At 40.1% G+C, this 71,470-nt stretch overlaps 3 protein-coding genes across 5 annotated transcripts; all 3 read right to left on the reverse strand.

The window, feature by feature from the left end:
• Window positions 1–11,372: 11,372 nt before the first annotated feature.
• rps6kc1 (ribosomal protein S6 kinase C1) lies at window positions 11,373–32,050 on the reverse strand. Of its 2 annotated transcripts, none has more exons than XM_011491656.3 (16): window positions 31,855–32,050; window positions 30,363–30,398; window positions 29,421–29,541; window positions 29,186–29,301; window positions 29,010–29,103; window positions 28,884–28,937; window positions 28,383–28,805; window positions 27,791–27,915; window positions 27,581–27,676; window positions 26,143–26,190; window positions 25,606–25,738; window positions 21,154–22,791; window positions 20,360–20,449; window positions 15,698–15,780; window positions 14,218–14,313; window positions 11,373–12,765 (listed from the first exon to the last, which is right to left on the reverse strand). In XM_011491656.3, the coding sequence occupies exons 1-16, from the start codon at window positions 31,954–31,956 to the stop codon at window positions 12,664–12,666; spliced, it is 3,357 nt and encodes a 1,118-aa protein (XP_011489958.1). In that variant the 5' UTR covers window positions 31,957–32,050; the 3' UTR covers window positions 11,373–12,663. The 2 variants fall into 2 exon arrangements, with proteins under 2 accessions (XP_011489958.1, XP_020570393.1); XM_020714734.2 differs by lacking the exon at window positions 31,855–32,050 and adding an exon at window positions 31,723–31,839.
• A 352-nt stretch (window positions 32,051–32,402) lies between these two features.
• Window positions 32,403–38,635, reverse strand: LOC101169083 (DBH-like monooxygenase protein 2 homolog). Its single transcript, XM_004083611.4, has 13 exons — window positions 37,674–38,635; window positions 37,421–37,567; window positions 36,360–36,512; window positions 36,194–36,277; window positions 35,957–36,112; window positions 34,821–34,923; window positions 34,564–34,736; window positions 34,400–34,488; window positions 34,176–34,272; window positions 33,908–33,967; window positions 33,438–33,556; window positions 33,249–33,330; window positions 32,403–33,096 (listed from the first exon to the last, which is right to left on the reverse strand). The coding sequence occupies exons 1-13, from the start codon at window positions 38,076–38,078 to the stop codon at window positions 32,941–32,943; spliced, it is 1,824 nt and encodes a 607-aa protein (XP_004083659.3). The 5' UTR covers window positions 38,079–38,635; the 3' UTR covers window positions 32,403–32,940.
• Window positions 38,636–47,482: 8,847 nt separating this feature from the next.
• On the reverse strand, window positions 47,483–55,962 carry mgat2 (mannosyl (alpha-1,6-)-glycoprotein beta-1,2-N-acetylglucosaminyltransferase). Of its 2 annotated transcripts, none has more exons than XM_004083511.4 (2): window positions 55,820–55,962; window positions 47,483–49,267 (listed from the first exon to the last, which is right to left on the reverse strand). In XM_004083511.4, exon 2 carries the CDS (start codon window positions 49,009–49,011, stop codon window positions 47,626–47,628), a length of 1,386 nt encoding a protein of 461 aa, XP_004083559.1. In that variant the 5' UTR covers window positions 49,012–49,267; window positions 55,820–55,962; the 3' UTR covers window positions 47,483–47,625. The 2 variants fall into 2 exon arrangements, with proteins under 2 accessions (XP_004083559.1, XP_004083560.1); XM_004083512.4 differs by lacking the exon at window positions 55,820–55,962 and adding an exon at window positions 55,549–55,709.
• Window positions 55,963–71,470: the final 15,508 nt, after the last annotated feature.

The following is a 71,470-nucleotide window of genomic DNA, read 5'->3' on the forward strand; positions in this document are numbered from 1 at the left end:
TGTTTGGCTGATTGTGCATTATGTGACCATCTGCAAAAAACTGGAAGGGTGTTTATTTGTGTGTGTGCATTGTGGCTCGGGGACGGGGATGGAGCTGTGCAGAGATGTGCAGAGAATTAGACAGTCTTTAATAACACATTTTGGGGGATAAATGCATTTTTTAAATACTCACAGATTGCTCCATTTATAGATGCTGAGGAGCAGAAATAGAGAAACAGAAGGGAGCAGATAGAGTAAATCTCCAGATTAGAGATTAGCCATAGTAGCAGATTTAAAGGGTTGTCTGGTCCTCTTCCAGCCTGCCCAGGCATCTATCTGGCTTCTCCTGGCCAGGCCTGTCACAGCCCTTCTAAGCAGATCACTCAGCCCTCATTGGGAATGCCATACTGCAGCCTCCTATGGTCACCATTCCTTCTTCCTCTTCTGAGAAAAGCGTGCAAAACAGATGATACATTTTTCGAAAAAAGCATCTCTAAAAATCCTGCACGGTTAGATGCTCTATAGACCTTCATCATGGTTCCACCCCCTGAAACTCAAATTCCAAAGCCCCTTTGCTAAAGTCCAGATAAGAGGAGCAGTTAAGCACTGCGACTGACGGCTCAGTTTGCTCGTTTCAGGAGGGGTGGAGGCGCTGAACTGCGGGGGGAGACGGAGGCTTTTATTTGTTTTTTTAATGGAGAGGTTTGGTGTGATGCTATGTAATGTTTCCCCTGACCTAATGATTATCTTTTATGGACCTTTAAGTAGTTCTTACTGGGAACTAATCCCTGTTTTTATATGGGTGTAAGTAATCTGCTCTAATTCACCCCAAGCACACTGACTTACATATGTAGGCGCAAAAAAAGCCAGTGGTGAAAGAACTATTGCACACACTTGTGGTGTAAATCCAACTGAAGCTAAGCTGCAGGGGCTCAGCACATTTGAGGGGGGGTCCAAAGGTAAGAAGGAAAATGGAATCTGTGGGAACTTCAAATCATTTATGTGCTTTTAATCAGTTTGAGGGTGTGCTAAAACAGACATTTTGGGCATCTGTTTGTGTCCCTAATATCTCATAAGTCTGAGTGTATTGTTAACAGCAGGACACATCTGTAGCTGATCCACTTATTTCAAACAGATAAGTGACTTTAAATGACGTGTGAACTGCAGATGTGTGTAAATTCGTCTAAATTTTATTTATTTTTTTGCAGTTTTTTAACATTTTTCTACATAAAAGTGCAAACTGAGATACTTTGAGGTCTTTGCTGGACTGGCAGGCCATTTCTTGCCCTACATTATTCTTCACTAAGCCGCTTGCAACCCAGTTATGGTCTGATACAGAGATGAGATCTTGGAGAGGCGTGGATCTGGACCCAGGAAGCGGTGGTCGCTGATTTGAGAATGGAGCTCCTGGATGGAAGATGTGCTCTGGGGGTATCACACCCACCCCCAGAAGACGTTGAGACACAATGAAAAATCACAGCTCTTTTACTTTCCATCCATCTGCCCACCATGGAGCGTGCTCACTGTGTGCCACTTGGCTTAATTCTGTCCCATCAGCCACCACAAAAGCCCTCCGATCCAATCACAGGGATCAGACCTGGGCCAAGACCATGAAAAGGGGAGCCAAGGAACAGACCAGAATCAACAGCCCATTCTCTCAAGATCACACACACACACATGAAAATATGATGGCAAGAGGAGATTTAAAAAGGAACATGGAGGAATCAGAAACACAAAGAATATTTTCACCTTCCCTTCCATACGTTTGCTTTTAGAAGATGAATCAAAGTCCAGAAAAAAAATGGCATCAAAAATTCGCAATGCTAAAAATTGAAAGTCAAGACAGGAAATGCTTTTCTCAAACACACCATATTTGTTCCGTCTCTGTTCACCTCCCCGTTTTCGCTCCATCACTCTTAATTGTGTGAGAGCATGTCATCAGTAGCAGTGCATTACAATAATGGAAATAGATGGCAGAAACCTACAGATGGCAACACATGCCATCTTTCCTGTTTGCATGGCTGTGTGCTCTGGGACAATTATGTCATTATCACAGGGCTCCGCCTGTGTGTGTGTCTGTGTGTGTGTGTGTGTGTGTTTTTGACAATGTCAACATCTTTTGAAGTTTGTGTTGTTAACTCATAAACCTAATTCTTTTTTTAATCACATACCCATTAGTAGTTATCAAAGAATGCTCAACAATAGCCAACCACACAACGAGAAGCAACCCCACCCCTCTTCCCCTCCTTGTTGCTGGGAGTCCTCTGTTTTAAGTGGAGCAGGAAGCTTGTGGCCCACCCAGCGTATTTTCAACATCACAAATAAGCTATTTTTCAAACAGCATTTTTTTCATCTGCTCCTGATTGACAATATTTGGAACAAAGAAATATTGAGAATTTTCTTTATGTATGTCATCAGAAAAATGCCACAAGAACATGTTAGAAACACCAAAAAACAGTGGGTCTTTCAGGAGATCTGGTCTTTTTTAGGTCTGTGTTAACACTTGCAAATACACTTTGGAGTGGTCAACATCAATTTAAATGCTAATTAACTTTTCAGGAACCTGGGAGGAATGGGAGCAACACAAATTCAGTGGACTTGGAGGAGAAAATAACTCCACATAGTATGAATCTCAAGAAGCAGGAATCATGAAAATGTTTGAAAAATGTCCAGGTCAGCAAACATGGTGTAGTGTAGAGGAGCATGGTGTAATCAATACTTGATCATCAGTGAAGCAGCCTAATGATTGATTAAGTTGGATTTGGATGATACTGCCCCCACCTGGAACTGGAAGATGTTTTCAGCAGTTTTGCTTCCTCTGGAGTGAAGTGTGAAAGCAAACCAAACCAGAAGAATGAAACGCTCGATGTATTTATAAACTCTATGCCATTATGGCAGATGTCATGTGTTTTACAATAAGAGATCAAAAAAGAAACAAATTGGATTTCGTTTTTTTTTTTGTATTACAAGTCTTAATAGATTTTAGCTCCATTGTTCATTGTGACTAAATGAATATTTACCAATATAAACGAAGTGCAATGAAGGAATAATGAAGTGCATTCTTTTTCAGACTGGAAGTCAGTGAAAAGATTTAGAAAGGGAAAGTTATATGTTTTTAAAAGTGATTACCAAAATGCTTCCAATCATCACTTAGATCAATTTGTGAAATAAAAGTGAAGAGTAATTTAGTTTAATTGAAACCCAAGCGTGCAGATTTCTTTTCCTTTTTTAAAATCATATCTTGCTAATTTTATACACTGCAAAAACTGAATAGGAAAGAATAAGGACCTTTGTTTCTTACTTTAAGAAAAAATGTCTTATTTTCTATCGTGCAAGAAAAATAATCTTATAAAAATACTTGAATAACAAAATAATAGGTTATGAAAATATGTCTATGGTGACTAGAATATTTTTTTCTCAAAGTAAGAATTCTTGGCATTTTTCTTACTCTATTGGCAGATTTTTTGCTTATTTCTATTTTGTTTTATTTCAAGCATTTTCTACCTATTTCTTTGGTGGAATTTTTTTGCTGTGTGGTGTTGTGCAAAATTCTCAAACATTTTTGACATTTTCACTCAAATATTGGAATTTTTTGATCTGAAAGCACCCAAACGATGTTCTATTTTTCCAATAATATCAGACAACACCTACTGTGTAAATGAGTTTTGGAATAAATGAGGGCAGGATGTCCATATTGGAACCAGAATTAAGACATGTCAACACTTCCTGTACAGACTAATCTGTTGCCTATTAGGAAAGTCCCCTTTTTGAACAATATACCATAAACCTAACCTAAATATAAGGAGTCTCTCCCACCCATCACCTTGTGACCTTCTCGGACTACATTGATGGAGACGTAGACTCTCCCTCGTTTCCGGTCTACTTGTGAAAAAATACCGGAAAGTCAAAAGAAAATAGAAATTTCTATTTCCTTCTGTTTCCTGTCAGACTAGGACATCAGTCTGTCAGACTTATTAGCTCTTCATAAACCCCAGACTTAAGAAAACAGTTGAAAAAGCAGAGAGGGATGACCTTTGACTCAAACAAGTGTGCACTTCCTCCCATGTACACGGCTGACACTTCCTCTACTCATCAAGACGAGGAAGAGGAGGTCACCTGTTAACCATGCGCAGTCACCTTTCATGATGAGCGTGCGAGCGGTCCGTCTCTTTGCCACAGAAGCTGCCTCAATTTTCGCCAAATACTTTGTTTTGACAAGTGCAGCTGAGGGATATTCAAGTTTGAAAAATTAGTATTGACATGACAATTCTGAATAGTAACGAGCACAAACAACAATAGACCATTAAATCCATCAGCGGAGTCTTCGGGCCTTTTCAGTAGTGTCAGAGATGTTGGACAACACGCATTTATCTCACTAGCAGCCGGCATTGTGGAGAAAAGGTGTGAGGTCTTTTTTTTTCCCCATGAAACCTCTTAGCGTCCCATAATCAGGAGTGGTAATGTGTCTCATTCTATGCTAATGTGTGTGTTTTACAGCAATCAGGCGACGGGTGATGATAGCGCACGCTTAGAGATGCTCTGCGTTGCGTGTGTGCAGCAGGTGTGTGCGCTAGCGTGCAAGTGTGAATGCAAGGCACCATTAGTGACTTCCCAGGTCCTCTTCAGGAATACAATGGACGGCAAAATTGCTTTAATGGAAAAAGGCTAATACGAGACGGGCGCACACACATGCAGTCCAAAACGAACACACACCGCCTTAGCACATCACTCAAGCCTGTGAGAGGTACAAAAAAGGGAGGATATTATCACTTACACTTGAAAAAATATAGATGGAGGAGAGGAAATCGACGGTGAGGAGCGGGCTGCTGCTTTTCTTCCACTTACTTTATGCTTCCACCCACTAGAGTCAGAGTAGTTTTCCCAAACACTGGCATATATTCTCCAGCTTGGCTTTCTACATTTCTTGGATGTGCAAAGATAATTGGAAAAGTGAAAAAAAAAAAGGAACAGAAAGATCAAAACATTGATTTTAAATATTTAAATGCACTTTATTAAAAAGCTGATGGAGATTAATGCAGGGTTGCTCGGTGGTGCAACGGTTAGAGCTCTCTCCTCACAGCAGGAAGGCCCTGGTTACAAAATCCAGCTGGGACCTTTTTGTGTGGAGTTTGCATGTTCTTCCTGTGCTAGTGTGGGTTTTCTCTAGCTTCGTCCCACAGCATAAAGAATGCTTTATAGGTTAATTGGTGACCCTTAATTGTCCCTAGGTGTGCATGTGGACTGCAACAGACGGCCACCCTTTTGGGGGTGTACCCCGCCTTCGCCCGACAGTATAGCTGGGTTAGCTCCAGCAGCTCTGTGACCCCAAAGGGGGTTCAGTGGGTTCTGGGAATGAATGGATTATTAGTCCAGACAAACTACTGATGTCAGCCATTATAAAATTGCAATCAGGGTAATTTGCCATTTTTTGATCAAATTTGGACCGAATTGAACAATAATGCAAAGAACACGTTCTTGAATGCGCATTGGATAAGCATGAAGGTGGCTTTTTCTTCATCTTTTCCTATTGTTTACTAGCAAATGTCCGCCACCTTCAGTTCAACGAGACTTGGTGTGAAATATCCAACGGCTCAGCTATCGTGAATTCTGCTCCAGGCTTTTTCTTTCTCAGCTCTGTTTCGATATGTAATAGACTTGAGGTCATAGAATTCACAAACACACAAACCGCAATTATTCATTTCTTCTCCATAATCAACTCCCGTGAACAAAAAAGGGACGCCATCCATAGGTCATTACCAAATCCGAGTCCCTGATAGGTCAAAGTTCGATTCGCTTCAACTTGCAACGAGCGTGCAATACCCATGCGTTTTTGTATACAGAGCGTTCTTCAAGTAGCACCTAAAGAAACTTTTTACCCTGTCTTCAACATATTACTTTGGTAAAAGTATAAATCTGTTTTTAAAAAGTTTTAAACATAAAGTTGATTTATCAGGTAAATCAGATTTTCTACTTTTTACAAAGTAAAATTTAGGTTTTGCTAAGCGTCTTGAAACAAATATTCATGCAAAACCAACTGAAGACATGATTGCAGCGTTAGCATAACATTGACAAAAAGCTCACGTTTTGCTGTTTCTTTGTGAGACAGGTCAACACGCACACACTGGAGCTCCAGGACTGCTCTGTAAGAAGAGGCACGTTCCTCCTGTGCTACTAATGGTCTCATTTGTGCCCTGCTCAAGGCTGGCAAGGCCTGCAGCATCTGTTTGACTGGAGGCCATGCCATAAGGTGCCAGGACTCCAAGGATCCTCCATGCTCCCTCAAGATCGCAGCTCTCTGCCCTTCTAACCTCACCCCACTGCCTCCTTCAGCACCTTCACACTTTGCTGTCAGATGTTGCTCCCTCCTCTTACCTGAGATGCCATCGTATCATGTCCATTTAACTTTCTGGCCACTGCGCTCGGTTCTTCAAAAGCTCTGCTGTCTTTTCCATGCCTCTCCTCATCTGGTACTTACAACTAGAGTCTTTTCTTTAGCCTCAGGCACAACAAAGTAACCACCCCACATGGTTGCTTCTTTCTCTAATCCCCCGCTTCACCTCCTCTTCAAATGCCCCCCTCTTGAAGATGTGTGAGATGTCATATATCCCTGTTTTCTGGTCTCCTTGGTCTCATTTTCCGCTTTTCTTTCTCCCCCCAGGGGAAGGAGATGTCATCTGGCTGGGACTTTGACTCTGGCGGGTGTGTGGTGATAGGATGTGCATCAGTGCCAGGAAGACCTTCGCTTTTGGAGAGGGATTGAGGCTGGATTCCTCTGAACGTCTCTTCCTCAACAAGCTTTGCGTTTCCCTCCAGGTCATCTTTGACGAAACCTCTGCCCCGAACGCCAGCAGAGGAAATCCATCTGATTGCTCTCTGTCTGCGGTGTGCTGTTCTTTTCCTGCCCCTAAGCTTCATCTTTAAGATGTTTTCATTTGCATCTGTGTAAGTGTCGGTTTGGCATAGGAGTCCCCACTGAGACCCCTTTTCCCGCTCCCTGAAGAGAGAATGGATAGAAAGAGAGACTTGGGGTATAAAGGCCCAGGCGGGGATGCGATCAGAGCAAAGAGGACTCCAGTCCTACGACGGAGGGGGTCCTGTGGCTAACAAGCGGTGTGGAGCCACAGAAGGTGTGTGCAGCGGAGCGTGAGGAAACATTTGAGACAGCAAAGGCCCACTGAGATGAGCACGAAGCTAATGCTCTGTTAGTGAGCTGCTAACGGCATGCCTGGGCCCTGGCACACTGCCTTTCCACACAGATCAGGGAGGCCCACAGCGCAATGAAAAGAGACACCGCAGGCCTTGGGGTTGGTATTACCAGTGACACATCTTTTGGGCACCAGTTGGGACTCCTTTACCATCTGAGCCTCTCATATCATGACTCACATGTAAGCTTGTGGGTTTTTATAACCCGGCTCCAAATCCAATGTGGCGGAGAAGGTGAGGTAGAACAACGCTCGGAGCAGGAAAAATAACCGGCACCTCAAGTCGAAGTATGCACAGAGAGCTTCATGCAGCAAGACACGCCATATAATTTGACTTGAAGGCTGTTAAGACCCTTTGCAGGGCTAGCATGCATTTAGGCTGGACTCTCCCCACAGAGGTCCCTGCACTGATTCAACTCCAGATCCACTTCCCCTTTGTTTTTTGTGTGTAAAACCTCGGGAGAAAATGATTGTAATGTGGCCAATGGTCTCAGATGAGACTAAAATATCAAAATTGGTTTGTTTAGCAGTACATCTTAAACTCTCACTCCGATCATCTTTTGATCTCTTTTAAAAGCGTTCCCAGTGGTCTTTTAATTATGAATATTAGCCAAAATCCAAAAGCCTGTGTCGTTTTCCAAGACATAGTTTCTGCAGAGCGGCAGTGGTCCATCAGAAATTCACCTCTGAATTGTAGGCCAGAGTGTTGAAGCGGAGCAACCCCGCCCCCTTTCCCCTCCCTATTGCTGCCCAGGGTATTTTCTGCACCACAAATGAGCTCTTTTTCCAAGTGCACTTTTTTCGTCTGCTCCTGATTCACAACAGTTGGAAAAAATACTCAGAAATTCAATTTGAATCTTAATTTTCCTAATATGTGTCCTCCATCATTTTCATTAGAATGGGTCTTTAAAGATATTGGGAGTAATCCAGTACTCTGGATGCATTTAATTTTGTAATTGCTTGTGAAAATGGTCAAATAATTCAACATGTAATCAATTTTCTTCAATCCTTCTGCAGAACTTTTTGATCATCTTCATGTTTACTTGTTTCGGGGCTTGTTAGGTGATCTGCTGGAGGTGTGGGTCTAATCTTAAAAGGAATGTCACTTTGGATTTGCCTTCCTTTCTTCACACCGAACTGACCTTTTCCAGCTTGTAACCCTTGTGCTATCCTAGGCACTTTAACATTGGGAGTTGGGTCATCTAGACCCACCAGACAGTGCACTGAACCTTTTTTCTTCAATGATTTGTGATCTTCACTGGTGTCCATGGATTACATGAAATCTTTCCACCTTTATCCACCTTTGTCATGGTAGGAATAACACGTCAAAGTACGGGTGGGGTCATCTAACATAGCACAAGGGTTAAGATACTGAATTGCTTCTGTGCTTCTCCAAGGGGTAAACTCTTTGCATGTGGTTTGTGGCTATCTTGCAAAATCTCAACAGATAAAAGAAAAGTTAAGGTGTTATGTTGTCCTAAATCAGATATTTCTTGATGTTGAAAATGTTTTTAATTTCGTATGTCCAAACATTTTTCTGTGCATTCCAAAAGAAAACACAGAGTTGCTTTTTCTTCACATGTGGTTCCAAGTAAAGGATTACCATCATGCTTCTGCCACCGTGCCTCACTATTATTCTGTTTTAACCGGCAAAAACTTCCTGTTGATTTAAATCTTCCCACAATAAATGTTCATTAGTTGAAACATGTTCTAATCAGGCTCATGTGAATCAAATGAAAATTATTTATAGTAAACTATTTGACAATATGACATATGATCTGATATTTTTTGTATTGACTTAAACATTTTTTAATTTTTCATGTAAAAAGGCAGAATAAATGTAATCTTAAACACAAATAAATATCAAAATACTGCTAAAAACCACAGGTTTACATTTCTCTGTCTTCACAAATCCACATAATCAATAATTGAAGACATTTTGAAATATTTTTGAGTACATTCATGTTCAAACATTTGAAAAGTTTCTTTACTGGTGCTGTACCTCATTATAAAGACAAAATGAGGATCTCCTTAGTTATTCATTATTATAAGATTCCACCTAAAAAAGGAATAAATGATTCACCTGGGACTGTACTTACTAATGTGTTTCTCAGGAAGATGGTGAGTGTGTGTGTGTTGTTGTATGTGTGTGTGTTTGGCGGATAATGAAGAGGCATTGTGTCTCCTCATAATGACATCATGGCTCTGACAGAAGCTGGAGAAGATGCCCGAGGTTTTGGGATGAAGCTCTTCAGTGGTGCACGTGTGTGCACGTGTGTGCGTCTGTGTGTGTGTGTGTGACTGTCCCTGGGCTGACGGAGTCCTCCTGGGCCTTAGTGAATGAAAGTCAAAGCATCAAAGACAAAAACAAAACTTGACCACCAGCAATATGAAGCAGAGGGCAGGCCATTTGGCTGCTTCCTGCTCACTGCAGCCTCTGTGTGAACGACGTGCGCTGAGCGGAGGGCGCGCACGTTTAGGGTACAGAAGGGAGCAGGCGGGAAAAGACCACCAAGAGAAACAGGAGGGGAGGGGTTGGCATGATGTTGCAGAAGGGGGCAAAGGGTCAATTAATGTTGCATCATGGGAGTAATTTAGTTCTTCTGATCAGCCTGAATCCTCCCTGATGGACAATTAATAAAGTTAAATTTACTAATCATAAATAAGAATCAATATCAATATAGCAAAGCTTTATTTATGCAAAATAATGGATTGTAAAAACTTTATGGGTTAAAATTATTTTTGGGGAAAGATTTCCTATGGATGAAATTAAAACGTAATCATTCTGAGCTCAATTATTTTGGGCGAGGTCACAAATACAACAAAATAATAATCAGTGTTTAATTGAATAACAGTATTAATAATTAAAACTGTGCTTCATAACTAAGGTTTATGGGACGCTAAATTATGCAGCAAAGGAAAACTAGCAGTAACATTTTGGACAAAAATTCCATCTAAATCCCGACAAATAATGTAAATAATTCACCCAAAAAACGTCATCAGGGTGAATTAATGCTAAATGTTCTGCACGTGTGGCTGCGATTAAGGCGGATGTTTTGTTGGAAATGTTTAAAGAGAAATACCATTATGCTGCAAAAATATTTTTTAAGGTTACAATGGGTTCATGAACGTAAAAAATATACTGCAAAAATGTTTTATATCTAGAAGTGCGCATTTTAAAAAAATATAATAGTCCTTTTATTTTGTTGTATAAAGTAGAAATTAAGTGTAAGTTTAATTGGTATGACTTCTTCTGTACAGCATAAGAAGAGCCTGGAGGGAGCTGGCTGACCGCCTCACAGCCGCACAGAGCAAGATTGACAGCTTTCTGAAGTGAGCTGAAGTGGACCTCTCACCCCCGGTGTGTGTGATGCCAGACACATCTTACGAGGCGCACTAATCAGCTCCGACTCTTGACCTCGTGGCGTTTAAGCTCACACAAGGGAATGTGATTGTACGCCCCCCCCCCCCCCCCCCCCCCATACCTGTGTGCCATTTCAGGTAGCAACCGAAAAGCTAGAAAAGGTTCAACTTTAGCACCAACCTGTGCATGAATTATACAATAGATGAGAGTCTAAATGACCTTTTTATTTTAAAATAGAAGTTTGACTTATGGCTGTTTATCCAAGAAAATCTGAACAAACTTAGACGAGCTTTTATAACAAATTCGCTTAAAGATGAATTTTTCTCATGTTACAACAGGAATTTGATATATTCAGAAATATTCTTTTGCAGTTTTTTGATCAGAATTATTGACTATTTAACGTTCAAATTTGGAGCAATGAAGGTGCCGAGGTTTTATCATTTTTTTAATTGGGAAAAAAAGTTTAGAGCACAGTATGAACATTAAAATTGGACTTCATGAAAACAAAATACATGAATCTATATTTTTGATGCACAACACTTTTTTTATAGTAACCTAACAAATAATGAACACGAATTCAGAGATATTGCAGCTTTTTCTTTTTTTCATGTGCAACTTTATTCATAGCTTGCTTTTAAGCATCGCAGGTTATAAAACAAACTGCTACACCCTAAATGTGTGCTGTGACACAGCGGCCTGTCGTGCAGCAGTGCACGGGTTTGGGTTTTACCCGGTGCCTCATGGAACCAGCACCGGGACGGTCAGCCAGGAGCATCATCAAAGACAAGTTTTTGCTTCCGAGCATGAAAAAAAGAACCACTGCTGTTCCGTGTTGTGAACCAGGTATGTTTATTGAATTCCAGGCTGCACAAACACCACACACCACACACACACACACAAAAGAGTCAGCATCAATAGGAAAAAACTGCATCCTGATCTAGATAAAAAAAATAAAAAATAAAAGACTTGCATGCACGAAGAGGAGAACAACAGGAACATGAGCATCATAATCCAACATAAAGTCATAATGGCAATAATCTAATCTCAACAATAAAATTGTAAACATGTCAGTGCATTTAGAAAATCAACTTTTAGTTCAATGTCATTAGTTGACGGATAAAGAACAGAAAAAACACAATCAGGACTTTGAAATCTGCATTTGATCAACACATCCTTAAAAAAATCTATTTACACAAATAATTTATTATTTTGTACATTTTCAACAGCATTTATTATAGGAATCAAGTCATATGAAGAAAAAAGCAGGGGTAAATAGCACAGAGCCAACAAATAATCCAAAATATCAAAGTTACTCTTTTTTTCTGCTTGTTGGTTTTGCATAGTGTCCATATTTTCCAGTTTTCGTAGCTTGCAAACAATTGAAAATAGTAAAAAATAATTCAAGTGAATCCTCAATTTTAGACATAACCTCACTCCTTCTTTTCTAAGAGCTGGGAGGGGGGGGGGTTGAACAGCAAAGAAAGAACTAAAATCCCATTTCTAAATGCCGTGTACTTAAAAAAATAAAAGCATGGACTTTTGTATAAGATTTAAATATATAAAAAAAGCTTCAATAATATTTTTTTTTAGAATAAAAAATGTCAATATTTGCTGCTCTCACTTTAAAATCAATTGTTTCATCCCTTCATTTATAGTGCTGTTATAGCCCCTCCCCTTTAATTTTACTATTAAAAAAAATGGGGACCCTGCCCCCAACCTTTCCAACGGCTATAACTGGGCTTCATCTTTTCAGTTTATGGGTGGGTGACGGGTGTGCGGCAGTGTGAGTGGGGTTCTCAGAGTGCAATGATGGAGTTTGGCGAGCAGCGCCTTCTGACGGAGCAGCACAAAGCCGTCAGTGCAGTAATGGGCCGTCACTCACTTGTTAGAGTTATTGCAGTGTATGTGTGCGAACTTATGTCAGAATCAATGAAGCATAAAAAAAGGACACTGCTGCTTGTTCGAATCCCTAAAAATCGGAGATCTTGTCAACGCCGTTAACGCTTTTAGAATAAAGAGATTCAGCATTAAAAAAAAAGAATCTGAATTTACTGTTTATTCGGGTCTTTAAGTGGAGGGAAATCACACAACTTTAGCTTCAAGTCTTCCCCAAATGCATCATTCGGGCCATTCCACTGAGGCAAAGAAGGGGTGGGACTTGATATCATCCACCCCCCCAACGCCTGCCCCAAGCCTCTCCGTCGGGTTGTACTGGAGCAGCTGCAAAGGAGGGAACAGCAGACGCCAACAGGCGAACATCAGAGGAAACATGGCAATATTAGGAAATATTTCATAGAAAGGAAGCAATCGGTCCTAAGGATATATGACACCAGAACCCAAACATGTCAGTCATGAATAAATGCTTCATTCATTCATGTCGGATTTGTGTCGCAGTAAGCAGGAAATTCAGACTAGTATCGATATTAATCTAAAGATCATCAGACTAAAGACATCAAGAGGACATTTCCATCATCAAAAGGTGTTTCTCTGAAATAATATCTTTAAACAGTTTTATAAAGTTGAGTTGCACATTGTATGGTTGTAGCTACACCCTGATTATTTTAACACTATTTTTTTTAATGGAGGACATTTTTCCCTTCTTTCTTGCAGATTAAAATGGTTCTTTCTATAAAGACAAAGTTCCTCCGTTAAAAAAAGGAAAGAAATCTTTGGCTGACAGCTCAATATAATTGCATTCAAGGGCCCAAAATCTGTTTGAATTTATTTAAATATATGCCCAGTCTTAGATGATAAAAATGTATTTTCTTCAAAAGGGGAACTGAACTAATTTAGTAAATCTGTATCAAATCATAACTCATGACAGTTTTAAAGTGAAAAAGCTTTAATCACAAAAATCTGAGATTAAATTGTGTAAATAAAGTTTTTATTTTGACTATGAATAAATATAGAGCAGGTATAACCTACAAAGAAATACAATAATAAGAAGTGTTGGATAGTTTTTTTCTTCTAGTGCCTTAAACCATATTAGTTTAAAACTATAAAATACATAAAAATCCCCAAAAGAAGCTAGAAAATATTTTAAAAGACTTTATAAAACAAGATTTAATAAGGAAATGGTCTACAACTTTCTTTAAGAAAAAACATCTATAACCTTTGCAAATTAGGAATTTGTTTGTGTCTAAAAAGCATATATTTAAGAAAAACGTCAAATAAACCATTTTTAGCAGTAAAAGGATGACGCCTAATTATTGAGTTTAAATAATTGAATAACAGACGTTCTATTACAGGACTTAAAAATACTGACATTAATAATTAGCTAATAGCTTTAATTGTCTCTTAATGAGGAAATCTGTAAAAGCAGGACAATAAAAAGCTGATCATTTTATAATTTTATAAAAATGAATCTAAAACGTAGTAAACAAAGACATAAGTAACTGTTACGACCCCAGGTAGACAACAATGTATAGATTTACAGTATAGAAAAGTGCCTGTTTTTTAAGCGAGTGTTAAAGTTTTAAGGGCTGCAAGTTCCTTAACAAAATATATTATTTTTGTTATCTGACGGGTGTTTGTAAGAGCAAACTCTTTTTTCCATAACCTTTTTGTTCCCTTGTTGTTAAAGAACTTTATCTGGGTTTTTTTAGCCATGCCCGACCCCCAGCAGCAGCAGAATTCATTGGTGAGAGCCGACAAGAGCGTGCGGACCCCCACCTGTTCCAGCAGAGACCTGGCCTCCTCTGAAACAGACTCGGGAATGTTGAGAGCGGTGTGGCGACCGATTCCTGCTGGATGGCAGCGCAGCAGCGACTTTTCAGAGGATGAGAGGAGGGGGGGGCGAAAGACGAGAGAGATAACCATCAAAATAAAATAAAATCAAAAAAGGGAATATTGTGAAACCCACTGAGCCTCAGGTTCTCATGAGAGCAGCAGAACTGGAAAAATAGGAGGAGACCAAAGAGCGAGAGCACCTGAAACAACACAGATCACAGCAACCAGGCTGCTGATGTCACCGCTGTCAGGGAGAAAAGCACAGGAAGAAGAGAAGCATTTTTGTTTTTGCTCGTTTGTTCTGCGTTTTTACAGAAGGGGCTTACAGGAAGACGCAGAGGCTAATCAGCTTCAAATGCAGAAATTCTGCCAGTTTTTTTTCGGAGTAAAAGTTTGACCCGTCAAAGTGCTGGAGTGGAGCTGGAGCCACATTGTTAAACTCACCGGGAGAGAAAGTGAACCCCAGACCTGTAAAAGCTTTCCTAACCACAGAACAGGCTGAAATAATTGACAGTAATCCCTGCACACTGCTGCGGCCCATCTCTGAGAGCAGAATGGAAAGTGCCAGAGAAGTAGAGCCGTAAACAGTTTGTGTGTTCGCACTGTGGGACTGTGTGTGTTTTTCTGCGGGCTGGAGCTGTTGCCTCCCCTGATTCCTGCTGCAGGAGTTCTGGCTGCGCTCCTCGCTGCAGTTAAGACCGCTTCAGGCGAGATCTTATCCTGCAAGGATCAAGAGACACCGTGTGGCTGTGTGTGTGTTTCTCCTTGCCAGGGCCATGCAGAGATGTAATCATCAAAGAAGACATCTGTGTGACTGACTTTCCCCTTGACTTTGTCTTGAAACTCCCAGGTAGTAAGGTGTGTGATGTTAAACAAAGAGAAACTTGTCCTCAGTTTAAGTTCTTTTGAACTTTGACCTTTACAAAAATGGATGGTTAAGTTCACAGAGGCTGAATCTGTTAGATTTGTTTTTTTTTCTCGTCTTAGAAGACGAGTTCTGCCCAAGCTGCGACGCCGGGAGACCTGCTCAGGTCTTCACCTCTCGTGCTGATCTGAGGTCGGCGTGCTCCGAGCTCAGAGCTGCTCCAGGAGCCAGCAAAGAGCCCCGGAGAGAGGTGACCCCCACGACCCGGCAGATGGAGCTCAGGCTGGGAGAGAAAGTCACACCGACACCCCTGGCAGTCCCCGAGAACCAGAGTAAAAGACCGCAGCCAAGACGCACCTCACACATCCCCTCCAAAACAAAAACAACAAAAAAAACCCCAGCCGCCTCAAACACACGCAGGCGGACACGCGCGCACAATCACACACAAGCTGGCATGACCATAAAGAGTGTGAGAGAAGTGAACGCCAAACACCTACAGACATCCCACAACACCTCAGCAGCAGAGATAAAAGACATTTGTGGACTTTTTTGACTCACCACGCCTGTCAGGAGCTCAAAGAGGACGGCTCCCAAACTCCACCAATCGCATGATTCAGTCTCCTCGCTGATGCCTCCCACCTCTAGGAAGACAGGAACGAGACGCTCAGCTCCGACTAATCATTACAAAAATCACATCATTCCAGTCAGAACATTCCAAATATCTTAATTTTCATAACGAAATATTAAAAAATCTATTTCAAAAATGTTTTTACTGACAGAAATGTGAGCAAAGTCTCACACACACAATCGCAAAGTGTGTGTCTCATAAAAGGGCGATTTGCATAATAAAAAGCAGTTAAATTGAGGAAACCGTCTGTGCTGCAACTTCACACCATCTGCATGACCTGACCCCTCCCTCTCTCACACACACACACACACACAAGCACACACACAAGAGATGTGAAGCAGGAACACTTGGGGACAGAGTTTTCCTTTGTGGTCGGTTTACCTTCAGCTCAGACATCCTTATGATTCTCTATTAGCTGTTTTGATTCATTGCTAATGACTGTTTAGACCGTGAAAGCGCAAACAAACGGATGAATTTGATAACATTTCTAATAATAAACATAAAAATAAAATAAAAATCTTTGGTGGATTCTCATCAGAAATGGATGGAACTCTTTTTTCTTGAAGACAGACGTGGGGCAGTGACAAAGCCCTCTAACTTTGAGCGTTTCGTGGGGAGTTTGTTTGTCCAACTTTCAATAAAGTTTTCTGCTTTACAGCACGCCTGACTAAGACCCAACATGAGGAAGACAGAAAAACAAGAGCGCCGGTCATTTTTTTTTATATGTTCCACCGGGTGCCAGATGGCCACATGTGCAGCTCTTTTCTCCAGAGGGAGGTATGGGATGGGAGGGGGGGGTTTGGTCACCCAGAAGACCGAGACCCGGGGTCAGGGCCGGGTGTGCCCAGAGACCAGGCTCCTCAGCTGTGGGGAGCGCATCAGACAAAGACCCCTCATCTCCTTGAGGCTGCTGGGAACTCCAGGGCTCTGAGCAGCTCTCTTGCAGCCAAGGTTAGAGAGGTCCATGATACGACTTGCATGTCTGATGCACACATTTGTACACAAACGCACAAGCGAGCAGCCGGTCTTCAGGGCTCCCCAGGACCACTGTTTTGACAGACAAGGGGAGAAGATCGTCATTGAACGGACTAGTGATACCTGTGTAGTTATGGGCTGGAGGGAAGAGACAAGACACACATGCGCACACACACACACACACACACACACACATCTCAGAGCAAGGTCGATGTCATCACAATGGATTAATGTCTAAGGAGCTGCAGGGAGATTACAGTGGAGCTGGCTACACTTACCGCTCTGTCAGAGTGAGGAAGGGAGGAAACCAGAGAGACAAAAAGAGGTTGGGAAGGGAGAATTAACTACATCCAGAGGGCATGGGTCAAAGAGAGCACACCTTACAGTCAGTGCATGATGTGTGCACGCTGCAGACAGGACAAGAGCCACACCAACCTGGCATCTGCCTCCAAACCAGCAAAGGGAACATTTCTACCACTCTGAGAGAACACTGGAGACCGTTGTGGAGGACAAATAACCCAAAACAACAAAGGCGGTTCACATAGTGGCCTCTTCTCCTTTCCTTTTCCCCTCAACAACGCAGTTCCTCCAGCTTTCTACCTTAGCCGCAGTCCATCTCCACCCCTCATGAGAGCCATAAGGAACTTTCTCTCTTCTCCTCTCAGACAGACTTCCCCAAAAATGTAACCGATGAACATCGCTAAAGGGGAAGTCAAGCGTGCGCAGGTAGGAAAGGAAAAGAAAAGTCTGTGTTTGGAAAACCACTTCAGGACGACAGAGCACTTGAATTTGCAGCTATGAGGGGGAGAGCCATCGAACAACAGCACAGTCAAGATTTTGGAGCATTATGTCAGAAACGTATTCAAATTCAACCGATATTCATTTGAATATGTTCATAAAGTCTTAACGTTTTCTTTCTTTTGATGCTCACCATCTCAGACCTGCAGGGAAGGTGGAGCGGCTGTCTGTCATCACCGTGACGTCTCAGAACAAATACCCAAAGTGTAAAGCAGAAGTACAGCCTACAGTATAATACCTTCTTTGAAAAGCCTTTTGGAAAAACAATGAGATGACAGCTCGCCGTCAGAAGAGGAAGTAAACCTTATCTTTTATGAGATCGTGCGTGGCCGAACAGGTGAAAGGATGGCAGAATAGGTCTCCGTAACTGCCTTGTTATCTCACAGAGGAAGAGGACTGAATTTCCCTTTTCTTAGACGACGAAGACAATCAGTTTTGCAAATGCTTCCGGCTCAACAGAACAATGAACTGTTCTTATTTCTGCTTAAAGTAACCTAAAAACTTATTTCCATTCAAATGTGTCATGTGATGTTTATTCGTGAAGACAAAAGACACAATAAATAACCACAAACAGATGATTTTTCCAGTCACAATATTTTCCAGGTACACTCCCATGTTATTTTGGGTGTGAATATGTGTTTTAAAAACATGCTGTTCTTCTTCCACACACACACACACACACACACACACACACATGGAATTAAAGCAGCCCCCCCCTGTGTTTGGTTTCTGGCAAACAGTCATAAATCTGTCATCAGATATGAAGCCACTGCTGGAGCTGACCCTGTCTGGATAAACAGCTCTGCATAACAAGGGCAGGAGAGACACGGCGTCTCAGCTCCGCTCCGGAGCGCTCACTCGCTTCTACGGGAAGAAAAAAGGGAAACCAAGCGAAGTGAGTGATGCTCATGATTGTGCTTTTTGTCATCGTTATTGAACTTCAAAAATGACAACAACAAAAAAAAAGACTTGTCTGTGTTGGACTTGAGTGGTCAGTGCATGCTGACTTTCTTTTAGTGGTGGCGTAAGACGCCTCCTGCTGGTAGCTGATGTGAATTACATCCAAGAGTCATCATGGGATCAAATCAGGTTCTGGAGGCCTTCCAGTCGGTCGGAGTTCCTTTATCATCCACAACGTTCACAACTGTTATGTCTTTTCAAATTATAGTGTAGCTTTAACCCCTTCGTGCCTGAATTTATTTCCAACTACACTACTTTTTTGGACTCTAAGTTGCAGTTTTGGCAGTTTGGCCAGGGGTGTGACTTATACCCAGAAGCGACTTATATGTGATTTTTATGTGACGCCTGATCTGAATAAAAGTGCGTCATGTAAACACGCCATTTACATGACGCGGTTACATACTCTGCCCGATTGTTGATCCGATCGTGGTGCATATAAACAGTTTATTCCGATCGGGTCACTACTGCTCGGGCTTTTACGTCATGCATAGACGGAGTGGCGCACAGTCCTGAGGAACCGTGTAAACAATCATGTGGATTTGTGTTTACAGTCATGTCCACACAAAATAAAGGCTGAAGTTCTTCCCACATCTTTACGTGCAGCTCAAATGCACAGATGTGAACTGCATCCAGGGCTAAATGTTGTTAGCACGTATTAGCCTAATTCTCACCCTGCTTCTTCCAGGTTTGTTTGGCCAAGAAGGCGGCACTGGCCGATTAAAAAAAATTATAAGCCAACAGGCACTTAAAAATAATCATAATTTGCCGCAGCTTTGTTTGTTTACAACGGAACTCGCTGGGGTTAAGACTGGATTTTTAAAATAAAAAAAAGTACAAATGTTCATAAGGAAAAGTTTCAGTGTGCACTTCTGTTTTTTTAAATGAGTTTCAAGATCAGTTACCATTTACATTTTCAACCATATGTTTAACTCTTGTACTTTAGTGACATCTAAAATTTATGACATTTTTGTTACTTTTAGTTAAAACCTAGACATCTTAAAAAAAATAACAATCAGTGGGTTCGGTTTCATTGATGGTGATGTTCTGACAGTCAGAATACAAATCCTTTTCCTTTTCTTGTGAAGAATCGAAACGGCGATTTTAGATTTTATGTTTAGAGTCAACCTTCTTAGATTTGTATTTTTGGAGTTTGAAGCACATTTTTTTACTCCTCAATCCTGGATATGTAATGAAAAAAATTCAAACAGATCCATCAAGCGTGGAGCAGAAACATTGGGCAAAAATGTGCCACCTACTGATGTAAAAATACACGTGCACGCCCGAGCATGCGCGCACGCACGTCGGCCACACACACTAAAGTGCTAAGTAGGGGCTTGGTGCTGGAGTCTAGTAGCAGTTTGTTTTAGACAGCTTTTAAACAGCATGCCAGAGCTGCCGCAAGTCAGCTGGGAGCAAAGCAGAGTCGCAGCACACTGCTAACATGCGGCTGCACACCATCGCCCTCTGCAGGGCAAAGGCGGAACTACACGCTCCAGACTCAGTGGTGCCAAGTTTCATTAAAAAAAACAAAACATTACAGTCAAATCTATTTTTTATACGCGCTCAAGTTAAAAGGGAGGGGGTTTCTTGAGTTTTGAGAAACTATAATTGTAAAAAACTTTTTACTAGTTAAAAAGCTTTGCGGTGCTTCTAAAATGTGACATCTAGAAGGGTCTCTAGTTATTGTTTCCAGGAAGGACTACATTGAAGGCCACAAATGGCCCCAAAAAGTAAGTCGTAATTTTAAAAAGTGCCTGTTTAGGAGCAGTTTACCTAAGTGGGATCTAAGCTCCACAATCAGTCAATAAGTTGACGGCATCTAAAGCATAAAAGTGCAAGAAACACGACCCATGTCTCACCTGGAGCACAGAACATGCTGGGGACGGCCTCCTTGTCACAGGACTCTTCCACGTCGTACCAGCTGCAGAAGTAGGTGAGCTGAACATGACCTGGGATGAGAAGACAGAACAAGCGTTTGTTAAGCGTGCACACTGAAGTCTTCCACCCTAAAATACACTTTGTTGGCATGACTCAGCGTTTCAGGCTGTTGGCCCGAGCTCCGAAATGCTTCCACGCCACTCTGCCTCTCCACATCCCTCTGCAGACGTTTCAAGCAAACAGCCGATGCGATTACTCTTGCTTAGCTGCTACCCGTTGACGCCATCATTAGAACTAATGGTGTCATTAGGTAGCTGTAGCCATTAGCCCGGACTAGCCAGACTGATGCACCACAATACAGCGTTGATGGGCCCTTTAGAACAATAATTACCACCAGGGAGACGAAAACAGCCACTCAGCTAATTAGATGCTTGTTGATAACGAGGTAGAGAGGGATGATTGCAGGACGACAAAAGAACTTGTTAAGAGGGAATCAGTGACCTCATGGTAAAACAACACTTTTCCTTCTAGAGGAGCCTCCATCTAAATCAATAGGTTAGATTGTGATTGATTGATTGATAAAGGACTTCTGTCTTTAACAAATCAAATTCTATCCCATTTTTTTTAACAGAGCTAGAGTTTATGAATACTTCCTGAGAAGATTTCCTTTTCTTTTCACACTCCAATAGCCAAATAAGGTCGTTTTCTTTTTTTTCTCCCAGAAACACATTTATTCAGGCACAAAAAAGGTTTTTACCCAGAGGATGGGTCTAACCTTGGTGGTCAAGAAGGATGTTGTTGGGGTTCAGGTCCTTGCAGATGATGCCCTCTTGGTGCAGGCAGCTCAGAGCCATCACCAACTCTGCAGCCCAGCTCCGAACAAACTCTTCTGGAATATGAACTTGAGATGCTGCCAGGGAAAGCTCGTCCAGCTCTGCAAACAGGCGGGACACGTCTTTCTCGTGCGCACTGCCATCGGCCTTGGAAAGAAGTTCCGATCTTTCTCCATCGAGGCCGAGCAAATTTTCAAACGGTGCACAGGCGTGCGCCCCGTCCATGGCTGGGGGAGAGTCTGGGCCACTACGGTCTGGATCCACATCAGTGTTTAATGTGGTACATGGCTCTAGTTTCTGATTCGCTGTATCTGGAGTGAAGGAGTCAACATGGAGGTCGCCAGTTTGACCTACAGGGGGATCATGGACTTTTTCCGGAGCTTCCTGGCTATGTACCAAGCCGTCGTCCAATAGTGACTCCAAAGGAGGTGACAAAACACTTGAACCAGCAACTGCAGAGTCTACACAGAACAGAAAAGGTTTCTGCTGATCGTCTCTGTCCTCAGGCTGACTATGAAGCTGCAAAACGTCCGGCTGGATGCACTTTTGGGGGGAAGCTGTTACTTCAAGCCCCAAACACACTCCTGAGGTTTTCAGTTCCTCCTGTGCAGAGTCCTGATTCCCGCCCACAGCTGGAAGGTTTACGAGTAAGTCAGGTGGACAGGCCTCCTCCTCGACGGCGGCCTCCTTAAACGAGATGACAGGCACTGACTCGTTTGAGCCTTTATCGCTACAGTCCAGCCCCCAAAACTCCAAAGCAGGACCCCTCACTCCCTGAGCCAGCTCTGGAAGATTCTCTGTGGTGTCTGAGCCCAGGTCACATGTAGAAAACGGCGGCGTCTGCTTATGAGGAGCTGCTGAATCCAGGCAGGTCACTTCGCTTGCGCTGTCTTTACTGTCAATGCGGAAAAACTCCATCGGCGTGTGCTTGGACTGATCCAATGAAAGAGGCGCAACGGGGGAGCGTAAAGGACTGAAAACGTCACTTTGCTCATTTTCTTCGCTGCGACACTGCTCACTGTTGGGGGCGTGGACACTTTTCTCAGACAACTCGCCGAAGAAGCCGAGTTCCTGCGAGCTGACGGGTGAGGAGAGGCTGTCGTTGCTCATTAAAGAGTGGCTTTGCGAGGACCTGGTGGTTGCAGCAGTCGGCACCTCCAACGAGAGCATGTCCTGTTCACTTTTGTCATCATCGTCTTCCTCTTCCTCCAGTGCATCTGGTTCTACCTTGTCCTGCTCATACTCATTGCAAAGAGTCAAATAGCTGTTGGTACACTCCTCCTCAGACGTGGCTCCAGAGTCTGAGCGAGCCCACGTTGGTTCAGCGACTCCAGGAGGGAGGGAGCTTTTCAGAGGAGACCCAAAGGGCCGCTGCCCTTCCTCTTGCTGACTCTGATGACAATCTGAACCAGCAGCAGGACCAGGATCAGTGCTGCCTGAGTCCACTTCCAATCGTGGTATTGTGTGTTGAGGAGAGTGTACGGCGGCTGTGTGGCTCTTCTGGATGAAAGGGATGTCAAAGCTGTCATCTGGGCTGGACTTATGAAGGTATTTAGTGATGTGAGACCAAAGCTTTCCCCCTGAAGATAACAGGAAGACAGCATTACCAACAGTACAGTTCACGGGGCAGAGGGAGAAAGAGCATAAACTCAAGTAGTGATGGTCCTCTATCTCAACCGTTGTGGATGGGTGGTTTATGAAAATGTCTTCTTCCAGAACTCATTTCTGACTACTTTGGTTCCATCTTGTGTAGTTTGGGTTTTCCCTCTAAAGTCTAAATGGGATGCCTTCTCTTGAAGCCTTACCTGGATAGTTAGTAATAATGTATCAAGCTAAAAAAAACTAAATGGTTTTGTTTTTGTTGAATCCTCAATTGATTCCGATTCAAAAAGTCAAATTCAATCCAATTTGAATCTGTTTTTATACATTTGGTATATTTCCCTTCAAACAACAACTATGCATAACTTTAAAGTAAGAGTTTTAACATACATTACATAGTAAAAGAAAAGATGGGCCCAGCATCAATGAAACTTTTCTTGCTTATAAAACAAACAGTATTTTTCTTCTTTGTTGCACGAACAAAACAATTTTGATTAATAAAAATGAAATGAACATTGGCAGAGCAAGTAATAAGTCATATTTATTTTTTCTGGTGACGGAGGACAAATATAAAGAAAATTAAGCTTAAAATTGCATTTCTGAGTCTTTCTTTATTCAAAATATTGTGAATCGGGAGCAGATGAACGAAAATGTTAGAAAAAACATGTAGTTGTGACATAGAAGCTATAATCTCCCAGCTCTGCTCCATTCTGATGCATCCACCTGCAGACAAATAGATCCATGTACATCTTTTGTTTTCCTCGTCTGAGCTGGAATCTGGATCAGAACTGCACCGGTACTGTTAGGTTGGGGTAGTGAGAGAGCATGCAAACAGAAGGATGTTTGGAATTTCTAACAAACTACTGCCGCTCTGCAGAAACTATGTCCTAGTAAATGACACGGGTCTAAAAACGGCATAATCATAATTAAAAGGCCACTGGGACCACTTTCAAAATAGATCAAAAGATGATCGGAGTGGGACTCCAAGAACATTTTTTGAACAAGTTTTGTTCTCCTGCTAGATTATCATTTTTCCATCTGCATATGAAGTTTGTAAACAGATTTATAGCTTTTGTAAAACACAACCAATTTAAAAAATTAGACCTGAAAACAAACTGATTCATAAATGTACTTAGAGACATTAAAAAAGAAATTAATTCAAGCTTTTTTTAAGCACTTTACTGCAAGAATTCACCAATGTCAGAGATTTTATTAGAGTGTTAAAGAATCAAGCCTATTTTTGAAATTATAAAATATATAATTGCAATAACAAAATCTTGGCTTTAATTTCTTCTAACAAAAGAAAAACTTGTGGTTTTCTGTCTTATTTTATCATTTAAATGAGCTCACTTCCCAGGTGGTTTTAAATCTAAGATCCAAACTGACATCTTTAAAAAAATCTTCTCTTTTTTTTTTGTTCTGCTTTAGATCGTACGTTGTTTTAATACTCAAACTTTATACTTTTTGTTACTTCTATTCTTCACACTCACTGAGTTTCCTGAAAGGCATTTCAACTAAAATGAATTATTATCATTTTAGAATAAATATTTAGACAGAATTTATTGTTTTAAAGGGAGATCAATGCAGTTCCAAGCATTTTGTAAACCTGGAAAACACACCTTTTGAAGGGTTTTAAGGACTGTTAGCCGTTTTTTTTGCAGAGGAAAACTTGCGTAATCACACCAGCACGCAGCTGCGAGTAACAGGAAGCCAGCATCTGCTGGCGGGATGAGAATGAATATGTAGTTCACAGCGATGACAATGATAGCAGGAAAGCTGGATGGCTCAGAAAGTAAAATCCTCCACATGCTCTACTGTCCAATGTCACTCAGGTCACTGCCTCACCTGATCAGATCATCTCTGCCCTTTTCTTTAGATAAATGTGTTTGTCGACATACAGTATGAACTGCTGAAAAATACATTTCAGATTTGCTTTTGCTTTGACCATGCAGCCACAATGACTGAACACGTCAGTCTGTACTGTAAAGATCCACCTTTAAAGTCTAAACAACTTGTTCTTTTTTATCTGAAAACACACCACTGAAGCTTCTAGCTGCAGTGCAGACATTTGCTCAAAGTTCTTGGGACACATTTTTTTTCTTTCAAAAGTAGAAATCTCGACCTCTGTTCCCTGAAACAGAGAGCAGGGGTCACACAGGGTTATTGCAAAAAGCAAATAAGCGGTACAAACAAACCCACTGATGTCATTAATCTCTCACTGCAAGAAAAAGAAATGAGTAGAAAAGCCTCTGGAGATCTGACTCTTCACAGTCACTCCAAATGATTCTCTTCATCAGCCTAACCTGCTGTTCGGATGCTGACGCCTTCTTCAACTGTTACAAAAGATCAAAACCTCGACTGGATCCTTAACTGGATTGCCAGACAGAAACAAGCAAAGGGTCTTCTTTAGTTAGTTGCCCTGCAATGACTTTAGTTAGATTAGATTTTTTTGAACTCCACATAAAATAGATAAGGTTTGTTGGGAGCTTGTTCTTGTTTTGTTTAGTGCTAAATACGTTATTGGTGCATTCCAACGTGAAATTTAAAGGTGTGTTTGACTTGATTTTAAATCTTTAAAAAGCTGTTAACAAACCGGATATACTGTACTTGCAAAACTAAAAAACAAGGCTTTCAATTTGAACAATAGCAGGCAGGATGTGAAGAACCTCAAATGATGAAAAGGAGGTTTGAAGATTAATTACTGTTAACAACTACATATGAATGAAAACCGGATCATAAAAGATAAATTAGGAAAATTCAATTAAGGGCTAAGACAATAAGAGCTCGGATTTTACCTTCAGCGTACTGCAGCAGAAGAAAGATTGTGTCTTCACAGATGATAAACTTTCTTAGTTTCACCATGTGGGGCACCGAGTGAGGCATGATGGTCTTTCTGGGTCGCCCACAGTCGCTGCTTTTCCTCAGGCCCTGACATAGAAAAGACGGGAGGCAGAAAAAGAAGGTTGTAAGCAAGTAAAATATTAAAAAAAACAACAACATATGTTTATCAATAAAAAAAACCAGCACAGCAAGACAAGAAGAAGTTGACAAGCCCAAAGTCACCCCCCCAGGTCACCAAGCTACAATCAACTTAAAGAGAGCCGTCAGCTCCACACATTAAGTTCACATTGTGTGCATAAGTGTGCCGTCATTTGTGCCCACACACGCTGCACTGGCATCTGGCAAACGTCTCACACCTGAGAGCAGAGGAGCTGACGGAGACAGGGCCATTAGAATCAATTACAGCGGTCACACACGGCACCTCCTGGCTCTCCTCACACACAAGGATGCACAGCAAATCGCACAAACAATCAGCTAAAAATGACACTCACTTTCAGGATGAGCGTCTCCTGTGTTCTCTTGTCCATGACCAGCAGAACCTGCCATCACAAAAGGGACATCGTCTCTTTGGGTGAGGGTTGATTCTGGGATTTGATGGGTTTAAATCTCGTTAAGCTCAAAAATTAAAAACAAGAGTGATAAAATTCTAAAACTTGAGGTGTTTAGATTTATTTTTGTAGAAATAAACAAAAATTATACAAAAAAAACACAACAAATTAAAAAATCTGGAACAAAAGATGAGAAACGGTTGTTTATTTCTCTTTTCAAATGAGACACACATTCGGTTCCAACGTTCCCTAATTTCCTCAGCTTTGCAGCATATGTGCGCTTTGAAAATGTGTCATGGCAGCGGCGTGCAATGCATCACAACACCGACAAAAGTACTCAGCAGCGTCCCCACTGTCCAAAACCTCAGCTTCCACCTTTCGCATCTCACCTCCTCCTTCTGAATCTCATTTTTCTTCTTAATATCTTCATTTCCTCCCTCCATCAAGCCTCCTTCTCTCCCTGACATCTCAATTGCTCTTCTGCTACCTTGGCGTCTCAGGGGGGTGCTTGATTACGCCTGTGTGACCCGACATTTGTTTGTGCGCGCGGTGTGGCGGGGCGCGTTCTCTCCGTGCGAGCCTTCCTGGGACCAAACAGGTGCGGGCTAAATGGATATGAATGAAGCTTTGGGTAAACAGAGTGGCAATGCTAGCCAGGGTGCTAATATAATTAAGAAACAAACATCAGGGAAGGGGGAGGCGGAGAAGAGGAGCTTTGGGGGTGCAGCAGGGTGAGAAGCTCTCTCCATCTGTCCCCTCTGTCCTCATTTATAGTGAAAGGGAGAGGGGGAAAGCGCCTTTGCTGGAGGTTTTCGGTTGTTTTTTGCAGTTTGTTGAAGTATTTTCTAAATCTGTGCTCCAAGTCTTCCTTCGTGGATCAACACATAGCAGTGTTATCACCATTCTCCTCAGAGTTTTTATGGGTTTGCTGGACGAGCACCATAGATTCAGCGTCGAGTGTCATTCCCTCAGCTGCTTGCCAAGTCATTTCATGGCTGAGTGGTGAAGTTGCTTCACCGGCAGCTGGCTGAGGGGAGCGGCAACCCAAACTGACCTTGTGCTAGTCATAACTGACACTAAACATACACACACTCAACCCTTGCAATACATCTAGTAAATCTATCAGGTTTTATAGGCAGAGATAAGAGAGAGGGTCAAATAAGGAAAGGGCGAAAGGAGAAATGTGAAGATGGATTCGATCCAGGGATGGTTGTGATTACATAAAGGGGGGTCAGCTCAACCTGGAAGTTGATATTTGGACAATTCTGACATAAAATCAATGTTCAAATAAAACCTAAATATAAAACAACTCTTAATTTAACGTTATGACTTCGTAAGCTTCAAAATAAATGAAAGATGTGCTGGAAGACTCCTATAATACCTTATCTATAACGCCTAGCACCCTGTAAGCTGTCAGCTCATCAGACGGACTTTGCTGCCCTCCTCTGCTGGAAGAGCAGCACTGAACCCCAAAGGCCTTGTGGGAAATAATAAAAAAAAAAGGTTATAACTCAGACATTTTTAGAAGAGTGTATTTTTGTGATATTTTACACAAGTAAAAGGCATCATGAGGCTTGCGGTTCCACCTCACCACCGTTTGTGTGGATCCTTGACCCATGCTGCTTTTCAAAAAGTGACTGGATATTTGTTCAGCGCGCATCAAATACTCGGCCGTCTTCTTCTTCACGGCTTCTCTGCGCTCGGAGCTCGACTCCTCTGAAAAGAGGCGAATGGGACAAAACATTTTGATTTCCTTCTTAACCTAAAAACTCCCGCTTTAAAAAGAAAGATAGTGAACATTTCTACAAAATAACAGGTGAAAAACTTTTGTTCATCCAAATCCCCTCACATCTGGTAATTTTTATATTCATTAACATGATTTTTCATTGTTTTATTCTGGGAATTCTGGACAAACAGAGAGATTCCTTAAGACAGAAATCCTCATTTCTTTGTTATTTCACAATTAGTGGCTTTTCAAAATGTACTATTTTCAATATAGTGAATATGATATGAATATTTGTGATGTTTTGCGGTTTTCAGGAATAATTTCCTTCTGAAGTTTGCACATCGTCTGGGATTCCAAATCAGGCCTTTTTCAAAATAAAGATGTGGTAAGAAAAAAACTTCCAGGTGTGTCTTTTGGAATGGAGATTATTGACCTGTAGGTAAGACAACCCTCTGACCTTGCACTCCTTGCAGCAGCAGGTCGACTCCACTGCGGTAGTATGAAAAAGCTGCCTGGTAGTCCTGATGCTTTTCCTTTTCCACAGCCAAACAGATCAGCTCACTTGCTTTTTCAAGGTAGTCAGACTTCAGATCTTTGGTGTTGGCTGCACTGGCTTTTGTCAGGCCGGTAGGGAGGAGCGGTGTTTGGCCTGGCCGGGTGACCTCAGAGAGATGGGCAGAGGAAGCGGGAACGGGGGCGGAAGATGGCGTGTGGCGCTCGTGAAAGGAGGGCAAACGAGGGCTGCAACTACTGCTAATATTAGTGGCTCCCCCGTGTGGCTGATTTGGAGAAGTGTGACCTGAGGTCATGCCATCATCCAACCCGACTAAAGAGTCTGTATCGACAGCCAGGGAGGTCAGGTCGCTGTCGCTGGATGGACCTGAAAAGCCAAGGATTGCAAAGCAGCTAAGAAAAGTACTCATACATGTGCAGGGATGGTAATATCAAGTTGATTTACCTCCATAACCCGATGGGAGGGTTAAATCCTCCGCAGCGCTGTGGTCTCTTTGAACTAAAATGTAAAGAATTTCTTCATAAACAGCTCAGACATTGCAGCTCATTTTCATATTGTGGTTAGCCCTACCGTCAGAACTACAGTCAGATAAACGGTCAGCCAGGAAGTCAGAAAAAGGCTCAACTGGTCCAATAAGCTCTGATCCGTCGTGAACTTCCCCTCCCTGCTTTTAAGAATAGCATAATTAAAGAATGAAGGAATCAAACACCTGTGAGTGATCAAATGTGTGTCGATAGAAGCAGCACCTTGAAAAAGTCTTGAATATGCTGGCTGTTGTATAAAGCAGGAATATTAGCAGAAAACTGCAGGAGATCCTCTGAACACTGTCGTCTTTCTTCTACAACGGAATCGTCGAATCGACCTACGTTCGTGCACAAACAGAAACAACCCCCATGTGATCTTTCCATTTGAAGAGTTGGAACGACAATTAGTCAATGACTGAGCAAATAAACATTTTTTTTTTCTTCTTTTTTTTCTTACCAAATAATTTGGCTTTAGCAAATGGAGGAAAGAGCTCGGACTGGCAACAAACGTTTTTGTGAAGAAGCCACAGATTCTGGTGAAGCTTCCGGAAATCGCTATATCTCTTCCATACGGTTATCTGCACAGAAAAGATAAGATAAAGGAAGTCAGAGAAGATGTTGACTGAAGAGAGACCAAGAGAAATCAATAGCTTCCTGTTTCGAGACACATAAAGTCATCATCTTTGTTTGACTAGCACAACATAAATATGAAGAAAAACCCGTCCTTGAGTTTTGTGGACGTGGCTTTAGCAGTTTTAATCACAATCTTGTGGCTGGATGTTGAAAATAAACAGTAAATAAAGGAGTAAAACTGCATTACAGGGAAAACTGGGTAAACACTTTAGCTCCTAAACCGCAGCACAGTTTAGTAAAGGATGTGTATGCATGTCTTTCAAAACCCACACGTTAATTGACATCATGCCGGTTGAATTAGCTCTGACTGCAGGCTACACTGAATTCTTCTCTTTTCAAAATGCCAGAAAAAAACAAAACAATACTCCACATAGATGTGACAGTTTTCATGGAATTTTCCAAACAAAATTCATTAAATTAAGGCTAATTTAAAGTCAATTAGCATTGTTATTTTCCTTATTCGGTTAAATACATAAAAAGTCAGCATAAACAGTTGAGATTTGCTTTAAAAAAATCTAAGCAGAGAACAAAATGACAGCATAAAATGTGTTTGAGAAGTTAACCTTCTTTCTTTGGATAAATACGATGTAGAAAAAATAAACAAGTTTGATGCAAAGGTTTCTCATAGATGTTAACTTAGAGTCTAAATTCCCACAAAAGTATTTCAAATAACTCCGCTCCAAGTGTTGTATAAAAAACAGCACACAAGTTAGAAAATTCCCTCCTAAAGTTTCAACCAATACCAAACTACTGCTACACATCTTACCTCCTGGATATCTTCTGGGTTTTTCCTGGAGATTATCTGTGACAAATATAGAGCATAACGTTATGAAAACTCCTCACAACGGTCTGTTTCTACGGCAAGTCTTAGTGGGGCCTGGAGACACAGTTCCCAGTGTCACAATGACTGCCTTACTTGGAGAGCAAAAGATGGAAATCTGTGGCATTAGAAAGGGGACATCCCCAGCTGTCAGGGTGTGGAGGATGACAGCTAGGGGGCGACAAAGCAACCCAGCATAACCTTGAACTACCTCTAATGGAGTGTTTTTTTCTGATGTGCTAATGCACTGATGAGTGAGTGAAAGCCATTAGGTCAGAGAATAAAATATGTTTTACCAGCAGAAGATAACACATTCTCTAAAATCCATTACGTAATATGAAATATTTTGAAAATTAAGTTCAGTCAAATGAGCAAAAATAATTCTTGTTTTGTTTTTTTGGTCCGTGTGTCACAAAGGCATTTTTAAATTATATTGTATATCCATGATTAAAACAATAATCTATTAAAACACTGTAAAGCATCGCCTATCTCTTCTTTATCCACAGCGGGAACAAGGGGTTACCTGGAGCTTATGGGATGAAAGCAGTGTACCTTGGATACATTACTAGTTTACTAGGGTTTGTTTACCTGTTATTCATTCATTCATTTTCTATTCCGTTTATTCCCTTTCGGGGTCACGGGGATGCCAGAGCCTATCCCGGCCACTTGTGGGGGAAGGCAGGGGACGCCCTGGACAGGCTGCCAGTCTGTCGCAGGGTTTACCTGTTATCTACATAGAATTGTTTTAAACTCTGTATGTGAAAGTGTGACAGTCAGTTTATTTACTTATATATACAGCAAAGTATTGGTTGATATTATACAATGAACCTAGCCTGCTTAGTTTCAGCAGCAGGGCAGCCTTTAACATGAATCATTATTTAGGTTACTGAGATTGAAGTAGGGATAACTGCTTTTTTTGTTTTCATTTTTGTTATTAAATCTGTGCTGGACACTAATTTTGCTTCTGAAACTTTTTTTTTAGAACAAATTAGGACTATCTCCACCTAAAGTACCTCCTAATAAACACCTAATTAATAGATAAATTAAATAAATAAATACAGATTTAAATGACCGTCTTTTAACTTAGCCACAAATTCTTATATAATGTCCATTAGGCTTTAAGACTCAAAATATTGTGTAAAAAATGTAAACACATCAACACGTAGTTACGAGTCTCTTACACAAATCAAACCCTAATACCAGCACTAGCAAGCTCTTCTCTGCGTAAACAGGCGGTTATTTTACATACCATTCTAAAATGTCAACAAACACAATCCTAATTTACATTAAAGCTTGTTTTCCATACCCGAACAGCACTTTACATCCCCAGTACTTCCGTTGTTAGGGTGTAAACATCACATCTGTTAAGCAGCTCCTGCGAGCTAACAACAATTTAGCATCATGCTAACTGTCAGAGGCAAACCTTCCATTTACTCACTCGCGCGGTGACTTTGTAAACCGTATAACCTTTTCTGTGCTTCTTCGGGTCCGTGACTGTATAAAACCGAGCGAGTTCTCCACTTTCCCGCTGTGATATCATTCTGAGGATGACTACATCGCCGAAGCTAACACCCGGCTAGCCGCATTCATCCATTCTATGACGACAGCCACGGTCAGATCACCATCAAGTTGAAACTGCAGCGACTCCTTTAGGACAACCATATAACTACAAGCATTAATTCAGAAAATTAGTTGACAAGTTCTAAAGATAATGTTTAAAGCTCATTATTATTACACACACCTTATATGTGGTAAGGGTTTCTTCGTTGCTGTTCAACCATGATTTTTCTTTTTCTTTAATTGGATTACTACATTTGGGCTTCTTCGCTTCCTTTTGTTGTTATAGTTTGACAAATTGTGAATTTCCCAAAATAATCTATATGAAAATGCAGATTAAATGAATTTTCTTCTTTCTTGTTTTGAAAATTCATAAAAAATCTAATGTTTTGTTTCATATACATAAATGAAGACAAGGTTTCAGAGTCCTTTTTAGGGTTGATAAATCAAGATCTTTTTAATGAGATATTTAAAACTCAGACTGAAAAAAACTTCTGTCAATTTTAATTAAAAAAACTTTCCAGGTGAGACTTTGTTTTACAAAAAAAAAATCAATTTTTGCAGGTTACAAATCACTCATTTGTTTCTTATTTTTTCTTGACCTTTTTTTTTCTTGTGAAAAAAAATGAAAATGTACAACACTGTCACCATTCTTATTGCAAATAAAGTTTAGGGTAAAAAAAAATCCCTAAAGGTTAAATGGGCCAAAGTTTGAATCATTTCAATAAACCAAAAAAGTATTCTTACATAAAAATCATTAAGAAAAACTAAATAAAATTATGTCTAAAACAGTAAAGCAACAACTGTGCAGGAGTGAATATGATTACAATACAATTTTTTGCTTAATCAATTTTGTAACTCTTAAAATCCAGTCATTAAACTTCTAACATGCTCCAAAAACTGTTACTCCAGTCTATTAGAGACTTTTGTGTGCTGTGTCGATGCATTCGTTGCTCGTGTAATCCCTTTAGACAATCATCCAGAGCAGAGAAAGTAGGATTCCTCCTATGTTTGCAATCCAGGAAGGGCAGAGCTCGTTTGCTGCATTTTTAGGCTCACATTTAATAGTGGGAGACTCCATCATATCTCTGATGAAGGCGTTTGTGTACACCAAAGGCCTCTTCTGCAAGAACAAAGAACGTACAAAAAAAGTAAACTATCATTGAGAACCACAGACAAAAACAAACTAGTATATTATACTGTTAAGGAATTTATGGCAATGAAAATTAATTTATCTTAAAGTGAAACAGAAAAAATTTATCTATTGAGTCTTACTTTGGCATCACTGATGAACTGAATTTGTGGTAGGTTCTTTAACATTTCCTCATACTCTGCATGGTCGTTCAGGTCAGATGATCTATTAAATGTACATAGAATTATTAAAAAGGAGTGACTCAATGTCTGTGATTTATGTATTCATGGAGTAACGCTGGTCAACCCTTGTTTACATGCATCGAGTCTTACTGGTAATCTGTGGGGGACAAAAGCGTTGTGTTTGGTTGACTCAAGCATGAAGTGACACTGATTGCAGGGTAGTAGTAGAGAAAGGCCAGGCACATTTCATCAAAGGTGGATAGACCAATCTAAAACACAACAACCACATGTCATTTTATTTGCAAATGATAGACAATAGAAAACAAGCCGAATCTCTTTTTATTTCACAATAATAGAAAAGCTTTTCTGGACAAATCTGTGCTCCCTTCTCCTTTCACTTATCTAAATTATTTCTTCATTTTGCTATGTATTATACAGTTTTTATTCAAAATTAAACATATTACTTTTTCTCATTTAGTGCAACAACTTAAAAGCTTGAGCTTAGCTTCTGTTTCTAATTCTATCACTTAAAAACAAAGAAGAGAAACAGTGCAATTCTTTCTGTCATTATGACATTTTGTAGTGTAACAGGTTTAGAAGTATTTTAAATGACGACCTACCTTTGTAGGCCCAGTCCGATCTTCCGTGTTGTAGGTGCACTCCACAATGATTTCATCTCCCTGAGGAAACAACCAGAGAGTTCACACAAGTTGCATCTTAACCCTATTTTTGAGCAAAAGAAATAGCGAAATATCAATCTGTAAACTTATCATCAACATCACACAATCTTAATTTGTTTTTGTCATTGGAGAGCTTTTTTTTTTGTTACTTTGAGTTTGGCTGGAACTAACAAAACACCTCTTGCTTCATCTTGCCGTAAAAACATACCTCCATGACCGTCTTGATGCTTCCCAAATTTACCGTCTGTTGCATTTCAAAGTTGTAGTTTTCATTCAAACCCAAAAAGTCTATCTGCTTTCCTTTTCTGGGGAAATCACCAAATGCAACACATTTAACATCAATGTGCACACATGCAAGAATATGCTTGAATTCACTTTACATTCCTCCTTCTGTTAGCAGGGGCTGATGTAATAGAAGTATGCGTTTCTTACCTGAAGTGGCCAACTCGGACTTTTCTTCCAGCCAAGTGAGTGTGCAAGAGCACGGCAAACACTTGAAGGTCAGGCATGGGACTAACAAGCTGCAGGTTCAAACCAGCAAACAGGGCTGTGAAATTAAACACGCATTCTCTTGACTTTTACATCCATACACATACCTGAGAAAAATAGGAGGTGTTACAAAGGCCGTAGGTGTGGAATTCAGCGGCTTTTGGAGGGATGTTGTACTTCACTGGCAGGATTGGCAGCACACCGGTGTTTAAAATACCCACATCATGCTGCCGCAGCTGGTCTGTGTAGTACAGTCTCAGTCCTGAGTTGTCTATAACGCCTGTTTAGTCGTAGAAGACAGATAATGAATCGTTTGCAAACATAAATTGTGACTTTGAAGAAGCAAAACAAAAGGATGCACTACCTGCTTTCTGTTGTGGGTTGTTGTAATGGATCTCAAGCCTATATAAAATGTTCTTGTTTTCACCACCGATAGGAATACCAGCATTTTCAGGAAGCTCATATACCTAAGATTCAGAAACAGAGAAGCCTTAAGATGAGGAAAAAGTAGTTAAATTATCTTTCAGTGTAAATTTCTTAAGGAGTCAATGTTGCATTTAGTCTCAATTTATCGTGTGTTTTCATCCATACAGGTGGCGGTGGTGGAGAGGTAGAGCGCTCAACCTCTGATTGGAAGATTGCAGGTCACCACCCGCAGCAGAGCTGCCTTCAGTGTGTGAATGTGTGTGTGTGGGTGTATGGGTGAATGGGACTGTAACTGTAAAGCACTATAGGCCTTCTAAGAAGATGGTATGGTGCTATATATGTGTATACATCTATCCTAAAAAACAGTTTAAAAAAATTTAAGTTAATTAATATCAGCATTGTATTACTTCCATTGACTGTATCTGAGATCTAGACTGAGTGATCCCTCCTCCTCGCGTTCTAAACAGGAAGTACTTGCTGGCTCCAAGACACCAAAATTCCAGAGACTTCTATAGAGAAGTAAACCGCTGTAACTCAGTCTTTATATTTGTCAGATTAACCATTCTTGTTCACCTACCCTTTTTCAGCATGTTCTTGCTAATCCACATTTTTTTCCCGATATTTTTTCTGTAGTTCAATTTATTTATGTTATGAACTGGCCAATCAGGTGCCTCAATAAAAGTATGTGGTCTCACATTGAATGTTTGACAAATCTCCCAAACCCACTTTCAGTGGTAGAGGTGTGTACTATCAACAAGGTCACTCCTGATTGGTGCGAGCGGTTGACATAGAAACAAAGGCTTGGACCATCTTGGACCAATCACTGTTTACTAACTTCGTCTGGCTCCAACATCACGGAATCCATATTGCATAAAAAAAATAAAAAAAGGCGGCTGAATTGACATCAGTTGATTAGAGACAGAAGTTAGGTGTTTTTATGGGTGATGTCACACTCTCTCAGTCCAGTTCTTTTATGCAGCCAATGAATACTGTTGGCTTGTTTCCTCTTTCAAGACTGAAAAGACCTGAGATCTGCCCAATGTAAAAGCTGAGTGGAAATGCGTTCTTCCTCACCCCTCCTCCAGTTCCCCATGCAGCTACCACTCCAAAGCAGACGTCCCCCAAGTCACCCCTATAGCACGGATTTTCATATGGTGTTGTCACAGTGGGGGGGCAGTGGTACAACAGCATGTGGTGAACAATGTCCGGATTCTCAATCTCCGGCTCAATCTGATGAGAAAACAGAAATCAAGGTCTCATGTTTAAAAGTCAGGGACATTTTCCACATCTAATAAACAGCAAACTAGTTACCTGGTAAATGTGATGCTTTGTACTCAAGTCAGAAAGCTTCATCACTTTGCAGTGATAGTAGGTTTTGTTGGAAGGGACAGGGACCTGCAAGAGACAAAAGTCAATTAGAAGACAATGGATATCCTCCCTAGTCTTTGGTTCCTTCTGTGCAAACCGGCGTTCTCACATTGGTCACTTTAACGCTCAGATATGTTGCATTCGCGTTTGACGTCCTTGGCACATAGTTGAGCAGGTTCACCTCCTTTGTGCCTCTGCGAGGCCCGTGGTATTTGATCTCATCTGATGTTCCATAGGCGTAGATTAGTTTAATAGGTTGGGCCTGTAAAACAGCTCATTTTACAATGACAAAGCAAGAAAAAAAAAGAAATATCTCAACTTGAACACAAAACGGATTCTTGTAAACAGACCCTATAAGCTGAATCAGTGGCTGCTCAGGTTATTGTGAAGATCCTTATAGTTATGTTGCACAATATATATATAGTATTGCAGGCACAAAATGGAGAAAAAAATCTTTTGTTCCACTTAATTGTGCTCCCATTGTTCCAGTGTCAAACAACACCCAATTCAAAAAGTTAAAGTCCCAGTGATTGTCACGGACCTGGGTGTGTTAAATTTGTTCTCCGCATTTGACCCATCCCCTGGGGCAGCAGTGAGCTGTAGACACAGCTGCGCTCAGGTACCATTTGGTGTTTAACCCCCCCCCCCCAATCCAACCTCTTAATGCTGGGAGGCATTGGGTCCCATTTTAAGAGTTAGCCTGGATTTGAACTCACAACCTTCCAGATCTCAAGGCAGACACTCTACCACATAGCAACTGGGTTGGAATGAACCCCAATGTGTGTTAGCAATGGCGCAGAGGTAACTCCTGTTGGAAGGGCACAGGTTCGGTTGTTCCTGGTGGTCCAGGGCATTTTATATGTATGTGGATGTGTAAGTGAATGGGACATGTGACTGTAAAAGCGCTTTGCACCTTAACAAAGGTAGAAAAGCGCTAGATAAGTATAGGCCATTTACCATTTGACCCGAACAAAAGAAAGAAATCTTATCTGTACACCGAAGAAGGGGAAAAAAAAGAGGCTATCATGTTACGAAAATCAGACAAACTGTTTCAGACCACAGAGACTGAACTTTTTGTCCTACTTGTAGTTTAGAACAACAGTCAAATTAAAGACTTAATCGTACAGTAAATACATTTTCAGAAACAAGAAATATTTGTGCAGGTCTTACGGTAATATGAAAGTCTTCCTCATCACAGCTTTGAATAGCTCTTTGAAAGGTCATTATGGTTTGGCCATCATTTTCCATCATAGAGAGAAGAGTGTAGCTCTGCTCCTTATCCAGGAGAGGCATGACTTCCTCTTTGGCGTGATAATCCTGATGGACAAAAGGAAAACCCTCTCAGATGACATACACTTCCACATTTCCTTGTGATCAGACAAAACAGCATCATTTGTAATTCACGTAATTCATTGAAGCTTACATTAAAGTAGTTCCCATTTGGTCCAACTCCTCCAATGACAATATCTGCTCCATACATTTCTCCGCTTGGACTGAAGCCAAGGCTGATCCAGCCTGTTGAGTTGACCGCCAGCTGAAATGTAATGTTACCTTTTAGGTTGTCAAAGCCCCACTTTAAGCAGACCAAACGGTTTGGGTCCAGGTACTCCATGAAAGGCATGCCATCATCAGCTGCTGAGGTTCCTTCAGTCCAGGCTAACAAGATGGGAAAGAACAGAAGCAGAGCGGACATGATGTCTCCGAGAGGGGGGAACTCTTCAAACTGAGCACAATGCACGAGGAGTTCCCAAGCACCCTCCAGCCTCTCTAGTGCCACACCTGCCCTGCCAGATGAATTCAGGTGATCCAGGAAGAAATGCTTAGTCATTTAATGTTCACTGGAACAGACAATCTCACCAAATGTCTGTGCTCCCAGCTACTTATGGGCTAGTTTTACAAGTTCTTTTAGGGTGGGGGTTCAGCATTTAATATGTTTTTTAAGTAATCAAAGTAAGAAAGTCTAAGCTCTTTTGTCTTGTCTGGTGAAATATTTTAGAATCCCTTGGAAGAACCCTTTTCAGGTAGACGGAAGGCTTTCAAACCAAATTTGACAGTGAAAACAGTCCCTGACAGCTCCATTCCCACTGATATTCAGCTGTTTTCAGACTTTTGGTCCACAGAAAAGCTGCTGCTGAGCTAAAGTATTTGACATCTGAGCAGCAGGTGAAGAGAGAGCAGTAAAAGTAACAATGTCTCGCTTATTCCCCCCTCTGCTTGTCACCTTCTAACATATCAAAGACTTTATTTGAGCCAGAACAATCTCATTTTCGTAGGAATTTTATCAGTGGGCTTGCTCTCTGACCACTGTCCTATTGTTTTGTGAGTTCCTGTTTGCAGGAAAATGAAACACAATCACTGAAAAGTTTTTATGGTCTTGGGATTTCATATTCATGAGGCCTTCATATTTTGAGGTTCCACAGCCTCCCAGAGAGCCTCAGGGCCGCAGACACTGTTCATGTTTTTAAACAAAGACTTAAGACCTACCTTTTTACTCTAGCTTTTAGTTGAAAATTAGGAACTTATTTGATATCATAAATCAATTATGTATGTTCTCTTTTTACCAGTTTGACATATGTGTATTATTTTTTTATTTCTTTATTCATATTTACCACTTTATATCTGTCTATTAAGGTCTATTCATGTACGTGTTTGGTTATTGATCTATTTTCCTTTTTATTTGATTCCTTTTACATTTTATATTTTAGTGTTTTCCTCAGAGGGATCCTCCACATCGGTGACTGACCCTTCTCAATGAATGTGGTCACTGCAATGGGATCTCCCAGGTCTGGCTCTTTTGCTTAGATCTAGGGGGTCCCGTGGTAGTGTTTTCTGTGAACTTGAGTGGGGCGTCACTGATGTGGACATGTCCCCAAAATATAGTTTCCCCACTTCAGTACACAGCCAGGTTTCTACTTTGCATCATTTCATCACTCTTTCTATTATGGTGTGTGTATGTGTGTGTGTGTTTGGGGGGGGGGGGGGGGGGGGGTCGGCATTGTGCAGGTTTTAAACAAAACATTTGTTTATCTTGTCATTTTGTTTTTCAATTTTATTATGCTTCTATGTAAAGCACTTCGAGTGACCTTAGTTGTAAAAGTGCTATTTAAATAAAGTTTGATTTGATTTGATAATTTTTTTTAATTCAAAATACAATACAGCTTTCCACCACTGTATTCTAGGTTATACTCCATCTTGGTAAAATACCTTCAGGCATCCAGGGAAGAGGGTTCGGAATCAAATCTTTTTCTCTTTCAGAATCTTTCTAGCTTCTGCACACTCATCATTTTAGCCATGATCTCTGGGGGGTAGTTGCAATCCAGGTTTATTTTGTTCCTGTTCCACAGAAAACATTTGTTCTGCCATGCCAGTCTGAGCATCTTTTCGTTGTGAAGCACACATTTTTTCGCCAGGATCGATCTGGGCTGGGCATCATTTGGAGGGAAGGTAATAAGGCTCTATTTGCCCTCTGGATCTGCAGGGGTATCACAGAGGGAAAGTTCAAGTTCTCACTGAGTAACTTCTCTACAAAGTTAAGGATGGGGACCCAATTTCTACTCCCTCTGAAACCTCATACATTAGAGTGTCACCCTCCTCGAATGCGCCTCGAGCAGTGTATGCTTTATCATCTTGTATAAAATGTTGTCTGTATATTGAAGTTTATACTCAGGCTCTGTGACCCAGGCTTAAATTTCGCTGATGTGCGTGGCGGTTCTGTCCAACTCGGCCTGGATATCATGCAGTTTTTGGATTCTATTTTCCAGCTCTTTCCTGATGCCTCTCAGTTCGGTCAATACCACTGTCAAGCTCACTGGGTCATTTCTGCTGTCTGTTTCTACCTGCTTGTCACTGTGGGCTGGAGCAGTATTCTGCTTGGAATTGGCATTAACCTCTCCTGTTAGCACCCTCTTCAGTTTATTCATAAGTTCACTTTTTAGTCCTCTTGTTTTTCTTAGTCGCCGTCTATGTCAAATTTCTCTGTGGTCTCATATACTTATCTTAGTATCTCAGTTTGGGGCGTTTTAATAAATTCCTGTCAAGAACTCATTCAGAGTCGCTGTCCCTTCTAACCCAGAACTGCAAGTGCAGGAGGCGTTCAGATTCTTAATAAATAAACAATAAACGCAGGCCAGATCCTCAAACGTCTTAATAAGATCTTAAGAGGGTTTTTATGGCTTTTGAATGTTTACCTCGTTAGTTGACTTCTCTTTTTTCTCGTGGTTTGAGAAATAATACAGAAAAGACATCACAGCATGCTACAATATATGCGCAGTCAGTTCTGCCACTTAAAAAAAGTGTAAGTGTGCAACTTGCTAATTTTACTGCTGCAATGTTATAAAAGGGCAAAGCTCAAAAAAATTCACTGTTGAGTTTCCCCCTTATTTGTTACGAGAAACCAAGGGGGTTAACCCAGATGCAGGAAGAACCAGGAGACTAATGAACTCTGAAGGCTATTTAATGCCAAAGCGTTAAACCAAACAGAGAACATCCAAACAAGACGCTGCGACAAACATATGCAGGGACAGAGACCTTAAAAAGGAACCAAATCAAAGTAAAATGAGAACCAGCTGTGGGGAGAAGCAACAGACAGAGAAGAAGAGCGACCTCCAGAGGGAGTACGGCTGAGCAGCAGGAGGGTGAACGTATCATTATTAGATTATTTAGATTATAAGAGTATATTTTTCCTTATTTGTGTTTTGTTTCTATTCATTTTCTGTTTGAAACTTAAAAATATAAATGTTTCTGTTGATTTTTTTAAACATGTACCCCAATGAAATGGCTTGTTTTGTTTTATTTTTTTAATAAAATAATTTTATTATCAATTATGATTCAAATGCTGTGATGATATTGTGACATCATCAGGCATCATCATCATCATTGACAATATGACATCATCACATGTCATATTGTCAGTGATGGTGATGAAGCCTGATGATGTCACCATCACTGACAATATGACATCATCACATATCATATTGTCAGTGATGGTGATGATCCCTGATGATGTCACCATCACTGACAATATGACATCATCACATGTCAGTGAGATCACATAGTTACAATAATTATGTCAAATGATGTAATATGACATTATTTGACATCCTTGCATAGGTCTGAAAAGTTTATAAATATAACCTGTTTAATTCATTCATGAATTGAGATTAAAAGAGACGCAATGGCGTTTAGACAAACAACGGCTGCTGAACGGCAATATCATTTGACTGACATCAAACCAGTCAATGATGAAATCATATGGAGGAAGCAGCAGAAACAAATGGAGGAAAGAAAGACGAAGAAACTTCTCGAGCTCCAGAGAAAACGGGCAGAGGAGAAGTTGGAAGAAGACCTCCGTGCTGAAAGGGAACGACGAGAGGCTTTGAAAAAAATCTGTCATCAAAAGACACTTGATGACATAAAGGAAAAACGGCACTTTCGTGAACTAAAAAAACAAATACGAGAGGCCAAATGGGAGACGGTGGTAGATGACCAAACTCTTCTTTTACAAGAAGAGAACAGAAAGACCATGGACCTTATAACGGCGTCACAAATGCGTGACGTCCGTGGCAATACATTAAAACGTCTTGGTAAAGGTCCACCTCGCCTCCTAAAAAAACGAGGAGTGGCTGAAGAATTAAAATATGATGGAGAGCCTACTGATGAAGAGCTTCAGTCTGAGAAGGAACTTCAACAGGCTTTGAAGAAAGTGCGTCATCAAGAGAGACTTGATGACATTAAGGAAAAACAGCACTTTCTTGAGAGGGCTCGCAAAATGGAGGAAGAAACTCAGCCCAAGGGTCAAAAACCACCAACAAAGACCAAAGCACAGGCAGCCAAGGAAGAGTACAAGTACTGGCTGTCTCAAATGGAAAAAGCGGAGAAAAAGGTAAAAACAGACAGGAAGGCAGCTGAAGATAAAAGGCTCCGGGAAAAATTAGAAGAAGAAAAAAAAGTGGCAGAGCAGAAATTTTTGGTTGAAAAAGAGTTAAAACTCTTGAGGGATTTCACGGCAGGGGCGTATCTTGACAATCGTGGAAGAGAACTTCCACGCCGTCGCAAATGTTCAATGTTTCCCTCATTAAACCAAAAAGAGATGCCTAAAAAAGAGCCTCATCAACTGCCTTTAAAGAAAGTCCATCACGAAACAACTGTCATCACGGAAGAAGAAAAGAAAAAAATTGATGCCTTCCTGATGGAGACAGCATATCGTGATATTCATTTAAGGTTACCTCATCATCTTGGCAAATTTAAGGTAACCCAGTGGGCTCAGCTGCCACCTCAAATGAAGGAAGAACCAGTCGACACGCGGGAAATGTCAAGAGAAAGACAAAAAGACACAAAGACCGCTCCTGCACATGATTCGGCTTCTGTTTCACAAGAAAAAAGAAGAAAAGTCATGGCTGAGTTCATGTTGTCAGATTATCGCGACAGAAAAAACAATAGACTTGGTCATCGTGGCGTGAATCCAGAGATTAAACAGAAACTGGAGGCGCGCTCACCACCATACGCAACTTTGGATTTATATAACAAAGTGAAACGTAAGAGTGGTAACACACAAGGATTTAGGACAAAAGCAGAGATCGCTCAGGCAGTGTTCGACAAACGGAAGTTGGAAAGAGAGCAAGAAATGGTCGACACGTGTGAGCAGAAGACCGATTTTGTTTTGCCGAAAGAAGAACGAAAAGAATGGTCATACTGGAAGCAAGACTATTGCGACAATCGTAGCGATCCCCTTCCTCGTTTTGGCACAAGTCAAACTTCTCTCATAAAACAGGGACAGCAAGGTAGACCCATACTCCCACTTTTGGGGAAGCAAAAGGATCCTGTTCAGCAAAGGTTTCCAAATCCTATAACCCAACAAACTTACAGGACCCTGACAAGTCAACCAAAAGTGGGAGTTGCAACATTCCTTTCTGTGCGCGGGAGAAGGATAGTTCCGCCAAAATTGGCTTAAAAGTTAGAAAACACTTGTAGGATTGATATTAGGGTTAGGGTTAGAGTTAAGGCTAAAAAAATATATTAGTTAGTAATTTAGTGGGTTAGTTGATAAAAAAAATTATCAAATTAGTAGGATATTCCTGTGTTTTAGAATACACAGTGAAAAGGGCAAATTAAAACTTTATAAAGCCTCTTTTATGTAGCACTTTTCCTAGAAAAGCTCAACACAAAGTGCTTTACATTAAAACAAAACCAAATAAATAAAAGAAAAACAAGCACGAAAATTAAAATAGATCGGCTGAAGAGCAGCCGACCCAGAGGGAGAGTTTCCAACTGAGGAAGCACTTGAAATAAAAATGAAGAAAAAATTAGACTAAAAAAGTAAACATAATGATAAAAGCAATAAAAAAATAAACAATAAAATAAGGTTGATTAAAATAAGTTATTAATAGTTTAGTGTTAAGTCATAAACAAAATAAAAAGGATAAATAAATAGAAAATTAAAAAAAAAAGAAAATAATAAAAGTAGTAAAGATTAGCTAAAAGCCAGGTTAAAAATGGGCCCTAATGGGAGGCTTTCCTTAAAACTAGCTAAACTCTGCGGCCCTCAGGTGAGTTCCGGCTTCCTGAGCTTCCAGCGAGGCTCCACCAAGCAACCAAGCTGAATTGTGCTCTGCAGAACTTGCAGCCACATAGAAATAAGCCTTTAACCTCATCACATGCTTGTCAAAAGATGTGTTTTTTAACCAGCATTGTTTTGGGTTTGCTGTTATTTCATCACATTGGAAAGTCACCGAACCAAATTTTAAGCAGCTTTTCTCTGCAGGGGCTTGGAGCTCAAAGCTGCAGCTAAAAAACATTCCAAAACCTGGAATTTTCAAGGAAAGAAAGATTCCTCAGCAAGAAAAAAATTCTGCCACATTTCCTTTAAATTCTCCATCTTTACTGTCATTATTGAAGTGATCTTAAAGACACATTCTCAGTTCCAATAAGAGCTGAATTGATTCATTCCCCGTTTCCAAGGAACTTCTAACGTTTCTTGAAAGAAGACGTATTCAGAAATGCTGTTTTATGCTTAACATTTTTTTTTAAATCAGAAAATGCCACAAAAACATGGTAAAAACTCCAAAAAGGATTTTCATTGCAGTTTTGCTGTAGGGTTGACAATAAGTTGTTGGGCAAAGCATCCCATCACCCTACCCTCATGTGCAATAAATGGTTTGGATTAAAGTAATAAAACAACATCTTGATTGCCTGTATTAAATGACAAAAACCTACATTTATTTATTTACTTATTTATTATTTTGCCATAAAAATATACATATATGATTCCCAAACTATAAACTATTTAACCACTTGAACAAACTTTCCTGATAAAAACAGTGGACTTTCAATTATTTCAATGAATTACCACACGGTGGTGCAATTTCCCTTATTTAAAGTATGAAGCAAATGTTTGAACATTTAAGCATTGCTTCTGAAATGAATAAAAAGAACGTTCAGCGTTTCTGACGACTTTTAATATAGACACATTTTAATGTTTTATTCTTTTTTTTAAATTAATGTATTAACCTTAAGCACAGGATTTAAATGTGGAAAAAATATAAAAAATATATATTTAAAACATTACATCTAATAAATAAATAAAAAACAAATAAAAATGGGGTTTATACAAATATACACCATGGCTATCAGAAGATGCATAACCCCTTATTGTAATTGTAAAACCTGTCCAACACAAAAGGCTTTCAGCTCTCGCCTGTTTTTTCAGTTGATGGACAGAACAAGTTAATAAAAAACAGACAAACAAAAAAGGTCAAATAATATTTGAGAATATTCTGGGATTTGCCTTCTTAAGTAATAGAAACAAGAGAAAACCCTCCTGGGTTTCTCCCGTAACTACATTTAACATATTATTGTGAAAGGACATTTTAAAAACACTAAAATCATAAGGAATTTGCAGTGAGAAAGTGCTGAACATCAACTAAACAACAGAACAGCATTTCCCGGCATCATCACAGTTCCCTGCTCAAAAAAAAAGAAAAAAAAGAAAATATTAATTTAAAAAAAAAAGAGGTTCCGTTCTGCTCTGTAATCTTCCTTCCCTCATGCTGACGCAGGGTTTTATGTTACAGTGTGCACAGCATCTATGAATGATTCATAGCAAATTCACCACAGTGCTGCAGGACTGTAAGAAAAATGGAATCAGGTGCAGACAACTCATTTGCTGAACATCATGTAGACTCCGAACGAGATAGGTGTAACATTCTGGAACACTTCTCTCAATCTTAGCGTTGGAGGCCCAGTAGTATTTATTCACCTTATCCCATCCAGGATGAAAATTCATGATGTATTTCAGCAGCTTAAAGTAATCGTTGCATGTATACAGATGAACTGTGGCTATGAAATTACAACTTATTTGTATTGAGATCTTTTAAAAAAAACTTGTTCGACCATTTTCGCCATTTTGGTTGGATATGATGGGGGAGCCTGGTTGGTCCACGTCTACCACACTTGTTAGGGACCCCTATTTCTCTTGGGTGGGAGGAACTGACCCCAGCCTTGCTCTCTGCTGGATGGGCGGTTGCCTGGAGCGTGATGTTAGTCCCCCCTGTGGGGCCCTGGTTCATGGCTAGGTGGTGGTGGTGGGCTGCTCGTCATAGGCTTGGAGGGGCTCTCCGGTGGGTGGGACCTCATGCTGAGCATACTGACACAGCGGTAAGGCTGTTCTCATGTCGGGCTGGGGCTCGCTCTCTGTGCCGTTGTGCCCCCCTGGTCTCTGGTGCTGCAGTTCTTCCAGCCAACGTCTGCTAGTGTCTGGGGGGGTCCTAGCTGTCACTGCTATTTTGCCTTCTTTGTGTGGACTGACCAGGTGCCCCCCCCCGTTTTGTATTCCATCATCCACCACAGTAGAACACAGGCGGGTGCCAACTTGCCTTTGCACAAACAGTATGCATGACGGAATGATATGCTTTAGATATGTTTGGTTGTATGCAAAAGTTTGTGCGCGTGGGCTGTATTTGTACATGTTGACATGTTTGTGTGTGAAGTTTTTTTTAGGACCCAAGAGGTGTGTTTGTAATATTTTAGTTTGACAAACATCTACACCTGAAAATATGTATGCTACAACATACAAATGTAAAATAAGGTTTATCCTTAGATACAAAAAGGGGTTTAAAGAAATATACACCTTGTGTGTCAGAAGATTCATAACCCCCTATTGTACCAATAAAATAGGTGCTCCAGAACCATTTGCTCAAAAAAAAAAGAAAAATAGAACAAGAAGTGTCACTTCCTCTCTAATCTATTCCAAGTTGCTTCCCCTGAGGGCCAGGTCCACTTATTATGCCCCCACATGAAGTCCCAGACTCATAACCTCAGCCCAGACTCATTACTTTAGGAATGAAGGTTGATATGCAAGAAATTAACTGGGACCTTTTCCCTGGCAGAGGCTGCTCCGCCTGTAGAAAAATGTTAAGTTTAATAGTTTGCAGAATTCCAAACATACAATTTAGAACACTGGCACAAAGAGGAGTGCTTGCATTTCCTATACCTAAATAGTAATAAAGGAAACAAAATGTTCAAGTTTGACCTTGTCTATATTTCCTACCACAAAAACAAAACAAAAAAAGAAGGTGAATCAATGTTTCTTTGAAGAGGCTAGAAAGTTCAGGGTCTGGAGTAATACTGTCAATACTGAGATGTTGTGGAGGCATTGGAAATACAAATGTATTTTCAATGCCAGCAACAGAGGAGTTGTGTTGTCTTGGGACCTTTCCAACAGCATTGTTTATCAGTGAAATCCCTGGAGAAGCTTGAACTGCCATGCTGTAGCTGTTAGATGGTGGATGCAGTTAAATAAAGGCTGCAAGCTTCACCTGTAGATTATGTTTCCTGTTAGAAAAGTCTAACGCCCTCTTTTTTTTATGTTATTCAAATCTAGTTATGGAAGTAAATGGTGACTATTTAAAAACCCACTGAGACAGTACTAAAGGGTTAAGCCAAAAAGAGTCGCACTGAGTTGTTGCAGTGTAGGTCGAGCGAGGGGAATTATTTTCTAATTGTAAAATACAGCACTTCATTTTCTATCCCTTCCTTTCTATCGGCGTCAGTCACATTGAGGTGAAGAGCACCAGAATATATTTAAAATACATGTTTGATTAAACCTAACAAAGTTAAGAAATTGGTTTGGATAAAACATTTTATTTGTTGTTTGCTTATATGAGCAATTAGTGAGTAATCTGGCTTCCCTGGAATTACCTAGAGTAACACAGCACAGAGACGTCAAAGAGGCAAAAACTCCAATATTTGTCTTTATTTGGAACAATCCAAGAAAACAGTCCAAGAAAACAGGCAATATGAAGAATAGTCCAGAAAGATTTACTGGTTTTCTATATACAGGATGCAAAAGAGACATTAATATATAATCGTAGTAATTAAGGTCACTGTAATCGAGCGTAACTCTTGCAGAGTTCATGATCCCTGATATCTCCCCAGCCGCCGTTTTTCACATGAGGTGCAACGCCTCCAGCGCCACTGGCGGGCAGCCTCTTTGTGATCAGCAGGTATTTGGGAAACAGCTGGTTTCCACTGCTCTGCAAGATGTTCTCAATTTTTGTTTTCTGGGTGACAGGCATACAGGTGGCCTTCTTGTGGTGCATGCCGCAGTCTCCTGCGTGGAAAATGCGGGGCGCTTCACTCACCATCACTTTCCAGTAGGTGGGTAGGCAGTTCACAGTTAGGTGCTGCAAGGACCAGTCCCAGTTGTAATCGTCATATGTGCAGAATGTGTCGGTGCACTTCAGGAGTTTCTGGTAAGTCTCCCGATTCAGAGCCATCCCCATGTTGTGCTCTGTGGATTTCCAGGCTTTCACCTCCACTTTGTTTGCCTTGCTGGAGTAACTGATGTGGCTGTAGCTCCCCAGGGAGAGGATGTCGCAGTCGGGGCACTGCTCCCTTTTGAGAGCAGTCATCAGCTTTAGGAGATGGATGAAGTCTGGAGACAAATAGTGGTCCTCCTCAATCAGCAGAACCAGACCTTTGTGGTCTTTGAGATAATGCACTCTGTCCCAGACAAAATGCAGCTTCCACCACCAATGGTGCTTGGTCTGAGAGAACTTGGCCTCCCGGTAGTGGCCGAAGGAGTCAGGAAACTCTGCATTGATGCATCCCAGTTTTAAGGCATCCTTTTTGGGAATGTCTCTGGGACAGTCCTTGGGGTCATTGCCAGGGAACTCGTGGGGGTATAGCTGGATGCTGAAGGGGAAGAAAATCTGAAGGACTTGACAAAAGTCAACAGAAGCCACCACTTTATTTATCTCTGGTGACCAGTAATCGTGGCTGAATATCAGCAGTATGCTGTCCACACCTCTGGCCTTTCGTAAACTATCAACCAAAAGCTTTAGGTAGTCCGGTCGGTTGTGCACCTGAACCACCACAACCAGGTCATCTTTTTGCCGGGCTGTTTTAAACTTCTTCTCGTTTCTTATTGTCTGGTCAAAGTTGAGCTGGAAGACGATGCCTCGATACACCAAAGTGTTGTTATTGATGTCTGGTTTTATCATTTTTGCTTTTTCCTTTGCCTTTTCCTGATGTGTTTCATTGGTCTGTACGACGGGGATCTGGACGGATACTTGGCTCGTTGCAGGTGTGGCTGGCACTTGAACGTGATTGTTGGTACTACTGCTTTTTTTCATCGCCTCCACATCCTTGGGGAACTCTCTACTTTCAGTCTTTTTTTGCATTCCGCTGCTCCAGAAAGCAAGACCACAGACGACAACCACCAGAGTCAGAAACACCACTTTCCTCTTGTAGATTCGGAATCTCATGATAGAAAACCAGTTGACCAGAAGGAACTTGGCCTAATCAAAAAAAACTAAAAACAAAACAAAAAGAGAAAAAAAGACAAAGTGTCTTGAAGTGTTGCTTTTTAACGGAGGTCAACCTTGGTTAAAGAAAAAAAAAAAATAGCTGTTGGCAAAAATAACTGTTGCTGTAAACGGTAATCCAGCTGGAATGTCATCGGTAGTCCGTGAATATTCCATAAGGCATGACGGTTGTTGGCGGGTAGAGTGCAGAAGCCACCTATGGACCAAAAAAAGACACTGCATCAAACAAAATGCCTCATGGCCATAAACTTAATGATTTGAAAGTAAAATGTAACAAATACTGATGTTCTGTCTGGCTAAATGACTGTTTTTATTGTAAAAATCAGACATTTACAAGAGATTTGAAGCTTTAAAAAACGAACAAACATGCTTCTGAACAAGATCAACCTGGCTAATGTACCTCAGATTTCCTTGAGGCTTTGACAGAAATTCCAGTGAAATCCATAAAGTATACAACAAAGTGTAAATAAAACTAAACCGTGATAATATCAGATAATTACAGCTTAGAAAGATTTCATCCTGAAACAATTCTTGGTCATAAAAACACAGCAGAAACAATTTGTATTGGAACTAAAGAACTGAACAAGGCGTGCATTTTCTGGGTTTATTGACCAAAAATAAACCAAATTATGACAGGCTGTTTTTATTTGTTCAGATATTGTGAAATGGCTTTAGAGCAGGGATGCCCAAATCCAGGCCTCAAGGGCCGGCCTCCAGTTAGTTTTCCAGAAATCATGCCTTTTCTGCTGTTTATTACCTGAGTCAGGTGTGTTTAGCCAATAAAGAGCTTTAATGGCAGGATGGTTGGAAAACATGTAGGAGACACCGACCCTCAAGGCCCGGATTTTGGCGCCCCCCGTTTAGAGTCTTCATTTAGTGGTTGTTGTTTTTTTACCAACTAAGATATTTTTTACGCCTCCTTAATTACTCCAAAGTTTTAACCAAATAAAGTCCAACAGAGAACAACCCTAAAAAATGTGAAAATCAGGTTCCTTTTGAAAAAAAAAAAAAAAAAGTCACAACTCTTTTCACTGAATTGATATTTCAGGCCATTTTTTTAAACTCGGACAAACCAATCGTTTTATTTTTTGGAGACTTATTTTGGCATCAATTGCAAAACATTTAAATAGGTTTAAAAGCATCAGTAGAAGAAATTTGTCTCCCAACAGCTTCTATTTCATGTTCTGAAACTTGGATTTATTGTTTGATTTTATCCAAATAGTTTGTTTTTTATGTGTGTGTGTTATGTGTGTGTGTGTTTTTTTTTACGATGGAGTTTTAGGGCCACCAGAAAAGAAAAAAAGTAAAATTACGAGATTGAAACTAGTAAATTTACAAGAAAAAAACTTGTACACTTACGAGGAAAAACATCGTAAATTTACGAGATTAAAGTGGAAGTGAGCACACAGAGCAGTAGCAGGTGAACGCCGTGCAGCAGCAGAGCAGACTGAGTAAACTTCATTGAACAGGTAAGCTCAATATTTATTGATAAGGTTAAAAATGTTTGGAAGCTCATTTGTTTGTTTTACGATTTATGAATGTTTTATTGATTGATGGGTGGCTTGCAAGATCTCTGCAGCCCTTTGATGAAGACATCGATGTCCCTGCAGCTGTCCACTTCAATCCTTTCTTCCTCCATGAAACCAAGATCTCTCCATCTGTGTGACGCTTCCGTATGAGGAGGAGCACTTTTCTAGTTAATTTACAACTTAAAATTCGTAATTAAAAAATAAAAAAGTTTGTAAACCGGCCCTAAAACTCCGTCGTATTTTTTACATGCAACTTTCAAGACATTGTAGTCCACTTCAGGGTGAAGATTTTTGCTTTCTACTTCTACTTACACTGCTGCATAATTTTCAGGAAATCTGACGTGAAGCAGAAAGCTGGTGAGAGATAAGGATGGGAGGAGCAGGGTGTCATCAACAAAACAGTGAAAACTGAAGAGGTGAGTGGGAGAAGATGGGCGATGAAGAGGAGGGGCCCCAGGAGAGAGCCTTGGGGCACTCCTAAAGTGACGGAGGAGGGCTGGGATCTGAAGGTTTTGAGGTGGATAAACTAGGAACAGACATACCTGTCTGTATGTGGGTGTGGGTGATGGAGGAGGATGATGCTAAAAGAGGTCGAGAAGGATGAGAATAGAGTCAATTAGAATCCGCTACTGTGAAAAGATAGTGATAATAAGGACAGTTTCTGTGATAAAAGTGGGATGAAAACCAGACCAAAAGTTCTCATACAAAGCATTTTATTTGAGAGGGAGTTTAGCAGCAAGCTGTTTTTTGGAAAACAAACCGTGGGTTAAAGATGGGACTAGGCCTGCATAATATACCGCAAATTTATCGTTATCGCGACATTAAGCTGTGCAATATGCATACCGCAAAAGATGGCAAAAATCGCAATAAATGGTTACCTTAAATGTGCTAAAACAATCTCATGGCAGCTTGAAATATTGAACAAAGGAAATAAATCCTTTTATGCATTTAACCAATCAGAAGGACCCGTTTATGTTGTTGATCAATCAGATGAGCCCTTTTATGTTTGATGTTTGCCTCCTACGTCGACAAGGGTCATTTGGAGTATAATTTTTAAACTGTTGCAGTGAAATGGAAATGATGTTTTTGGTTGTTTTGCCATTTGTTTATATACCGGGAATTATATCGTTATCGCAATATTAATCACCAATATCGTATATCGCGAGTTTTCCTCATATCGTGCAGCCCTAGATGGGACAAAAGCTAATAAAATATATGGGACCTGAAACTACTTTTCCCTAAAGGAGAACCAGCTGCAGATTTGAAGTGGGAAGGAAGAGAACCAGTGATGAGTGAGGAGTGAAAGATGAATAAAATCAAAGGGAGGAGACAGGGGAAAGCTGTGTGGAGGTTGAGCTGACATGTAGAAATGTCTGACTACAGATAAATAAATGTACAGAAACTGAAAATTTATAATGCAATTTTTGTCTTTTATTTATAAGAAAACCAAAGCATCAGCAGATTGCTCTGACCATACTGTCTATTGGATTCCGCGCAGTTGCATTTCATCACATTTGTCTCCAGAACCTACTGGGGTTTACTTAAAACTCTGGGCTCTGAAGAGTGACAGTGAGACGGTATTTGACCGAATTAGCTACTCCTTCAGTTTCATCCACAGCCCTGCATCCTGATTGAAATAAGCTCCAGTTTGAACAAGTGCGTTTTGGCTCTAGACTCAGATGAGAGGTTCCGTCTAAGTAGGTCATCTGAGCTCTAAGGAGGGCATAAAGATGGCTGCGCTGAAGAAAATCAGCAGTTTTACTTTCGTTAGCTTAGCCGTTGTTCAAAAACAATGGGTTAAACAATAAAAAAAAGTTAAAAAAAGTCAAAGAAGGTAAAACAGGGTTTGTTACAAGCTCAAATAAACATAAATACCATAAAAACAAAAAAAGCCAGCTAGACGATTAAAACTAACTAAACTAGCTCTTAAAAATGAATAAAGGCTTTTCTTGAGAAAGGATTTAAGGATGGATGGTGAACAAGAGCTGCTGATATGGGAACTTTACAACCTTGAGTCCAGTTTACTTTGAGTGTGCTGTTGAGGAGTTAGCATGAAGAAGTTCAGACGCTAAAGCCAGGGCTAAAAAGAAAAAAAAGAATTTTGCATTTGCCTTTTACCATTCACCAATAAACGGAAAGAAAGAGGGATTTCAGAACCCAAAAGCATTTTTGTATTGATCCGGTTCAAATACAGATTTTTGGACTGAACCTTAATTGAAACTTTAAATATTAACGTGTTTACATGTATAGAAATGATGGGAATAAGAGATCATCCTGACGTTTGCTAAACAGTAATGATCCATTCTTACAGGAAGGATGCCTGGAACCATAACTGTAATTTGATTACGAGACAGCCCAGCCTGAAGGTCTGCATTCTGCCTCCCACCGCTCCATCTTTCTCCATCATTCCTGAACAAAGCTCTGTCCTTCGGTCTTCAAACACAAACCGGATGCTAGTGGATACAAAATTAAAAAATAAATAAAGCAGTCAGTGGCCAAACTGTAATATTATCAAATTGGTCAAATGTCCTGATCAAAAATGTTAAAACTATTTCTGGTAGCAGCTTCTTTTCAGATTGTGTTTCTACAGTGACTGCTTCCCACGCATCTTAATTCTCTCCAATATGTTTGCAGCACAGCGAAGGCTTAAGAACACTGAAACAGCACAGAACTATGATGGAGATACACATATATATTTTTTATATTACGCAACCCAACCTTTTATAGCTACTCTGACACTGGGATTTGGGCCAAATCTGGACTACTTTAGGTGCTCTATGGCTTAATAACGGCTCGGTTGACTTCAATTGGTTGGACACAAGACAAAGGTCACAATTTGAACATTACCAATGTTAGATGTAGCCCTAATTGGAAACAGCATTACTGTACCTTTTTATCTACTTTGACCTATTTAAATGAAGACGCATTTTGATTGCAAAACTGCTCATTCGTTTGATTCAACAAAATTGATTATTTTTTGTCTTGGGCTGCACAATGTGAGAAAAACTTACAATGTGTGATATTATTGATCAATATTGCAATGATGATATAACTTGCAATACATGAACAAATAGCAAAGCAGCCAAAAACATAATTTCCATTTTCCTGCAACAGTTTAATTTAAATAAGAGTCAGCATAATTTATATTATACTCTAAATGAGCCCGGTCTACATAGGAGGTGAGCATCTAACAGAAAAGGGCTCCATCCGATTGGTCAACAACATAAAGTGTTCCATTATTGGTCAGATTCATAAAAAGGATTTATTTGAATCATTAGGTACTTCAAGCTGCCATAAGATTGTTTTAGCACATTAAAGGTAACCATTTATCGCGATTTTCTGCGTCTTTTGCTAAATGCGTATTGCACAACTTGATATCACGATAACAATAAATTTGCAATTTGTTGTGCGGGCCTAATTTATTCCATAACTACTAAAAAGCAACCTTAAGACGTACTGGTGACCTGTCCGGAGTGTAACCCGCTTTCGCCCAGACAGTGGCTGGGATAGGCTCCAGTAACCCCTGTGACCCCAAAAGGGATTACTGGATCTTCTGTACTACAGGGCGCGCTGGATTATATGGTGCACCGTCCATGGTCTATGTTTGAACTTATGTCATATACAAGGGACACTATATAAGGCGCAGTAAGCGAGACAAAAAGAATCATATAAATCTGTCAGTCAGACTTTAGTAACTGCGTTCTGGGTAACTGTAGAACTTGTTTGTAACACGCTACGCATTGTCATTACCTGTAACTTCCAGACTGACTGAATACTGCTAAAACAAACGTTACTGCATCTATGCTAACACTCAACCTTGTTTGCAGCTTGTAAAAAACAGACAAACATTTAGACAGAGCGTCATATTCCTCTCTAAATGGCACAACTAGGATTAATAGATAGATATTAAAAGAAGTCATTCAAGCATCAGGACATAAACTGCTCCGATGTATTTTACACTAAATAAAATAGCAATGAAGGGGGGGGTCTTCTCCATTCATCATTTGTAGCTTTTGTCATTCTATATGACAGAAGCCGAGTTAACAGACAAAATACTAAAAAAATACGGGATTTTATACTACAATAGCATGCCACACTCTGCTCATGGGATAAGAAATGCTAAATGAATGTCAGACTTTGAAATTATCTGGTTTGCAGATTTTTTTTCTTCATCTGTGTTTGGTTTGCAATGTTGGAAATGAAGGACAACAAAGACGTACACACTTCCATTTGCCTGCAAGTGGATGCATCAGAATGGAGCAGAGCGGGATTTATAAAATTGTTGCTCCACAACAATTTGAAAAAGGAAATACTAAAAAATGCAATTGTAAGTTTAATTTTCCTTATTAAATGTCCTTCATCATCAGAAAAAACACCAAAAATACAATTTTCAATGAAGTGGGTCTTAAAAGAAAAATGGTTCAATTGATTTAATAAATCAAGATTGTATTTTAAAGACAAATGCCATCCATTTTTTGAAACCCAACCATTGAACTGAAGACAGTTTAGGCGCTGCTTTCAAAAAACAAGATAACTGGGAGTAAACGTAACTGATGTGATCACATCTGACACATTTACATCATGCAGCTGAGATATGTGACCATCTATGGTTCAGCTCATCATTGGAATGTACTACGTTTTTGTATTAAAAACTAAAAAATCTTCAGAATGTATAGAAAGAAAATCACCGACTATTTTTTCCGAAATGATTTTAGAGCAGACATTATAAGATTAATTACTGCAGGGATGGGACTTCATGAATATTCTGTTACCTGGGCTGAATAATGGCATACCTGATGTACACCTTAGGGGAAAAAAGGGTTCTTTTTCACATACACATTACAAATATTTAATTTGATGCAATATTTAATTTGATGTTAGATATGTTCAGTTCTTTCTGTGCTTAATTTAACATGTCCCGTTATAAATATGTACAAAAAAACAATACCTGGTGCATTTCATCTCCCCCTGCCAGCCTCCATCATGTGGTAAAACCCTAAACACCCCGCAGCCTGGCTGTTGTCAACCGACGATCGGGAAAGAACAGAACCACAGAAGGCGTTTCGGTTCCGGCCCGTACCGACACCGAACCCCCCGAAGACGCTAACAGGACGCTAGCTCCTGTTTCAGCTAACAACTCCGTGGCAGCAGCTAGCCTGGAAACAGCCCGCCATCCGCCACAGTATTCTCGGAAAGCCGACACGTTTGCGTCACCTCACCTGTTATGGAGCAACCGCGCGGTTCTTTCACCCTGACACGTTCTCCTCCATCCCCCGACAGAGGGATGCATCCGAACAAAACTGACCGCTGGCTATATAAACTCAATGTCCCATAAAGCACCGGTGCAACCTGCTTGATGCGGGAGCGATAAGGGAAGAGAAAATTCTTCTTCGTCGAGTTAAAGAGAGTAGAGACAAATGTGTTTGTATAGAGCGCCCTCTCTGGTACGATGTAGTATTGGGTCCACCATAAACGTGAGTTGTTTTTTTTTTGTTTGTTTTTTATTGAACACAATACAAAACAACACCCGAACATTTACATAAAACTTACAAAATATGGCGAATACAAAAGAGAATACTGCAATTTGAAAGGAAGCAAAAAAGGAAAAGGAACATTTTTTATCAGTATGTATACATAAACCTATCTATATTCATAAACAATTTAGGGAGAAATTAGGGAAAAGTGTAGCATAAGAAAATAACAATTTCAGAGTTGGATAGTGTTACAAAATGCAGGGGGATACAACAGAAATTGTCATGGCTTTAGGTGAATCGATTAACTTTATGGATTTTAAGTATAAATTGACCTCATTGTTAAAGAAGTTAAAGCTTTGGTGACATTTCTGTAACCTATTTTTGTGTGTAAAAAACTTGGCTAAACATAACACAGTATTGATACATACATTATTTACACTGTTGTGTAATGACAGGCCAAAGATTATTACTTCTTTCGAAAAGAAGTCCATGATGAATGGGATTTTTTTTAACCATTTGTGAACATCCAACCAGAACACTTGTACAACATCACACAGGCAAAATATGTGGTCGATGTCTTCAACAGCAGTTTCCATAAACGTGAGTGAGTGAGTGAGTGAGTGAGTGAGTGAGTGAGTGAGTGAGTGAGTAAGTGAGTGAGTGAGTGAGTGTGTGAGTGAGTGAGTGAGTGAGTGAGTGAGTGAGTGAGTGAGTGTGTGAGTGAGTGAGTGAGTGAGTGAGTGAGTGAGTGAGTGAGTGAGTGAGTGAGTGAGTGAGTGAGTGAGTGAGTGAGTGAGTGAGTGAGTGAGTGAGTGAGTGAGTGAGTGAGTGAGTGAGTGAGTGAGTGAGTGATTCAGTCAGTCAGTCAGTCAATAAATCAGTCAATAAAAAAAAAAACTTTAAACTATCTCATTTCCACATTTGCACTGACCTATTTAGATTGTTTTTTTTATTATTATTGTTATTATTTGTATAGGCTGTTTGCACTGTGGGTTGAGAGGAAAGAGATTTCATCTGTGCTGCATATGTGAGAAACTTTTCAAAAACATACGAGAATAAAGCCGTAAAAGAGTGGGAAAAAGTCGTTATGTTACAAGAATAAAGTCGTAAAGTCATGAGAGAAAGTCTGGATTTTATGAGAAGAAAGTCAGAGATTGATGACTAAAAAGAATGTCGGATTTTTTTAGATTCAAATTCTACAGTTATGAGAAAGATGCAATTTTACAAGGCAAAAGCCATAGGTTACTTTAAGTGCTGACTAAACCCATTCATGCAGCTCTGTATGGTTATGCATAATGCTTTAGTTAATCATAGGAATCTATGTGCCATGATGAATTTTAAAGTCTGCAGCCCACAAAGTAAAATGCACGTGTATTACTATCGTTAATATTAACTTTAGTTTCTGTTCAAAGAGGTTGCTGAAATAGTATAGAAATCAATAAGTCTTGTCTTTCTAGCAGCTGTTTCCTTTTTCTTTTCTTTTTTAAACATTTGATAAATATGTTGGATCTTTTGAAAAGAAAGGTCAGGGAGTATGAATGCATTAAAATATGAAATATTTCTACAATCACAAAATGTACATGGGCACAGATAGGCTTTTCTAGGCATGGAACTGTTTGAAATTGAAGCTCAGCTTAAAAAATACTGCAAAAATTTGTAAAGTTTCATTATTTTCTTTTTTTTACAGTTTTCTTTTAGCTAATAAACAAAATACATCAGATAAGTAGATGTAACATGTATTATATTCTGATAAGTGCCATATATGAAAAAATAACATAAAAAATGTTTATAAATAAAATTATACATAAATAATATTTTTTTTCACCACGAGGGTATTCATAGAGTACCAGTGTGTGTAAACATTTCGAGTCCGTGATTTTGATAATTTAAGAATGCTTTTGGATTTTTTTTTAATGGGAGAATAAAGTGACATCCCTTCCTGTAGAGGGCGCTGCACAGGGGCTTCATAGCCGGAAGTGCAGCCTGGGCAAACCTCATGTGCGCAGGCGCAGCCACTCTTCCTCCTTTCTGCCGCTCGCGCTAAGAGAACAAGATGGGCCACCAACAGCTATACTGGAGTCACCCTAGAAAATTCGGACAGGGATCTCGCTCCTGGTCAGTTTCGCCGTCTAAGCACTATAACAGACAAATACATATAATAACCGGACGGTAGTGGTGTTTGTGTTCTGTTTTTAGAGAGAAATAATCAAGGCCGCGTGGCCGCGCATCCTCGGAACATGGCGGCTCGTATTAACGAGACAGCTTACGGACACGTTTGCTGCCAGAAACCTTTCAATCTTTAAATTACTGTTCTGGTCAAGGCGCAGTTTCAGTGAAGAAGAGTACCGGCAAAATCTGTGTTAATCATTAAAATACGATTAATGAAAATATGTTAATTTCGTTATGTAGTCTTTTATAGTATGTAGTGCGCTACAGGGACGGAAATGTATGGTCGGTACCAACGGAGACCATAGTCCATAATCACAAAGGAAAATATATATATATATATATATTCTGGGTATATAAGAGATCAGTGCATCTTTTTATTAATCAGATTAGTTTGTAATTTGTCAACATTTAAAATGGCATATCAAAGTGTTCCTAAAATTATCCCCAGAGCAAAAATGTCAATTGCAGTCAAAGCGGTTATTTTTCCTTTCAAAAACTCTTGACGATAGTTTTTAAGTTTAAATACTGTAAAAACTATAAAATTTTGCTATATTTATTTCTGACCGAAATAAACCTGCAGTACAGTGCTGTCCTGGAGATTACTGAATGGTATTTGGTTTAACCAATATTTAAGAAGCTGTGTAACACACTATAGTTTTATTTCTGTAAATACTGTAAAGAACATCAGCAGGAAGGAGAGCCAGCTAGTCTTGTCATGGGTACAGACCGGGATCTGTAGTAAAAAAGGGTTCCATTATAACTTTAAGCATTCTTTTATCAGATGAAAGTCTTTAAAAATGTATGATAAAGCATTTCCCAAAATAAATAATCTTGTGCGAGATATAAGTTTGAATCGAAATGTTTTAGCTGTTTAGACAATAAAAACTTTAGTTTTACTCAAAGCTTTCAAGAATCCATATTTTAGTTGTTAGGAAGCTGCTGTTTTTCTAACATTGTCTGATTGGAAATTGACCAAATCTACAAAACGGAAGTGTTTCAAAAATAGAAGTAGGTTTTGTCATATTAGATTTCTCCCATATGTTTAACAGAATTATTTGCTTCAGGTTTTACTCATTTTCTGTGCATCAGTTAAGCAAAACATGAAGTTCTTTAAGTGATGTAATGGTGAGGATCACTTACTTGGTGCTTGGTTAAAATGTTAAGGAAAATGATCAGTTAAAAACACAAGTTTGTTGGGGTTTTTCTGGTTTTAGGTTTTGTTTAGAAATGCTTGTTGATGGTTTTGTTTTTCTTCTTTCTGCAGCCGAGTGTGTTCAAACAGACACGGCTTGATCCGTAAATACGGGCTGAACATGTGCCGCCAGTGCTTCAGGCAGTACGCCAAAGACATCGGCTTCGTCAAGGTGAGATCTGCCAAATCAGCAGCAATCCATCATATTATAGCTGAAGCTGGGTCATAGCAGCCAGTCTATTCTGTTTTCCTGTGAATGCTAAGCAGGGCTGCTGTATGCTTCACTAACGCTGCTGTTCTTTTCTCCCTCCACAGCTGGATTAGATGCTCAGACATCCACAGACGGTCCACAGGGATCTCTGGAAGATTGGCCAAGATGGATTTTCCATTTAAAAGCTGCAAATAAATGTCTTTCTTTTGTTCAACACACAGCTGTGTTTGTGACTTTGGGACCGTCCTCATTCTCTATTCCATTAAAAATGCTAGCAGACAGAAAACCGACGTTGCTTTTGGCTCCAACCGAAGGTCACATAGGTGGTCATTTTTTCGCATTGTGGCCGCCGCCATGTTGGAACTAGACATCGTCTATAAGCAGTGATTTGTCTGAGTCAGTCTTAGTGTTAGTTCCTGTAGCCCACCACTTACAAGTGGACTATATCAAATATGAAGCCAAAAGTTTGGAGGCGTCTGCCATGTCAGTTTATTACCTGAATTTCCGGGACTACAGGAAAATATAATAATAAAATAGAATAAAAAGGCACCATAGCCAGAATGGTTATTCTGAAAATGGAACGACTTAACGACTGTATTTCTTTATAAAAGCGTGGTATTTTGGCTTCTTGGAGCCAGCAGTACTTCCTGTTTGGAATGCCAGGGGGAGGAGTCACAGTTCAGTTGCCAAATACTGTCAATGATGAAAATTTTAGAATGAAAAGTTAACAGTGGCGATTAACACCTGATTGGTACACTCTTAAATATTCCTCACTTGTGATGAGTTCGATGATTTGGAAAATACAATCTACCAGGAAAATGGGCCTTTTGAGAAGGAGCAGATAAATAGTTCTCAAAACAGTTTAACCCTTGTGCTATTTTAGATGACCCCACCCTTACATTGACGTGTTTTCCCTACCATGATAAAGGTGGAAAGATTTCATGTAATCCATGGACACCAGTGAAGATCACAAATCATTGAAGAAAAAAGGTTCAGAGCACTGTCTAGTGGGTCTAGATGACCCAACTCCCAACGTTAAAGTGCCTAGGATAGCACAAGGGTTAAACAAACCATTGCAGATAAACTAGTCTGCCGTGATGCCCAAATCAACCATTAAAGAGTGAGTCCTATATTCTATGGGGTGTGGAATCAGCAGGTGGTGTAGTGGTTAGCACTCTCACTTCAGTATGAATGCTTTGGTTCAATTCCTGTCTGGGATCTTTTTTTGTGTGTAGTTTACATGTTCACTCTAATGTATGTGTGTTTTCTTCTGGCGCTCCGGCTTCCTACCACAGTCCAGCAGCATGCTTCATAGGTTAACTGATGTCCTTCAGGGGTCTGTGTGGCCCTGTGATGACTAGCAAACTGTTCAGGGGGAACTTCACATTCATCCAATAGTAGCTGGAAAGACTGCAGACTTAAAGGAATAGCTAGATATTGAAGATGGGTGAAATTTTCATATCACCATGTTTTTTCCATTTTAAGTGGAAAGAAATAGGCTTTACTGAAGATCCTATTTTTTAAACGGATAAAGGATGTGTTGTGACTGCTTTGAAAATTCGGGGTCACTTGAGTCAGAAAAGGACAATAAGACCTGTCGGAATGGATCTTAGATCTAAAAAGAGTAAAACAACTTTCCGACCTAAGTGGAAGCGAAGTGACATTAATCGGAACATGCTTGAAGGTCATGCGACCAATGCTTTAAAAGACAATCATTGTACTTTCTATCAAGGACTGGATCTTTGCAGATCGGTGCGCTTTCATGGGAAACAGCAGGTCTCCTCTTAAGGACTGCTGTCACGCTGAGATTACAGCTCTGCTCCGGGTTAATGGGATGTGACTCGTTCCCCTTAAGTGTAGCTAAAGGCTGAGAAGCTGTGGTGAATAATTGACCATCGCCTGCAGTCAGGCAGGTAGATTTCTAAATGTTTTAATGAAGGCTTTTCTTCTCCAAAGTCAGGCACTAGATGGCAGCAGCACTGTGTTAAAGACTCGACGAAAGCACAATGTCCTGCGCTTCTGAGAGCTTCATCATCTTTGGAAAGACAGTAGATTTAATGTAAATATCAGTTGGAACACTTTTGCATAAACATTTTACTGACAAATGCACATTTTTCTGTACATATGTAGGAAGAAAGAGGAAAAGCTCCTCTCAAAATGCACTGCGTACCGCCTTGAAATGTGCAAGCATGAGGCTTTGGCAAGGTTCTTGCTGCACCCCAAAATAAATCTCCAAAATCTGTGGATCTACCTTCAAAGATACAAGAGATCCAAGGTGGTTCTGGAGTCTGGAAGGGATGCTTTCAGCAAGAATAATGAACCCAACTTACCAAAGAGCTGAACTTTACATGTTTGAATAGAAATTACAACAAAGACGTTAAAATATTTGCCTGAAAAATTCTAAATCTTAATAGATGAATAATGCAACAGACACAAGAGGTGAAGCAGATTCCATCTGGTTCAGTTTTCCATACCGACTCAGTGTAAATCCATCCACTCTATTCAGCCTGCAATCGAGAGAGTTCTGTTAAAGTTCTGCCAGAGGCCGGACTCTTCGGCTGCAGAACACTTTCTTGCCGCCAGTTGCATCACCGTGGAGGCTGAGGGAAGGTGTCGACTTTGATGTTCACTCCAGCAGCAGTAGCTCTTTCATTAAACCCCTCGTGCTGCTGCCTCCTCTGCAGAGTTCACAGGAACCGCTGAAGGGACGGGTTTGGGGAAAAACCTCTTTCGTTTAGTCAAAGCCGCGTCTTGTGAGGTCAGGGAGAAGCAAGGCTGGTCCTGCCTCACGCCAGGTGATGCTACGAAAAATTGATTTTGCTACATGGAAACAGCCCCTATCACAAAATCTTGCATTTTATTGCAAATATACTTCAAATAATAGCAATCTAAAGCTCAAATTATCAGTTTTATCACCTACTTTCACCCATAATATCCCACCTACCTCCCTAAATTTACCCACAATAACCCGTGGTGACATCAGTGTAACAGAAAAAACACCAGAAATGTTTTTTTTTTTTGGTCTCCTTGGTCTGTGGTGTATCCCAGAAAAACTTTAGGGAAAATGTGTCTGGGTTCTTATGGGTTAACCATTGTGTTAGAAAATCTCAGACAGTAGCAGACTGAGTATAACGCTACGTTCACTTTGGGCTCAGAAATGTGCGTTCGAGGGACCAGTTTCAATAAAAAGTCTTTAAAAGCATGGGCTTTACCATTCAAAACTCTCATGTTCATGTGTAGCAACACAACTTTTTAAGTTGTCAGTTTTTGAGTTCTATATGCAAAACGCACAATTTTTGTGTACACGACAAAAGTTAAACCGGTTGAGCTTTGACCAATCACAGACTTTGGAAATGACGTTTGGATGGCGTCCTTTTCAAAAGACGGACTTGCCAACTTGTTGAAAATTGATAATGGAGGAGAAATTAATAATTGTGGTTTGTGCCGTACCAAAATTATATGAACCCAAGCCTTTCATATATCAGAATAGAGCTGTCAAAGAAAAGGCCTGAAGCAAGATTCACGAGATTTGCAGTGCTTCAACATTTTGCATCAAGCCTCCTCCAACTGTGAGTACATGCGCAAGTATCGAGTACCGTTAGTCAGTGAGAACACCATATGTATAAAAACTAACATTTAGAGTGTTCTTAAATGCACCATACATGCCTGGTTTGTAGTATGAGAGTCAAGAGCAGAACAGCACAGGTGGTTTTCTATGCATTTCCTAAATTCATAAATGTATCAGGAACAAAGAGAAAACATCCAATATTTTGTATAAATCACATTAATGATAATCTGTTCAGCCTAAAAAGGGCATCAGAGTTGATTCACAATTATTTAGTTTCAGAGAGCACGAAAAAAGAACACAAGTGTGGAAATATAGAAATCTCCATATTTAATGCCTACTATAAAAGAAGTCAAAACAATGTCACTTGTATAGCACCTTATAAGACAAACAGCTGGAAAAGCTTTAGCAAAACACAAAAAGTAGTAATGGCAATGAAAACAAAAAAATTAGATAAGCTTGGACAAATCTGAGGCCATGCTCCTTGACCGGAGAAAGGTAGTTTACCCTCCCAGGGGGAGGAGTTCAAGTATCTTGGGGTCTTGTTCATGAGTGAGTGAAGATCGGAATGTGAGATTGACAGGCGGACTGGAGCGGCGTCCGCTGCCATGTGGTCACTGTACCGAGTCGTTGTGGTAAGGAGCGAAGCTCTAAATTTATCAGTCGATCTTCGTTCCAATATTTACCTGTGGTCATGAGCTCTGGGTCATGACCCAAAGAACGAGGTCCCAAATACAAATGGCCGAGATGAGCTTCCTATGTAGGCTGACTGGGCGCTCCCTTAGAGATGACAATTGAGACTCTCAGTAACCTGCAGAGAGCTCGGATTAGAGCTGCTGCTCCTCTACATCGAGAGAAGCCAGTTGAGGTAGCTTGGGCGTGAGGTCCGGATGCCTCCTGGACGCCTCTCTGGGGAGGTGTTCCAGGGCATGTCCCACTGCGCGGAGGCCCCAGGGAAGACCCAGGACACGTGGAGAGACAACATCTCACGGAACACCTCAGGGTCCCCCCAGATCTGGAGAAAGTGGCCCGGGAGAGGGATGTCTGGGCATCTTTGCTTAGCCCCCATGACCCGGATACAGATGAGTAGAAGAAGATGGTGGGATGATCTATTTGAACAAATTTTACCAAGACAAATTCTGCTGAATTGCTTTGTCTTGTAGCAAGGAAAAATGGCTTTAAAGGTTGTGGAAAATGTTCTCAAATTGTGCGATGAAAACAAATTTTGTCCATAAAACTTCTTATCAGGCCACAAATGAAAATAAAAGGCTACCAAGTAAAAAACAGATAAACAGAAAGTGGCTGTTTTAATTTGTTTGACTTAAAGCATGGGGAGGTTTTCACCTTTTATTAAATGTTAATGTTAATTCAATGTTTAATTAAATATTAAATGAATTTTGGCTCAGAAAAGCTGTTGATTCTGACCTGCTCAATATTTAGTTTCTCTTTGCATGACTCACAGTTGTGCCGTGCATTAACAGTCAATGTCTTTTAAGCACATGCAGACATTTCCATTACAGAATTGAATCTGTTTTCAGTGCTGCACTACCCAAGGGGCCGCACTTATCTAATGTCCATTTTTCTAATTAATTCTACTTTTACTGTGAGTTTATTACAGTCCATTTGCACTAAATGCACAAACCGCCCTCTTTTCCAAACATTGTTAAAGGGGCACTCAAGTAATTTAGTTTCAAATTAAAGAGAGGATTACTGGTGACAGAGGAAAAAGCAGGAGTAAGCATGTAACCCTTGTGCTATCCTAGACATTTTAACGTTGGGAGTTGGGTCATCTAGACCCACTAGACAGTGCTCTGAACCTTTTTTCTTAAATGATTTGTGATCTTCACTGGTGTCCATGGATTACATGAAATCTTTCCACCTTTATCCAGCTTTGTCATGGTAGGGAGAACACGTCGATGGAAGGGGGGGGTCATATAAGATAGCACAAGGGTTAAAGCAGTGGAAATCTTACAGAAAATCTATTTAAAAAATCAGAACAAATCTTTGCAAAGTAATGGCAAAATAGATACACAGTTCTATAAAATCAGTTTAAATAATTAGTAAAATTAAACAAAATTATTATTTTTTCCTTCATATGAAATTTACATTTTGGAGTTCCTCAGGGCAGTATACTTGGACTTCTGCTATTCAACCTGCAAGTGTTTCTAATTCAGATCCTTCACTCTATCAATGTTTCACATCACAGTTATCTGGACGGAACTACATTTCCCAAAGTTCTGGCAACAAACATTCGTGGCACTAACGGCGGGGCAGATAAACGGCTTGATACTAAGGTGGCCCTGAAGTGCAAATCACATCAACAAATCACTCAACACAGACACATAAATATCACAACAGAAAAAAGCAACAATAATTAATAATAAAATCAGAAATCCAAACAGAATTTCCAGAATCCAAAACACAATTAAAAAAATGAAACGAAATAAAAAAGGAAAAGTTTAAGAAAATAAAAATAGTTTTCAGAAATTGATTGTTAAAAAAGGAATCTAAAAAAGAAACCAGAAAAGGTAGGTATTGTTGGACATCACTGATTGTATCACGTTCAGCCTTTCAACAACAGTAAGTAGTTGAAAGGTTGTTTCATGGCAGTATCTACCAATAGTCGAAATTTCTGTAACCCTTGTGCTATCCTAGGCACTTTAACATTGGGAGTTGGGTCATCTAGACCCCACAAGACAGTGCACTGAACCTTTTTTCTTCAATGATTTGTGATCTTCACTGGTGTCCATGGATTACATGAAATCTTTCCACCTTTATCCACCTTTGTCATGGTCAATGTAAGGGTGGGGTCATCTAAGATAGCACAAGGGTTAAGCTACTGGCCATCCACTGCAAAGGTTCAGTGATTGCTCAGTTAACTCTCTCTCAGTTCAGGCAAAGCCTCCTTCTGCTTTCCTTCCTCTTTTTATCTCAAACATCATCATCCAAACAGTGATGTCCAATAACACCTACCTTTTTCTGGTTTCTTCTTCTTTTTTAACATTTTATTTAGATTTCTTGAAACAACAATTTTTATTTTACATTTTGGTTTCTGGAATTTTGTTTCGAATCCTAAAATGTAAAGTTTTTTGCTTTTTGGCTTCTTTAATTGCCATTGTGATCTTTAATATGTTTTTGCTTTGAGCTTTTCACTTCAGGGCCACCGTAAAAAACAGTTTAGCTGCTTTCAGATAAACTGAAAAGAAAGAAGCCCTTGATACGTGGGGGGTGAATGTAGTTAATATATTTATATAGAAATAATGGTCAATAGTCAACGCAGAAATCATGGCATCATAAAAAACTCAGACTTGAATTTCAGTGCTCCAAATCAACCCACATTGGCCATCATTAACCCTTGTGCTATCCTAGGCACTTTACCATTGGGAGTTGGGTCATCTAGACCCACTTGACAGTGCTCTGAAGCTTTTTTCTTCAATGATTTGTGATCTTCACTGGTGTCCATGGATTACATGAAATCTTTCCACCTTTATCCACCTTTGTCATGGTAGGAAGAACACGTCAATGTAGGGGTGGGGTCATTTAAGATAGCACAAATCTAAGTCTTCTATCTGCCCCTCCCAAAAAAAAGACTGATAAGTTGCCGGTCACTCTGCTGCCAGAGTTTGTTCTTAAGTCTCTACACCAGAAAAATAGAGTACAAAATTCATTTAAGTGGTTTTTGAATCACTCGAAGTGGTGAAACACAAATATTTATCAGATCTCACCTGTCAGAAGGTTTGAAATTATCCTTATGAATAAAAAGTGGTCAACTAAAGTGGCTTTACTTATTTTTCTCAATGGAATGCAAATGCTTTTATATACACAATTTAAAGTAAATTACTTCATTTTCTATGTGATTTTCTATACTTTACTGTTCATTCCATACCAATGACAGACTGTCAAAACCTGGAAAATCAGCAAGGGATCAAATACTGATTTCCTTCACTGTATGTAAACTGTTGAATGGTTACAAATGCTGCAGAGATAAAGTGTGGTCAATGACAAAGATCCGTTTCTGGGTGTTGTTGCCTAGCAACCATAAAGGCGATAACATGGCATCTGCAGGTAAACTCTCACAGTTGGTTCCTTGGACATAAACTTGGAGTTAAAAATTAAATCTTTGGAGGCAGAACTCAGAGAACTGTACAGGATCTATTGGTTAGCAAGCTTTCTTTTAGTTCTGCCACTGTTGGAAGTCTCTGACTGTAGAAAGTATCTCAAAGCAGGAAGCAGGTGCAATTCTTAAACGCTTTACCTGCAAATGCGTCAAACTACTCGTGAACAGGAAACGTGTGTGCATGAAACCAGACCATGCTGTGCTGGAGCCTATCCCTGCTGTCTCAGGATGAAGACAGGATAAGAGCTAAGGCTGAATCCATATTGCTTCCCTATATCTACTTTATTCCGACAAGCAGAGAGGTATGGAAAAAAATGGTGTCTTCAAATTCGGATGTCACTACAGCTTGATGACATCATAGACATCATCTACGTTAGCGTAAAGCTATCAGTTCTCGGAAAAACAACATTGGTTTTATAACTTTAAAAACTCAGGCAAAAACAAAACCTCAATACCTACATTAAAAATGTAAACTTCTGTGCGTCAGAGCACACCAACGTGAAGATATGTGTTTCTCTTCCACACCACAAAATGACGCACATCACCCTACCAGCGGAGGGATAGCCAGCCCTAAGTTGCTACAGCTCCTCCTTAAAAAAACACTTTCGGACACCTCATTCCCTTACTATTGGAGCAATAATGGAGGAGACAGAAGTGTAGGGAAGCAATTTGGATTTGGCCCTAGATATCCCTCTTCCCGTTTCTTTTTTTTTATTTCTGTAAAATACGGTTGGTGTGACCAAGTCAAAAAACCCAGATTGTTTCCGTCACACACCATCACATTATTTTCTTTTGTCTGTTTTGATGGACCTTGTTGTGCAGGGATGTTTTTTTTTTTATATGAGTAAAATCAAAAAATAAAATAAAATAAAAAGCAAGTGTTCTAGCTAAAAGATAAGAATAAACAAATTTATTCTGTTTACGAGACCCGAACCTCAACTCACAACACCTTTAGGTAGAAACCAGTGGCGGCTACTGGTCTGTCAGAGAGGGGAAGCTCATTTTCGGCCTACATCATAAAATTGTCTATTTTTTTAAAAGTAAATTCTGCCCGACGTTCCTTTTCAAGATAATGGTCTGTGACCCTGTCGTACCAACTAGGAGTCTTTTCAAGTGACATGACCAGTGTCCTCTCAATGGCCAGCAGAGCTAGGCTGCTTAAACGGCCTTGGCCCATTGTGTTTCGGGTGTAGGACTTGAGTCGCTTTAAACAGGAGAAGCTCCTTTCTATAGCTCCAATTGTTGCCACTAATGAGAACAGTTTGTAAAGCTGAGGCATTGCACTGTGCAACTCCATGTCTTTGAGGAACACCACGTAATCACACAGCTTTCCCCTGTTACCCTGCAAGTCCTGATCTGAATACAGGACTTGAAGTTCTGACCTCAGTCTTTCTGAATCAAAGTGAACAATGAACGATCTAAAAAAAATATTAAACTCTGTAAAACTGAAACAAGGAATGTGGTGTATAATTGTGTGAAATGTATGATGAAAATCAAGCAATTTCACCAAGCAAATACCAAAGAAATAGGTTGCAGCAGTTTTTATTATGACTGAACTTGAGAAATCCGCGATGGGACTGAGGGCGAATAGCTTCAGTGATTCCTTATAGTACAGAATCGCTGTCAGTCAAAAGGAGACGCAGTCTTTCGACAGACCCTCCAATCATCATGCAGAAGCTCAGAGTCCGGGCCAGCCCACTCCCCATTCACTCCCAGAGACGCTGAGCATCCGTGGGTGGGACATAATTGCAGCGTTTATACATTGACCATCTGGTTTCGAAGCGCTGAAGAAAAACGTTCAAAGCAGCCCCATTGAAGTCAATGGACGCTGGGCTTCTATAGGGAAATGCACTGTGACGCTGCGGGAATGTATGGGAAGGAAATCGAGTCATCCGACCTGCTATACGTAACTGATTCTGAACGAACTCTTCTTTGAGATGAACATTTTCCAACACATTTTTAGTCAATAAAATGTTAATAAAATACAATACAATAGTACATATTTGACCATTAATTTTGTGACATTATAAGGGAAGCCGAGCTTCCCTTGCAGTCTTAAAGAAATCGCCACTGGTAGAAACTCGAGTCAAGTTGCAAGTCTGTTGATGTGAGTCTCAAGTCCAAGTCTCATTTTCCTCCCATAACAGACGTAGCTTGCCACACAGTTTTGGAGCAACTGCAGAAGAAATTCATTACTGGGATAGCGAGCAGGAGCTTGGAGTCTGGATCATTAGGGACTGTAAATCCAGATGATATCAGGAATGGAGGATTTAGTTCTATAAATGGGTCAAAAATGAGCACTAAACTTTTAAAAATCTATTGCGAAACTGAAAGAAAGTGGAGATGAGGCTAATATAAGTGTGATGGTCTCTTTTTTGAGTTTGAATTGTTTGATTTGAGCAGACTGACTTGGATAACATTACAAGCAGTCTAAAATCTTTTGTCGTTTATCAAAGAACATAAAATGTGAAGCCAAACTATAAAATTTAGATTAACCTTTATATGTTTATAATAAAACCTAAAGACCCAATGAAAATTGTGTTAGGGGTGTCTTTAACATGTTCTTCTGATGATAGAGGACATGTATAAAGAAAATTTAGCTTAAAATTGCATTTCAGAGTATTTCTCTATTCAAATTGTAAATCAGGAGCAGATGAAAAAATGCCGTTTGAAAAAGAACTTTAATGATGTTGAAAATATAATTTAAATTGTCTCCTTTTCATTTTTTTGAAAACAAAAAATTCTATATCTCTATAGATGTAATAGAGTTGACTTTAGTTCATTCCTGTTCGATAAATTAACACAAGAAAACTTAGTTTGGTCAGTTTCAAATTAAATACATTTCAATTATCTAAATCAACAGATTTAATTATTTCGGATGAGCTTCATTTAATTGAGCTGTAGTCAGTTTTTTAATTAGTTTATTTTTAATACTGGGATGCATCCATTAGATGTTTTCTTGCATAGTGAAAAAAAATAATACAATTATTTTTATGGCAGGTGGGTGGATGCAACGAAACTCACTTTACTTTTAAGACATTTCTTTCAGATCATCTGTTTTTATGTAAATGGGAGCAGCTTAGTCACTGCAGGACGTAGTCTTTCAAGCACCTTGATACTATTATTCTCAATGGAAAACATGGTGGAGTGAAGATACAGTCTGAGCAGTCTTGTTTGCTGCATGTATGCAAACCATAACTGTGTGCTCCCCCTGAACCGCTGCAGTGGTAGCATCACATGAAAGCCGAGTCTCACAGAGGAGAGCTGTTGAGTGATTGCCTGAGTCTCGGTACAGTTTAGACTGACTGCCAGCTCCAATCTAGAGGTCTGCCCCTCATCTCCTGGATTGCAGGGAAAAGAAAGGAACCGAAAATGTTGCAGCGCACTGTTGGCATGGAAACATTCCTCTGGGTTTACATGCTTTTGATTGTTAGAGCAAGAGGCACTTCTCTGTGTACGATTCCTCAAAAGGGCTGTGGGCAAACACAATCATTCATTCAGCTCTAACTGAGGGGGATCGTTGTTGACTCACAGCATACAAATAATGAATAAATGTCTAAAAGAGCAGCAGTTGGAGATGAAAGGAACAAGAGCAGGTAAGAGCAGGAATGGCTCATTCAGAACCCAACGGTTCATGTTTAATTGATAAAGTTCCAGTCTTATGCTTAGGATAACCATATAGAAAGACATTTGACAGATGCAGGATGTATTTCTGTGAAAATGGGCCGAACATCTGGTTCGGCGACACAAAAAGCTCAAGTCAAAGCAGAGATTTCACTGCAGGCAACACGTTCATTACAAGAAAGTAGAAGAAAACGCTTCGCCTGACAGCTGCTTGCTCCTTCTGCACCAGATGTTTTTAAAGACCCACTCCAGTCATCTTTTGATCTATTTTCAAAGCGTTCCCAGTGGTCTTTTAATTATGATTAGTATGTTTTTAGACAAAACATCTGTGTCGTTTTCTAGAACATAGTTTCTGCATAGCGGTAGTAGTTTATTAGAAATTCCCCCTTGAGTTGTGGGCGAGACATTTGGTGCGGAGTAAGCCTACCCCGACTTACCATCATCCATTTATTAACACTCTCGCCAACCAAAAAATTTGTGAGAATAACAGCAGCCTAAATAAACACCTCTAACTGTAC

The sequence above is a fragment of the Oryzias latipes genome, chromosome 24, assembly GCF_002234675.1.
Source record: "Oryzias latipes chromosome 24, ASM223467v1".
In the NCBI taxonomy this organism is placed as follows: domain Eukaryota; kingdom Metazoa; phylum Chordata; class Actinopteri; order Beloniformes; family Adrianichthyidae; genus Oryzias; species Oryzias latipes.

Bases quoted from the DNA above. Each gene is read 5' to 3' on its own strand.
- LOC101169083 (XM_004083611.4), bottom strand. From the start codon at position 38,078: ATGACTAAGCATTTCTTCCTGGATCACCTGAATTCATCTGGCAGGGCA. The intron at 36,513-37,420 runs GTAAGACCTGCA...GCTGTTTTACAG, and splicing joins AGGAAGACTTTCATATTACC to GCCCAACCTATTAAACTAAT. The intron at 33,097-33,248 runs GTAAGACTCAAT...TTGTTCTTGCAG, and splicing joins AGTTCATCAGTGATGCCAAA to AAGAGGCCTTTGGTGTACAC.
- mgat2 (XM_004083511.4), bottom strand. From the start codon at position 49,011: ATGAGATTCCGAATCTACAAGAGGAAAGTGGTGTTTCTGACTCTGGTG.
- rps6kc1 (XM_011491656.3), bottom strand. From the start codon at position 31,956: ATGATATCACAGCGGGAAAGTGGAGAACTCGCTCGGTTTTATACAGTC. The intron at 29,302-29,420 runs GTAAGAAAAAAA...GCACGAACGTAG, and splicing joins TGCTAAAGCCAAATTATTTG to GTCGATTCGACGATTCCGTT. The intron at 27,677-27,790 runs GTGAGGTGGAAC...ATTTCCCACAAG, and splicing joins AAGGATCCACACAAACGGTG to GCCTTTGGGGTTCAGTGCTG.